We start from the raw sequence: 72,089 nt of genomic DNA, 5'->3' as shown, positions 1-72,089 counted from the left end.
TATTCGCTACACACCTGGTAAGCAGCGATTCACAGGTAGAATAGAAAATCTATTCGCTAACCGCCGTTTATAACCATCATTTAATCTCCTTCAAATTTTATTAACGACTTCAAGAATTTGCCTCGGGATACTCAAGGAGCCACTTTTACTACAGGCCAAATATAGTTTGATGTACTTTTCTATGTATTACAAACTAAAACGGAACTTCCCCGGCAATAAAGATGGCCCTCTGGTATCCTCAACGCAAAAGGAACTAGAGGGGAAAAAAAAAGAAGCTTTAGGAAAACGTCATAAGAACGGCGAACTTCCTTCAACCTCGAAGGCGGACTCACTAAGATCTGAGCTAAGGCGCCCCCTACGACTTCCACATGAGGCGCGCGCGAGCGCTTAGATTTCGTCAGGCCGGAGGCCATCCCTCCGGTCGCTGCTTCGAAACACTCGAGCTGCCAAACTCGCTCAACCGCTTCCCTGGTCGAAACACTTCCGTCGTTTGTCAGCCGGCGGTCAGGGCGCATCGATCCACCGGCTCCAGTGACGCGCCTCAACGGCTTTCGGGGAAGTTCTTGACCGTCGGGGAATAGCGTGAACTGTATCCTCCCGGGGGACGATGCACCGTACAATCGAAGAAGCGCTCTTTTCTTTCCTCTGGTTTTCTTTCTTTCTTTCTTTTTTTTATGATGGAATCTTGTTATCGTCTGCCTGGCTGTTTCTACTTCGTTGAACTCTGACTCAAGACTGCCAGTAATGGGGAGACAGGGCCAATCTATGAGAGGCCTTTCGCCGAGCGACTGAACTTTGAACATCCTTGCCTAAGGGGTATTTTGACCAAGCATTTTAGTGTGCTCCATGTACTTTGTTTCGCATTAAGTCCGACCTCGCAGCCAACGCTAGGATCCAAATGAGCCAATCATGTGGCGCTAAAAATGCACCCTCACGGCGCTCTTCGTCTTTGTCCGTTCGCAATCCCCGCCTAAAAAAAGTCACACGCAGTGAATGCGCCGTGATACTGCGCTTTTAAAGTGAAAAGCCCCAAAGTGAAGCCTAGATAAAAGCGTGGCCGCGAAGCTCCACACTGATTTTTTTTGTGTGTGTGTGTGGGGGGGGGGGGGGGGGGGAGGGGGAGGGGGAGGGGGGGGCCATTGCACTAAAAATCTTTTGGGCCATCCCGGAATTGACCCCCATTTAGATTATCGAGCGAGTGCCATCGCAGCATGCCACAACACACGACTGTTTTTCTTATTTATTGCGAGACAACACGAGATCTCGCTCAACATTAAAAATGAACTGCAAAACCTTTGCACCGCATATTAAGATGCTCGCATCCCGAGCATAGCTTTACAGATGCCCAGCCATTCGGGCTTGGGCTCATGGAGTGCACGCACACTTTCAACCGGTTTAATGGGCGAAGAAAAATAGACGCGCAATTCTTTGGTATTTGGATAAGTCAGTCTGACGGCCATACGCGACCTGCAAATACTAAAAAGACTGGGAAGAAAAAAAAAAACATATCGTGGGGAACATCTTTATCGTTCTTCACGTTCAAGAGACCGATGCCCGAGTTTGTAATACAAAGCTCTTTCTTCAGTGTGCGTTTGAGCAAATCTCAGAAAAAACGTGGCATCTGGACAAAAGATAAAAAAAGTGAAAGCTGCTTACAACTCCCTGTAACGCCGAATTAGAGCGCAGCTCTTGAGGAGGAGGAGGGAAGGGCACTGGGGGGTTAAACTAACCAGGGGGTGGTCACGTGACCTTGGGGGTCACGTGACCCCCAATGCCGATGATGTCATCACTGAGGTCACTGATGACGTCATCATTGACGATCACGATGCGGGTACCGATGACGTCATTAGTGACGTCACTGATGACTTCACCAGTGATGATGACGATGACGATGCGAATGTCGGTGACGTCATCAGTGACGTCGCTGATGACGTCATCAGTGATGATGACGATGACGATGCGGATGTCGGTAACGTCATCAGTGATGATGACGATGACGATGCGGATGCCGGTGACATCATCAGTGATGATGACGATGACGATGCGGATGCCGGTGACGTCATCAGTGACGATGACGATGACGATGTGGATGCCGGTGACGACATCAGTGACGTCACTGATGACGTCATCAGTGATGATGACGATGACGATGCGGATGTCGGTAACGTCATCAGTGATGATGACGATGACGATGCGGATGCCGGTGACGTCATCAGTGATGATGACGATGACGATGTGGATGCCGGTGACGTCATCAGTGATGATGACGATGACGATGCAGATGCCGGTGACGTCATCAGTGATGATGACGATGACGATGTGGATGCCGGTGACGTCATCAGTGATGATGACGATGACGATGTGGATGCCGGTGACGTCATCAGTGACGATGACGTCATTGGGGGTCACGCGACATCGGCGGGGGTCACGTGACCTCAAGGGAGTCACGTGAGTTCGGGGGGTCACGTGACCTCGGGGGGGTCACGTGCCCCCCACGAGGTCACGTGACCCCGGTGGGGGGCTCGCGCGGTGCATTATGGGACATTTCCCATGATGCACCAGGGTCACGTGACCTCGGGGGGGGGTCACGTGCCCCCCACGAGGTCACGTGACCCCGGTGTGGGGCTCGCTCGGTGCATTATGAAACATTTCCCATGATGCACCGCGCGGTTACGCCGACGGCGACGGCGACGCCGACGCCGCTCAAGCCGGAAACGGGCCCCTAAGAGCTGCGCTCTAAAACACTCTCCACTGTCTCAGGTGCTTACATCCAAGGCACATCGCGGCCCTTTTTTTGCAGACACTTTAAGTTGCATGCCAAAGTATTGGCATGCAACTTAAGAAATAATGCATTCACCAAGGGTGATACACACGTGCGCTTCACTCTCTGAAGTACATCTTGGCCGCCATCGCAAAATAAGATTCGATAGATTGGCGTCGGGAATAAACTGACCACCAAATTCCTTTTGTGCGCTTTCTTGTTCGCTAAAGGCAGATACTCGAAAGAAAAACGGGCAGACAAAAATCTCACCTCGTTTACGACTTCTTTCTGAAAGCGAGATAGTCCATTCAGCTCGCTTCCACAAGAGGAAGCGAGGAGAAACGGTAAATAGGGGGACAGCTAGGCTTAAATAGACACACACATAAAAGGGTGGTCCTGTTGGTCCTGTTCTAGCAGAAAAGAAAAACGAGAAACGAGTCGCTCAATAAGTAAATGTAACAGCACTATTCGCCATGACGCACCCGATGAACAGGTTTTCATGCCTGATACGTTCGCAGCTTTACCACTAAATAAGCAGAGCAAATATACGAATAAACTTCTGACCATTCAATATGAAACAGTGCGTTTCTCGCAAAACGTACCAAATCTAACGTTGACGACGTTATGCGAAACGGCGTCCTGACAGGCAGGTTTTGCTGCCGGGTGCCTGCGCGTCTTCTCTGCTGAGTTCGGTTCTGTTTTCTGATTCCAAGGGCCAACCGGGTATCAACGTGGTTTTGCGATTCGGCGTGTCAGCAACGTAGAAGCAACATCGCGATGGAAGTTTTGTGCGTTCCGAACGTATAGATGAAGACTGGCATAGTCGCCGATGTGACCGTATACGGTCACATCGGCGACTATGCCAGTCTTCATCTATACGTTCGGAACGCACAAAACTGCCATCGCGATGTTTACATCTCAGCTTGCTCTTAAACGACTGATACGCAAACATATATGTTTGCGTATCAGTCGTTTAAGAGCAAGCTGAGATGTAAACTGTCGGGCATTTATGCCGCTGGTCGGGCCGTGATCAGAGAAGGCGGGGGTGTCGCTGGTTGACATTCTGCTTTGCATTAAAGAGTAATACAACTTGAGGCATTACGATCGACCTGCGGATAGTCGTGTTATAACGCTGTTCTGAACCGTAGCTCCTAACGTACAGTGGCCAATGTGACTGTCGTCTGAGATGTCCTGTTGTTTCCTCCCCGAGAGTGATTGCGCTCTGGGGGAAGCAATTAACAGTCTTGAAATTTGACGGAAAGTACGTACATTTGAAATTTTAATTAAGATATGGCAACCAACCAATTCCTAAATATCTAGGAGCCCTACGTTTCGAACCGAAATTTTACCATTAAAGAAGGATGGTAAGTAAAGTCAACAAAAAAAAAAAACTATATTTTATAGAGTTGTTTAAATATACTACGGTTCCTGGAGAAGCTGCTCTCCAAGTGGCGCGCTGGGATGAGTGCTAGAAGTTTTCTAGCTCACCACGGCGTAGCTCCAAGCAATTTCTCTGCCCGTGAAGCATCGCTTCCAGCTGAGTGAATACTACGTTTAAGGAGATTAATTCAAGACTGCAATTGCAGACGCAAACGAACAGCGCAAATAAAAAAAAATTACAATAGAGCAACTGGCTACAACGTGCCGTGCCGGGATGCAAACACATGGCTTGGAATCGCAGTGAGGCGGCTTGTTTTATTGGCAAATTACGGCATGAACTTTTACTTTTTACTAAGATATTCATCCGCTGAGTTGTTCAAAATACTTTCAGCGGAATGACATTACTGGGAACAATCAAAATGTGAATAATATTATTTATAGCTTAGGTACAGACCGAAAACATCCGTACCTTCAAAAGGACCACTATAAAAGGCTGAAGCGCCGAGCTCGGAAGTAGTAATCGGGTTAGTGTGCTGTCATATTGGTGTTAGTATGCTCCGTGTATGTGTATGGGGCTGTTGTATATGTTCAAGTAACTCGTCTGGGGCGCGTAATGTCACTACCATTACAACAAAAAATAGTTTTCAGTCTTCACAGAAATTTTATAGAAAGTAGTGTATGAGCAGAGGCCATTGCGACTCCAAACAAAATGAACCCACTTTTCTATCTACTGTCATAGCTTTTGGGCAGCTTTTATTTGTGGTTTTTCTCTGAAACCTAGTGCATGCAGTTTGGATTAAAATTGTATGAAGATTGCATAAAAAAAAATGAATGTTGTTTACAATTCCCTGTAACGCCGGTTAGAGCGCAGCTCTTGAGGAGGAAGATGGAAGCGTACTGAGGAATAGGTGACTCCTTGAGGTCACGTGACCTCAAGGGGGTCACGTGACTTCAGGGGGTTCACGTGACCTCAGGGGCTCACGTGACCTCGGGGGTCACGTGACCTAAAGGGGTCACATGACCTTAGGGGGGTCACGTGACTTCAGGGGGTCACGTGACTTCTGGGGGTCACGTGACCTCAGGGGGTCACGTGACCTCGGGGGGTCACGTGACCTGGGTGGGTCACGTGACGCCCTTGGGTCACGTGACCCCCAGGAGTCACGTGACCAGGGGTCACGTGACTTCAAATGCTTCGCCGCCTCCAGCAACTACTCGGAGACTCTCCGACCACTTTTGATCCCTCGCTTCTGAAGGAATTGTTCCTCCAACGTTTGCCGGCGAACGTCAGAATGGTGCTCGCACCAACAGCGAATATTTCCATCGACGCCTTAGCTCAGCTGGCGGACAGAGTCGCCGAAGTGGCCTCCCCTAACATCTCTATGGTTGCTTCAAGTTCCCACAAATCAGCAACCGACGCTTCAACACATGACGTTCCACAATCTACTGCTATGGAGGACATGCGGCAGCAGATCAACCGCCTGGCGTTGCAAGTGAACGCACTCGTAACAGGGGCTGAGTCCAGATCACGACATGAGTCAAGATCCCCCTCAAGACGACGATCTTCAAATTCACCATCACGAGCTGGTTCCCCTCCTCCAGGAATCTGCTGGTACCACTGGAAATTTGGCAGCAAGGCCCAAAAATGTCGCGCGCCATGCAGGGCGTCGGAAAACTGCCCAGCGCCCCGCTAGAGGCGGCCAGTCGGAGCGCTCGCCATCCCACCCGCCTCTTTTTCGTAACCGACCAAAACTCCAAGCTACGCTTTCTCGTTGATACGGGCGCCGAGGTGAGCATCCTTCCCGTACCGCCAAGCATCCATCCGAGTAAGAGACAGCCGTGTACATTGCAGGCTGCCAACAAGACACCAATTGCAACTTATGGAGAACGTTCCCTCACCCTCGACATAGGGCTCCGCAGAACGTTTCGCTGGGTATTCCTCATCGCTGCGGTTCCCTACCCCATACTTGGAGCTGATTTCCTCCGTCATTACCACCTCCTTGTAGACATGCTTCGTCTTCGCCTGGTAGACGACACCACTCGTTTGACTGTACAGGGAGTAAGAATGACGTCGCTTCTTCCTCCCCCGTCCATTCCTCATCACTCTCCGACACCTTACGATAGACTTCTTAATGAATACAAGAGTCTGACGTGTCCTAATAATTTTTCAAAACCGGCACCACACGATGTGACGCATCATATTGTTACCACGGGTGCTCCCACCTATTCTCGACCACGAAGGCTGGCTCCAGAACGTCTCAAGATCACCAGGGCCTAATTCGAGCATATGCTTGAATTGGGCATCATCCGTCCATCCTCGAGTCCATGGGCCTCGCCCCTCCATATGGTGCCTAAGAAAGAACCTGGAGACTGGCGCCCTTCCGGAGACTATCGCGCCCTTAACAACGCCACTCTTCCGGACAGATATCCAATACCACATATTCACGACTTTTCGCTCTCTCTTCGCGGCTCCACTATTTTTTCGAAAATAGATCTCGTCAAGGCCTACCATCAGATACCTGTGGAGCCGGCAGACGTTCCCAAGACGGCCGTTACAACACCTTTCGGCCTTTTCGAGTTTCTCCGGATGCCGTTCCGACTCAGAAATGCAGCCCAAACCTTTCAGCGGTTCATTGACACCGTCCTTCGAGGCTTGCCTTTCTGCTTCGCATACGTCGACGATCTACTAGTTTTCAGCCAGGATGAGACCCAACACGTCCAACACCTGCGGCAGCTGTTCCAGCGCCTCGCCGAATATGGAGTCAATATTAACCGAGGAAAATGCAAGCTGGCAGCAACAACACTCGAATTTCTGGGCCACGAAGTTAACCAACATGGCATACGACCTCTCACACAAAAGGTGGAAGCTATCAACAATTTTCCAATACCTAAAACCATTCGCCAACTCCGGGAATTCCTTGGGCTTGTCAACTTTTATAGAAGATTTGTTCCCCAGTGCGCCGCAGTCCTGTCACCGCTGACCACACTCCTAAAAGGGAGCAAGCCCCCGTCAACCCCCTTAGAATGGACTTCGACTGCAGAGCAGACTTTTAGCCGAATTAAGGGTGAACTGGCAAACGCTACACTTCTTTCACATCCTCAACACGACACAAAAACGAACATTATGGTCGACGCCTCTGAAGTTGCAGTAGGTGCCGTTCTACAGCACTTGATAGAGGGAATCTGGAAGCCTATTGCTTTCTTTTCGAGAACGCTCACATCAGCGGAACAACGCTACAGCACCTTCGGGCGCGAGCTGCTGGCGATCTACACTGCTATAAGGCATTTTCGAAATTTTCTACAAGGCACGCAGTTCCATGTACTTACGGACCACAAACCTCTCACATACGCCTTGCAAGGTGGCAGGGACACATATTCACCTCGCGAAACAAGGCACTTGGCTTACATCGCCGAGTTTACAACCAACATCCGTCACGTGAAAGGCGTCGATAATCCTGTAGCCGACGCGTTGTCCCGGTGTGCTTCGTTTTCTGGCGGACTGAGCTTTCCGCCCGCTGTCGATTTTGATGTCATTAGCTCAGCGCAACAACGGGACAAGGAGCTTCAACAGATGCGTCAATTCCCTGGTCGACTCATATTCGATGAGATTATCTTACCTACGTCTACCAAGAAAATAGTCTGCGACCTGTCAACAGGCACACCACGACCCTTCATACCTACCGACTTCCGCAGACAAGTCTTTGACTCCATGCACGGCCTTTCCCACCCTAGCATTCGGGCTGCACAAAAAATTATAACTGAGCGATTTCTCTGGCCCGGAATTAACACAGACGTACGCGGCTGGACCAGAACCTGCATCGAATGCCAGAAGTCGAAGGTCCAGCGTCATACTTACGCGCCACTTCAGGCATTCCCAACTACCACAGAACGTTTCGACCACGTCCACATCGACATTGTGGGACCCCTCCCACCATGTGAGGGGTTCCGCTACCTCCTTACCTGCGTCGACAGGTTTACCCGTTGGCCGGAGGCACTTCCAATCCAAGACATCCGAGCGGACACCGTGGCTCGCACCTTCATCCAGGGCTGGATTTCCCGATTCGGCGTCCCATCCACTATCACAACCGACCGGTTGTGATAGTGGATGGGACGCCGAATTGGTGGAAAAGTAGTAGTTGTGGAAAAGTCTGCACTTTTCCACCAACTACTCTCACTTTTAGGAACAAGCCGCATTCGAACAACAGCTTACCACCCCATGGCAAACGGCCTCGTCGAACGCTTCCATCGTTCACTTAAAGCGGCCCTAATGGCGCAACCTGAACCAAACAGATGGCATACAAGCTTGCCCATCGTACTTCTCGGATTACGAGCAGCTTTGAAGAAGGACCTTGGCTACAGCCCAGCCGAGCTGGTATATGGTTCAACCCTTCGCCTACCAGGCGAATTTTTTGCATCCGCCTTACAAGAACCAGCTCCCGATCCCATGACATACACAAACCAGCTTCGAACGATAATGAAAAACCTCCGGCCCACGCTCCCACGCACACAAGATCGAACTGCAGTTTACGTCTCGAACGACCTCGACAACTGCAGTCACATATTTCTGCGAAGAGACGGAACCAAGAGGTCCCTGCAACCACCGTACTCTGGGCCTCACAAAGTACTTTCCAGGGCAGTTAAAACTTTTACCATCGACTACAATGGACGGCAAGAAACCGTTTCTGTTGACCGTCTGAAGCCAGCTCACCTAGAATTTCTTCCTAATGCAAACGACGCTGCCCATCCTCATATCCTCACCGCTCGCCCAACCACTGACCCCTGCTGCCTCCCTTCAAGTCAATTCCCCCGAAGTCATTCGATGCGAACTAATATACTGCCCTACAACTGCAACCGCCACGAGCCCTGCGCGCCATTTCAAGTCAACCGATATGGCTCCAGACACTTAGGAGCCAAAACGTCTGCGCCTGCCCTCGCTCGCGCCACGAGCGTGATACAGCGCAAACGAAAAGGACCTCGACAAGTTTCGTGGTGTTTAGCACCTACTCACATATGGGACTAGCACAAATAAATGTCTATCTTCTTCTGTTGCGGCGCAGCGAAGGGAGGGGAAGGTGAGTATTTGTGGGCATTGGCATACATTGACCGCCCACAGATGAAAAAGAAGAAAGGGAGAAAGAAGGAGCTCGGGACACGAGAGATCAACGGGCTCTCAAGCCGCGCGCTCGACCGTTCCGGCAAGCAGTGAACATCACCGACCCGTTTATCCTTGTAAATAATGTACATAAATATGTAGTGCCAAGACTTTGGTTCCTACAGTCGTGTGACCCCTTCAGGTCACGTGACCCCCGAGGTCACGTGACCCCCAAAGGTGACGTGAGCACCTGAGGTGACGTGACCCCCTGAGGTCACGTGACCCCATGAGGACCCCCAGGAGTCACGTGACCAGGGCTCACGTGACTTCAGGGGGTCACGTGACCTCAGGGGGTCACGTGACTTCTGGGGGTCACATGACCTCAGGGGGTCACGCGACCTCAGTGGGTCACGTGACCTAGGGGTGTCACGTGACCTTGGTGGGTCACGTGACCTCGGGGGGCTCACGCGACCTCGCGGTTACGCCGACGGCGACGGCGACGCCGACGCCGCTCAAGCCGGAAACGGGTACCTAAGAGCTGCGCTCTAACATATCGTCATTTTAACGACATTTCTATCCCCTTTCTAACAGAGTAAATCAATGTTTCGCAAAAAACAAATTGAATATTAATGTTAGGTGTGTCACGATACCTTCACAGAAACAGGAACCCGCCAACTGCCATGTGCACATACGCAGCCATCACACATGCACGAGCCACGGAGCACTCATAACACTAGTGATTCAGTAGTGTTGACTGCTCCACCTTTATATACATACACGACACTTGAAAGGCAATCCCTTGAACTGGGACCATCCCAGAAGATAGACAAATTACAAGTATGTTACTTTCTTTTCGCACATAATTTAAACGAAATGTGATTTGTAAGGGTAACTGCATCTCCAAACTATAAAGCATTGCAAAATGCGATAATTATTTGTCATAGTCGAAAAAAGCAGCCTCCGCGAGAAGGCTCCAACTTGGTGTAATTTCGCTTCTCCGCACTGCATCTTGTTAGAAAGTCTATTGACATGTGGTGATATAAATTTTTTAGCATTCCGGTCGTCTGCACTTTATAAACTGCGGTTTAAAGGAAGTCTAGAGAAAGTCTATTGAAAATTGTCAATATGACGTGTGTGCATAGGAAGTTGAAATTCGCGCTAAAATGCGGATAGTATTTTTTTTTTTTTTTTGACTGGCTGCAATATTTTAAGCAGGGTGCATGTGTGTAAAATAAAGGTGCCCGAAGCGCAATGGTGATGCGAGCAAATCATTTGTTTTTGTAGCTCATGAATTGAGTGGTAACTTAGCGTCACCTAGCTTAGCTACTTGCAGTTACTCTGCTTAACCCTGCCATCTGGTGGCGAGCGATTTATCCTTCTTTCTCGCAACAACGTGCCAAGTCGGCTGCTTTGAATTTGCTCGTTTGAGAGCGGCGTTTGGTTTCGCGAATGGTTTACCATGCCTCCGTGATGTATGGTGCTGACGGAGGAATCGTGGCTCGAGAAGTAGCATAGGTAAAACTTAAAGTGCGCGAAATAACTGGGTGTCGGTTGCCTCCGTTTAACATCGCAGTGCTGACGACGAGAACACTGAGTGACTGCTTTCGAAACGCAACTTTCTTTACCTGCGGGGGAAGTTGACTTCGGAAATCAATACAGTTCGCGGAAAGCTCGTGTTACGCTTACATTTGCTGCATCTCTCGCCCCGTACAATGGACGTATCGTCCTCATTAAGCCTTATTGAGCTCGATTCGCTCGATTTTGGGCCGCCCTAATGAGATGGAGACGGCGGAGGAACTTTTCTCTCCAGCTTTAAGGGACGAAAGTTTCTGCCTTTCTTAACGAACATATGTATGAAAAGCGTTCCTCCCTTTTTCTGCGCTGGGTATGAACGAGAGGGTGGATATGTGGCAAAAAATATACCATGGCTTCCGAAATCCCGGAGCAAGCCAACAGCGGCTTCTTCGCGCGCGCGCTTCGGGATCTCGGAAGCCATGGATATGTGTGTGACTGTTCCAACGAGCACGTAGCTTCCACCGCACTGTCAGCTATAATAAAACTGCAAGATAAGCACGAGCAACTACAAATTTTTTAGTTTCACCATCTTAAATTACCTTCATATAAAGGTTCGCACTGCACATCTTAATAAATACCTTTCAGAGATATAAGACTAGCTTTCACTTTCTAAAATCATCGAAAGCATGTGTCTTAGATAGATCATACCTACACTTTCTTACTTAATAGAATCCCAAGCGAAAATCGGATCATGATACATACAACAAACAGTTCAATACCTTAAATAACCTATATTCGTTACACCTCCATCTTTTGCAAATATTTCTTTTTTGGTTTCTCTAATTGATCGGTTCCTTCCTTTTCTTCTCTTTCATATTGAGAACAATCAAGTTTACTACAAGCAAACTTCAGCAATCAAAAAATTTTCTTTGAAACAATTTTTTTTTTTATCCTGATGAACTAAATAAATGCCCTTGATGTTTTTAAGCTCGGTTCCTCGATAGTGGTTTCGCTTCTTCCCCTTTTAAACCAATTGGCATTTTTAAAGAAAATGAAAAAGCAGATTTACTATTGTTTTATTTACCTCGAGTGGCACAAGTATGGAGAGATTTTATGGTAAGTTTTGTTTCTTCCTCTCTACTTAGACTTCTGACAGCTCAGGGATGAAAGGCTTATAAACGACAAGACCTATAAGACGGATCACCAGTGAGGTTAACACATTTTGAAACCTGAGAGGGCAGGACAAACAGATCCCCATCTTTCTTTCTCTTTCGTCAAGCAAAATCAAACTGTAAAAAATCAAACTGTTGTTCAAGACAAACTGTCGTTTGTCGTGAACAACAAACTTTCGGAATAAATAGATAATGGGCCGTTCCATCTCAAACGCAACAAGGTGGGCGCTCGACCATCTCGGATTAATTTGAAAAATATTCTTAGCTCTTATTCGTAACCTGAATAGTCACTTGCCCGAGCATTTATGGGGAAAAAATTATTTGCCGCCATGAGCGCAACTTTATTTTGGCAGTTGTGTGTAGAAATGAGTACCGCAAGAAAAATCACAAGAAATCAAGATCTTCTTCGATTTTCACCGTTTTTCGTTTGTTTGATTTTAGAATGGTTGGGCAATATTAGGTAGTTATTCGGTTACGTACCGATATGTTTTGTTTCGCGGTATTATAAAAGGCAGAAAAATAGGGTGATTTACGAATTTTTGTAAAAATACAGTAGCACCGTTTGGGCCATTCTAGAATTATTTATGCACGGTCACCGAGCTGTACTACTGACGAAAAACAAATGTTTGAATGGCATACAATTTCGCACTGTGCCGATAAAAAATATCAAATCTCTGCAAAACGTGCTTTTAGCTTATGTTCGGCCATCAATGGCGCCTTGAAACGGATCAAGGAAAATACACGTTTAAGCTGATTTAGTAGCACGTTTTATCGGCATTCAGTTCTGCAAATTTATTGGAAATGAAATCATTTAAGAGATATTTTTTTTTTAATTTGGCAAGTTGCAGGGCGTCTCAGACGTTCCGCGCAGCCTCTTCCCTGCATAGCTCGCCGTCGCTCGCGCCGTCGTCCGCCGGGGTAACTGAGCGCTTTGCTTGGGCGCTTCGGGTATCTGCTTCAGGATGCGTGACACAGTTATTAATCAAGCTCATCTACGTCCCTGTGCGCATTTCGTCGGTGTTTTCTGCAGAAAGGGGTACCGGCGGCCCAGCGCGTGCGATAACAGCAGACCCGCGCGAACGTGTGACGGGCCAATCGTGCGATGCTGCGTTAACGAGGTGCCGTAAACAGGGAGATGGCGCGGTCTATGCTGCACCTTTCTTCCGGTGCTGCCAAACTGAGTAAACTGACGGTAGTTTGGAGAGGAAATTCTGCCTTTTTCCACGAGCTAAAGCGGCTTCCTTTGCATACGCTGTTATTATCATTCAAGTCGTTTAAGGCGAACCGCAAGTTTCGGTCAACAGGAAATTTGTATTCCTCTAAATCTACAACCTATGTTTCATTAAACAGAGAGAAAAGTTATTGACTTTCTACAGGAAGAAACAAACTCGGGACGAAGGACGACGAACATTTTTTTTCTACTAGCAACAACATGAATGAACATAAAAGCACTCCCTGCGATTCAGGACCGTCATAGAAAAAGGAGAGAGGGTGTGCAGTGGGTATTATGTGCGTGTTCGCCACGTATAGGGAACGCAACCTATCGAGCCAAACAACGGCGGATGTAACCGGAGACACCGGGAGGGAAGAGCGAGGCAGCCGGCAACGGAGATGCACGGGGCGCGGTGTGTTTTATCGAGTCCTCTTTCTGTCTGGCAATCCCGTCATGTCTTCGCCGTAGCGGTCCTTCCATCGGGATATCGAATTTCCCTGGTTCCTGCCCAGCTTGTGATCTCCGCTCAGTCAGTCAGTCAGTCAGTTAGAGCATTGAGAAAATCTCCGCTCGCGCCGTGTACGGTGTTTATACTGTATTCGTGAGCGTGGAGTTCCTCGTTCGCTTTCTCAGGCTGCGTCAGATATCTAGCCGTGTCTATGTTTGTTCTTTTCTCTTGATTCTGAACTCCCAGCTACAACATACGCCACAACTTGCGATTCTTCTAGCATGGATAAAGCGCCACGTTCCACGGAAGGAAGTCGTTCTGCATTTTGAGATTTAGGAGATGAAGGTGAGCAGTAGAATTGCTTTTGTACAGCATCAAAAGCGATGCGATTTAATTCAGTCTCTGTAAAATATAGTTTCTTTGGGTCTCAATCTTGCAAGCTTAAAGCGCCATCCGCTGAACTCGCCTCCAAATATTTCCGGGCTCATTTCTGGTAGAAAGGCGGAGCTGCCCAGTGCATCATCAGAAAGATGAGTATGTGACGGAAAGTGACAGGCTATAACGCATAAAATTTGTGTACATATTAAAGCACTAGCCTTTTTCCTGCACGCAATAAAACACTTAACGCGTATGCAGCAGTAAAGTAACGGCGCCTATCTTTTTCTCCGCTCATATAGAAATATATATCTATATATATACATTTTAGGTTCAGTATATCTTGGGCCTACTCTTCTTGGGCCTACTCACTGCCACAAAACTTCCTACACCAAGGCAGCCGCCTTGGCTCGTGGTAAACGGCAGTATTTCCTCTCCAAACTGCCGTCAGTTTGCACAGTTTGGCAGCACTGGAAGAAAGGTGCAGCATAGACCGCGCCATCTCCCTGTTTACCGCACCCCTTTAAAGCAGCATCGCATGATTGGCCTGTCAAAAGTTCCGGTCTGCTGTTATCGCACGCGTTAAGGCACGACCACATTGGCGTCCCGGAAACCTGCGGTGTGACGGTCGGCGCTGCCGGTTCCCGACCCAAACCAGTTTTCGGCTTCCACGGCGCGACGTACGGCGACGCAGAGCCAACCGCCCCAAGCAGCCCATAAACGTGAAGAAAACGTCGAAAGAACGTCGAAGACGTCTGTAACGTGACGTCGTAAAACGTCGAAGGTCCGGACGTTACCTTTCTTCGACGTCGGTGAAACCTTTAAATGTCCGCGAGAAAAGGTGCACAGAAGGTCGAGGGGACGTTCCAAATGACGTTTGCTGCACGTCAGATGCACGTCTCAGTGGGCCGTTGCGTCCTCCCTCGACGTTTATGATACGTGTTTTTACGACATCCTGACTGCCAACGACGTTCACAGAACGTCGAGAAACCTTTTTAAATTACGTTCCCTAGCCGTCGTGGGAAAACGTTGTGCCCCCCCCCCCCCCATAAAAAAAAAGTAATTTTTTAGTATTATTGCGAAGGCAAGTTGCTATCATGCAAGTACGAAGGAAGTAACTAAAACACAGGTTTGGTACGAACTGTTTATTTGAGCATATTCAGACACGAGATGCAATACGGAGCGCCTCCAAAACATAAAATAACAAACAAATTCACCTAAATAAATGAACAAGAGACGATGTCACGCAGCACGGAATGTTCCACCACTTACCTCGTTCTGCTTCTGATTAATGTGCTGACGCGCGTGCTTTAGCCGCCCCATCGCACATAGCTGGTACTCTCGCTGCGTGCACGGGAATGGTTTCAGAAGGGGGATCCCGTCCGCTGGGCGTTCTTGATTGGGATCGTCGGAGGCGTCTGAAGGGTCTTGATCGGAGACTGGACTTGACGCGCCTTTATGTGCACTGCCACTTGTTTTCTTGGGGGCTTCATTCACATCCTCTCAGGCACCTTGATCCGAGTACGATTCAACGTGTGAAGCGTTATGGCCTTGAAAAACGTCCTCGAGCCGTGACTGAATACGACGGCGTTTTTGGCGGTCACCGACTTCTTCATAGGGGCGACTTGAACGACTCATCCAATCGCAGCACTTACACTGTATGCAGACTCGAAAAAAAATCACGCCGACACAGCAGCCTGCCTCGTAGACCCGTAGACGTGACGGCCGGTGCTAGTGACTGGCTTTCGGAAAAAGCTGGACCGGGTCCCAGAGCTTTTCTCTTTGGGCAAATTCGAAGAACAGAACATTCAGTGAAATATTTTGGGAACGACTGAGAAAATACGTGCACCCGGAACTTACGCTTGTCAATTGTTCGTCGTCGCTATCTTCCCCCACTTTTCTCTCGCCCTCTTCTTGCCGAGTTTCCCGACGCATCGCATGGGGCTCTATGGAGCTACCACTGGCATCTCCTCTGCCTACCTTTTCCCCTCTCTCTCTCGCCGTGCCGGCTGTATTTTTTTTCTTTTTTCTTCCTTTTTTGCGTTTTTGTTTTTCCGGCACGTAGGTGCGGACTGGACTTGAACGCTTTTTGGACCGTCATCTGGGCCATTCAGGTTTCTACAAACCGTTGACAGTATCCACCGGATTTCGTCATTGCCGGGCATTTTTTTTTTTTAGTCAGCTTTAAAAATGCGCAACTGTGAAGTGAAGTTGCGCTCTGATATAGTGTGTGCTGGCATGTGATTTTCGTTTCGGTACGTCACCAGTGGCAACGAAAGCCAGATCTGTACTGACAGCCACGTGACAAGACTTTGCGCCCCGATCTACCGAAAACGCTAAGGCGCTGGAAGTTGGTGTTGTGGATGAACTGTGATGTTGATGCGAATTTTTTGGTTGTGCGCAGGTGAGCATGGGTTAGGTTAACCGAACCTTAAAACAACCTCGGGTGGTCGCGGAGCAGTATGGATGCTCCTAGGAAAGGATGCAGGCCTGAAATCACCTGGAGAGGGGATAGTGTAGCGGCGCCCCTGAGGCGCGTGCCAGGGCCCAGGACCCATGGAAGACGACAACGCGCGTGCAAAAAGCAAATTGGGTTATTGGGGATATTTATACAGCGTGTAGTTGGTCAGCCATTGAAAGTTGCGACGTGTCACTCGCTGTAGATGAGCAATTTAGTCAGTGCAGTACAACCGCTAGCCCGGGGTTTTTTAACGTGCACCACGCAGTAGTGATACAAAATGCAAGAATTGCACAATTCGATCCGTTCTAGACGCTCCGTTCTAGTCGTAAATTAAACCCGTAACAATATTTTAAACAAACCAAAACTATAACAAGCACATCTAAAAGGAATGATATTCCCAACATGCTTTCATATTATTTTTTTTTTCTTCCGTGTACATTGAGTTTAAATTCCTCAACCTCTCCAAAATCAAGTTTTGTTTGCGGCTCTTGAGCACTGTCACCTTGACCACAGTGATCCTGCGGCTGGAGATGGAGCTGGAAAATCTAAAAACGTTGAACAAAACGTGAGTGGTCGACGTTGCCAGCACGTCTTGTATGACGTTTACGACATTTAGGTGTGATCGCGACGTCGCTGAAACGTCACTGACGGGGTAATAATGTAATGTCATCCTGGACTTTATTTTAACTTCGAAGAAACGTGAGTGTTCGACGTTGCTAAAACGTCTTGTCTTGACGTCGTGGTGACGATGACGACGTTAAAGTTGAAACGTGACGTCGCCAGCACGTCACGGACAGGACGATAAAGGAACGTCATTTATGAACTTCAGTTCAACGTCAAAGAAACGTGAGCGTCGGACGTTGTGAGAACGTCGTGCGTCGATGTCGTGGGAACGTTGACGACGTTTGAGTTGAAATACAACGTCGTCACAACGTCACTGATTGGACTCTAATGGAACGTAATATAAGGACGTTACCTCAACATCGAAAAAACGTGATCGAAGTCATGCGGGACGTCACGGACGTCCGAGACTTTTTCTCGACGTTTCCACGACGTTTTGTGCTGCTTGGGGCTCCTTGCGCGGTTCAGAGCTCGGCGCCGCTCGCCGCAGAAGAGAGGAGCCAACGGGAGGTAGAGTAGATAGTGACGTCGCGATGCCATGGCAACGCTCAAGCCGGTCTCCCGCGCGTCTTTCACGTTCCGAAGGACGCCTCTCGTGTCGTCTGCTATCCCTATTTCCACCCAATGCCTTCCCCAACGGAGCGGTTCCTCGAAACTGTGCGACTGTTTCTCTTTTTATATGACAAGACGCAGCCAGACTACCTAGATAATGATGCTAAGAACAACCGCTGGGAAATTATAGGAGAGGAATTTGGAATTGCAAGTGAGTTTCTCCGTGGCACGTGTTGCATGTCGTCTGTGTTGTGACGGATGTCGTCTTGATTTGGTGACACTTTCTAATGTAGCCTTCATCTCTGGCGCGCCGCCGGGGCAGCAAAGCACTGACCTGTACCTTCGGTGTTTTGGTAGAACCAACTCGGCCGGACCCAAAACCTGCGGTACTTCCCTTCAGAGCGCGGCGACGTCGCAAGATCAACGAGCAGGCTAGGATAATAACATTCACGCTGATCACCAGGTCATCATGGACTCCTAACATGTAGGCAGCGAGTGCGGTTTCGATGCTGATATATGCGAAAGATGAGAGCCGAAACGGAAGAATCTAACGAAGAGACGACGAAAGAGCGGGAAATCCGACGGGAGGCGCGATCGCGAGATCCAGTGCTGTCACGTGACGCCCGCAAAACGGAGGCCAATTGACTCCGCAAGTGTGACGTCATGGGTCCAAACAAACCGTTGCTAGGGTCGTTGTTATGGACAAATACATGTGGCTAGGTTTCGCTACGAAAACCCGACCGCTCAAATATCAGGAGTCGTATTTAAACTTCTGAAAATCACAGATATAGATAGCTTGAATGTCACATATCTTTCGACAGAAGTGTGCCAGTAATCGGTTGTCTCTGAACTATTTGCGACTACAACTTCCGGTCCTCAAGATGCCTGCAGCAGACGACAAATGCAAGAAGTATGCGTCTGCCGGCGCCGTCGTTTGAATCATGGGAATAAAGACGATATTCTGAAATTGCATTTGTTTGAAATATAATGAGTTCCAGACACTTTTAAGAATTCATAGTGGGGCATCTGCCAATACCCGCGAATCAGATCCAATGTGGAAATTTACCGGGTTGCACTTACTCGCTCCACCCTCTCCTCTATGTTAGGGATAGGGTACGTTTGGTCTCTGGTTATCGCGTTTAGTCTCCGATAATCGATGCACGGGCGAGGATCTTTGCCCGGCACTTCCACGAGTACGAAAGGAGAGGTGTAGTCACTTTCGGCGGCCTCTATAACTCCGAGCTCAAGCATGCGTCTGATCTCTTCGGCTAGGATGTCACGTTGTCTTGGAGAGACCCTGTACGCTTTCGATCGAACTGGGGTGCCGTCTGTGAGCTCGATGTCATGGCACACCAAGAATTCATAGCAAAATATGGTTTATCGGAAGTCGGGGCGTCGATCGAGATGATCGCCTGCTGAAAGATTGCATTGGACCCGTGAGAAAAGCCCTTCAGGCGATCGGTCGAGATACCAAATTTTGTTTGTGGACTCGCGCTAGGTGAGGGTGCGTCGTACCTGGTTGTAACCATCGCTGCAATGGTTACTGAAAAATCGCGATAGACATCGAATTCTTTAATAACCTGACAACCTCAATAATAATAATAATAAACGAATTACCTTGACGGCGCACGGTTTGTTTCTCATACTGGCCTGCACTATGTTTGGGAACGTTACTCCTTGAGAAAAATGCCAGGGAATATGTCGTCTTCAGAGAATACGATTAGATTGCGTCCGAGGCGGAAGGGAAACGTTTCACGTGACGACTCGTTGTAAAACCGAGCTCCCATAGCTCGACTTAACTACTGACACTGATTATAGCGTCTCCTAAATCAGGAAAACAGAAACATATCACATTTTGACTAAGGAGCTTCACCGTTGAGTGAACAGCGAGACCGGTGAGTCGACTGTCTTTGAGTCACATCTAAAGAAGAAGCTATTCATCATGCTTAACACTTACGTAGTGTGCGCCAGCAAAACGACTGTTCAATATGGTCTACTTTGAGGTGCATGAGGCTTTTGATGTGTAAACAAAAATATCCTAGTTTTGGTACATATACTTTAAATAAAGTAAGCAGGAATTACTGCCTTGATCGAGATATTGAAAAGTAATTACAACGAAATTTCAGTACTTTTGGAAAGTAATTGTAATATATTGTCATTACTATTAATCGGGCGTAATTCATAGGGGTATTTAATTACATTATGGCAGTTTTCAAAAAAGTTATTAGCAATGTAATTTAATTACTTTTTAAAGTAATTTTGCCAGACGCCCTACCCCTATGACTACTCAGACGCCTTATGACATCAACTGCGTTTGCTCGCTTTAAAACGTCGAAACGAACATCGCTCCTGACGGGGGGGGGGGGGGGGGGATGTGGTGTATAAAACGGGAAAGGGGGTTTAATGGCTATGCGAAATGTTATTCTCCAGGCAGGGAAAAGACTCGCACAGCCAAAGGGGAGAGGGAGGGAAAGATGTGGATTGAGATGGGTTGAATAAAATATTTTAGCAGTTACTAGGGGAAAGCGCCAATCAAATCATTTGTAGGGTAGAGGGAGGGGGGGGGGGGAGGGGGCAAAGCGTTGCTAACACACGGCTAAAACATTGTTCAAAGTAAAGGTTCGATAAAACGCTCAAGTGCCAACAGTCGCTCAATCGCTCTCAACATTCGGTCAATTGCACAAGTACAGCTCGTCGCCGCTTCGCGGCGACGAGCTGAACCTGTGTAACATGTCGCGCCGCCGCGAAGCGGCGGCGAGACTTGTGTTTCACAGCCGCAGTTCCGCAGTTCTGCCACAACACAGTTACGTTCACTGGAGTTTTGCATCATTGTCATGTCGCAAACGTGTGACGAGATCTTTACCGGTTTCCGAATTGCGCGCGGCAGTTAGAGGCGGTCTGAAATCTCAGTCACATGCGCAAACTCGAGCACTGCACGGAATATGACCCGCGCCCGTTGCTTGCCGCCAGTAGGAAATAGCAGTTCCTTTGTCGTGGACGCCTGTGCCCCTGTCGCCCTTACCGAAGCTAGTAATGTTTTCCGTGCTTTCTCGTATTCCGGGCAGTGCCATAGTATGTGATCGATGTCTTCAACGTCCCCGCACGCAGTGCAGTCAGCACTGCTCCTCTGAGACGTCCTTCCAAAGCGATGCAATGTCTTCCTCGTGAACGCGCTATTAGTTCGGAGACGATGCAAAAGCGTTACGTCTTTCCGCGTCAGTTTAGAGGTTGGGACTGGTACAGGACCTTCTCCATTGGCTGTTCCGGGATCGGGGTGTCTTTTCCTGAGATCGCGTGCAATGAGAAGGCGCGCCTCGTGGAATCGTCGCAGGTTGTGCGTGGTAGTCGATATGCTGTGTGCCCTTGTTGCCAGGGTATCTGCACGTTCATTTCCAAGAATTCCGCTGTGGGATGGCACCCACTGAAATACCAGTCTCCATCCGTTGTCCTCTAGCTTTGTTGCTATGTGTGCAGCCTCCTGGGCGATCAAGGGAGCGTGCTCGGGGTTGGCGATGTGAACTAGCGCACTTCGAGAATCGGTTAGTATCACAGCCTTACCGATTTCAGGACGTTCCTGCAGTGTCGTAAGTGCCAGAAGAATCGCAACCGTCTCCGCTGTTGTAGAGGACGTCTCGATGTTTAAGAGAACCGCACTTTCAGTTGATATTGCGGGGATCGTGTATGCCGCGGTTGCAGTTCCTCTCTTCTTGTCAACTGAGCCGTCTGTGTAGACCTCAAGATGTTCAACGTATTCATTTTCGAGAGCCACTGCGACAGCTGTGCGGGCGACAGTTGGGTGAATATCTTTTTTCCGAGGCAGGTCTGGAAGTGTTTCACGCACGTCTAGCGGTGGGCGTATGGAGTGTGGGGGACGTGAAGAATATAAAACTCCAGGGCTTCCGATGTTACGCTGAAATTGTGCAGCTAGTTGACCAAGATGCGACGATGGTCGTTTCGGCAGGTTGGCAAGAAGGTACTGTGCCGACGGGGTCGTGTGCATTCGCACTAGGGAATGCATTGCCACTCTTTCCTCTCGTAGGATGATTGGCTCTTCTTGTGCCTCCGTGAGCGTTGCCACGTTTTTCGCGTATGGGGGAAGTCCCAAACAGAGTCGTAAAGCGACACGGTGAAAACGTTCGAGCTCGTCTAGCTGGGGTCGCCTGATATTGACGAATGGTAGTGCGTATAGGAGCTTCGATTGGAGAAGACCTTTGTAGAGTGTCAGCAAACCATCCGGTAGGATACCTCTCTGGCCGTATGCACGGAAACTCCGGAGGACGCCCAAGAGCTGTCGACACTGTCCTAAGAGTCTTTTCACTGCCGGCCGCCATGTCGCGAGGTCATCGATTAAAAGGCCCAGGTAGAGGTGGGACCTACTCCTTGCGATTTCTACGCCGTCGAGTGTAATTTTGACGGTCTGTCGCCGGCTCCTGTTGGTGTAGAGGAGAGCGGTCTTTGAAGCAGATAATGTCAGTCCCAGACGAGGAATTTCTTTCGCTGTTTTATCCAGAGCAAACTGAAGAATTTGCCCAGTCATCTGTGCCTGGTTGCTTAACCCAACCGTCCAAATTGCGACATCATCCGCATAAATGGCGATGCTTGTCCGTGGCGTAAGTGGATATGTCATTGGCGGAAGCACAGCAGGTAGTGACGCCATTGCCAAATTGAAAAGGAAAGGACTTATCACGCTGCCCTGCGGTACTCCTTGGGTCACATATCTTGGGGCACTTGTTGTTCCCCGGACGTTTACAATAAGGGTCCTGTTTTGAAGAAATGCACGGATGTAAGCGTAAGCTCTACCTGCGATGCCGAAGAGAGTGAGTTGGTGGAGGATGGTGGCATGAGGTAGAGCGTCGAAAGCCTTGTGGATGTCCAAGAAGGCACAGTACATCGTTTTCCCAGCAGCCCGCGCTTCTTCGAAAGATGTTGCTACTTCTCCTATGGCGTCGACCGTAGAGCGATGTGCCCTGAAACCAGACAGTTGGTCAGGAAGTGTCTTGTTGGTGCCAAGTTGCCACGTGAGACGGCGAAGAACGAGGCGCTCAAGGAGTTTACCGACGCAACTTGTCAAGGAGATAGGCCTGTACGATGACAGCAACGCGTGAGGTTTACCAGGCTTCGGGATCGGAATCACATGGGAGACTTTCCAGACATCCGGGAGTTCTGCGGTGCGCCACACCTTGTTTAGTGCCTCCAGGAGGGCGGGATGGTAACTCTTATCTAAGTTTCTCAGTGCCTGATATGTCACTCCATCAGGTCCAGGAGCGCTGCGCTTCGTGCACTTCCGTAGCGCGTATTCTAGTTCGCCTCTGGTGAAGTCGTTATCTAGCTGCATGGGGGCGCAGGCATCAGACGGGCGAGTTTCTGGCTCTTGGTACCCTGGGGGTAGCGGAATAGCTTTTGAAAATTCATCCGCCAATAGTTCCACCGTTTCCTGCAGAGGCTTTTGAAGTGCAACGGCGAGTCCGGATATGGGGTGTTGAATCTGCTTTGCGGAAGACAACGCCTTTGCTATTTTCCATGCTTTAGAAAGGCCGCCAGCCGATCCGAAGGAGGCGCAGAGTTGTCCCCATTGCTTTCGCTGAAGACGAATTGTATGTCGACGAAATTTGGCATCAATCTTGTGGTGAGTATTCCAATCTTTTGGATCTTTTGTTCTTCGTGCCTTTCGTTGAGCTCTCCGGCGCGCGGCGCGGAGGTTCAAGTATACCAGGTCTGGCGCTGGCCTCCAGAGTGTCACCTTTATCGTCCTCGTCGAGAGACTAAGAGCATTGGCGATTGCTATGATTGGGTCCTTCAGAGGACCTGCTGCTAGGGCTCTGTCAAGGTGCCGTCGGTACATGTCCCAGTTTGTGACCCTGCATCGTCTGTACTTCGGTTTACTAGCGTTGGGAGATACAATGTTGATAGGAATATGGTCACTGCCCCATGAGTCGGGTTGTGGAGTCCAATTTGCAGCTACATCCGGTGGGGCAAAGGATAGATCAAGAATACTGTCGTTTACACCTCGGCGAACATATGTTTCTGTGCCGTCGTTTAATGCTTCTAGGTGAAGCGAAGACGTGACACACTCGAGCGATCTGCCTCTTGCAGTAGTTCGCCTGTCACCCCAGGCAGAGTTATGTGCGTTAAAATCACCGCAGAGCATCAAATGGCCAGGGCATTTAAGCGCTATCTTATTTAAATCTCCCGCGTCCCAGCTGTTAGCACGCCCAGGAGCGACATATGCAGAAATTATAGTGAAGAGCTCGCCTCGGACTTCAATCGTTGCAGCTGCAAATTCTGCTTTCTCTGTGGTGAACGATGAAAGATCAACCGGGTTGTGTGCTAGTCCTGCGGTCACAAGGAGCGCTGCTCGAGAACGACCTCCCTTTCGCGCTGGCGTACTGTGGTGAATGACGTAAGGGGAAAACCTGAAATCGCCCGGTCGCGTCATCGGTTCTTGAATGGCCAGGACGTCAGCAGGAGAATGAATCAGGTGCTGTCGTAGGTCGGGAAGACGCCTTCGAAGGCCACGCGCGTTCCATTGGAGGATGGATGGACAGGTTAGGCGGGTATTGCTTCGTCCATGACGTGCAGCACGCACAGACACTGCCGGGGTCGCTCTGATCGAGTCTTGTGCATGAGAGGACGGTGGCACTAACATCCTTCAAAAAGGGGAAGCAGAGCTTGTATCATGGTAGTTAGTGTCGTTGCCCAGGATGTTTTGAGGCTTCTAAGTAGGGTGAGAGCGATATTGACTGCTGCCTTGACTAAAGGAATCCATCCTGCAGTGTCCCCGGAACTTGACGGCTTCGCATCCGCCTCCCTTACTTGACGGCGCTGGCGCACAGTTGATAGCTGCAAATCAGACTGAGGTGTCTCGGGGGGTGGTGCTTCTGACACAGCAGGCATTTGTATACCCTGTGATGTTGATTCTTGTCGAACTCCTTGAGATTTTGGTGCCTTGGGCTTAGTTGCCTTGAGAACCGACGCATATGGTGTTGCCAAAGCGGTCGGCTTTTTGGAGTGTTCGTTCTTGTTCCCTGCAATGTCCTTGAAGCCAGAAGCACCAGCCAGCTCTTTCGTGACACTGCTGTCAGCAGGAGTGAACTCAAGCGCCGGAAAAAGTTCCTCGTGTTCTAAGGCTGTTTTGGCAGAGTGAAAGTCCACCGAGTTTGCCTTCGAGTAGGTTTGAATCGTTTCAACCTCTCTTCCTTTCGGACAGGACCGTGCTGTGGCCTCGTGGTTTTGCCCACAGTTCACACATTTCGCCGACAATGACAGGCATGTACTGTCCGTTTGGTCGTGATGTTGTGCACAGTGTCTACATGTTTTCGGGCGTTTGCAAGCCACCTGTTTGTGACCAAAACCAAAGCAATTAAAGCATTGGATTGGTCGGGCCTTGAACGGAGACACCGGGTGGCGCACATGCCCTAGCAGAACGTAGGATGGGAGTCGGTTTCCACGGAACGTTACTTTTACAGAGCTGGTGTTTCCGAGCCGTCGTACGCTGCCAATCTCTGCATCCGCCCTCAAATTTGAAGTGATATCTTCAATAGAAAGTTCCTTGTCGACGCTATGAATCAGTCCGACAACAGTTGGTCCAGCCAAGGGAGAATAGGAAAGTACAGGAATGCTGCAGAGTGTTGTCATGCTTTGTAACTTCTTGACAGCTTCTCCATTCAGCGCATCAACTGCAATGAGGTTTAGTCGATGGTTAAACCGAACCTCGCGAACGCATTTGGGGAATTCTTTATCTAGTGCTTTTGATACCCTCAGGCTACTGAGATCTGTAAGCACCGTTTCGGCATTCCCAGGAGCGAATATTACCGTGAGCCCCTCTTTGTCAGGTTTTGGCCGTATAATCGTGTCCGAGCTCGAAGCAGACAGGCTGTTTGTGAGTCGCGTTCTTTTTCTGGTTCGAACTTCGTGCCATATGCCTCCAGCGTCGTTTTCGTGGTCCATGTCGTCAATTTCAGTTGAGGACGATGTCCTCGATAGATCAGAAGAACCAGGTTGTCCTTCCATCGGTGTCATTGAGGGCGCTCCATCTGTTGCATGCTGTGCAGGTGTTATGCTAAGCGCCATATTTTCGACGTCGGTGACGTTTCCTTGGGCCGATGTCATGCCGGGTCACATCTATGGGGAGCAGCGATGGAAGGCTGCAATTCCTTCGAGGTGCGTCTGCTTCTATACGGCGTTTGGGACACTGATATATATATATATACCTTGTTCGCAAATATTTATAGGTATCTGGAGACTACAAGGCAAAAGAATTATCGAAATTACCGGGAGCGGAAGATTTGGCGTTCCTCATACAAAACACTTCGTCGTCGTCCATCGCTCCTGACACGATCAAACGCTTTGTCTAGAGCCACTCTATATGGCAGCGTAGCGTCACGCTTTTCCGTGTGCCGCCTCTCACCGCGATTGGTCACACGCGGTACCATAGCAACGAGCCGAGCTGGCACCCTGCCCATAGCAACCGAGTGTCTACTCGTCACGTGACCTCGCAAGAGCCGTGATGTCACCGGTAAGATGGCTGCGCCCAGAGCTGGTGAATGCGAGTTTGTGCGGTGCGCGGTAGTCGTAATGTGCTGACTGCTTGCCAACAATCTCGGACTTCTTCGTGCTCTAAGACGCACGTATAACGTGATGATCTGAACGAATGAGACTTTATAACTTTTCTGTGGAAGATCGCTCTTTAAGGGGTATTCACACGAGGGAGAAATCCCCGGGATTTCTCCCCGGCACGCGCGCATCACGAGATGAAAACGCGAGGCTTTTGCACATCGCAAAGCCTGACGTTTTCGTCGTGGGATGCGCGAGCCGGGGAGAAATCCCCGGGATTTCTCCCTCGTGTGAATACCCCTTTAGCACCTGTGCGACAGCATCAATCATATCGCCGTAGCGGTGCTCGGATTCCAGGATGTGTTCGAGGATCGATAAGACTTTTAGCGTGCGATTTTCGCATAGTCTTGACTTTGTTTCAACGTTGAAGTTTCTGGGAATCAATGCGAAATGTATACGTCGTATGTTGGGCCTCGGGAAAGTTGTTTCAGCCCCAGGTAACCGCATAATCACAAAATCTTTTAGCGAAGAAGGTCCTGCGATCTTTAACCATCGGTACTAATCGACGACTTTACGAATTGGCAGTTCTGAAGATTTTGATATAACGTGCTTTTTTTTCAATAGCTTGCATTTGATCGCAGCGTTTTTTGGTTTGTTTTCTCAACTGACAAGTTGGTGTTTGCTCAAATGACGTATATGAAATGACCTGCTATATAACTATTCATCAACACATATCATTAAACTTAGATGCTCAGAGGTGTGTTCGATCGTCTTTGTAATTAACAAGTTACAGACATATTTATTCCTCACGAGTGTAATATTTATTTTCTGTAGCTGGGCCCGTTTTCTGCTCATTAATGTCAGTGTGCTATGATGTTATCATCATGTATCTATGGTTCTAGATATCCTCTCTGCAATGCCCACAAAGGCCAAAATGACGAAAACTGCGTCACTCGGACGTATGCGCTCGTCAATAATCAATTCGTCGACGAATATTTGAATTCGCGTTCGTGGCCCATGAGTCTGAAGGAACATATCATCATTTACGAATGCCAAGTTCTATGGTGTGCTTAAAAAGCACAGTGGAAGCTTGGGGTCATTGCACCGGTGCCCTAGCATGTCACAACCGCGTGATTTCACAGTTCGCTTTGGAGTTGAGGATTACAGCTAAGCAAGAAGAAGTTAAAAAAATCATTTCATGGCCCCTTTAACACGGATATCTGTGCTACAACAGACAAGAATATTGACTTTTCGCATGCCGGTAAACTTCCGGACGACCACTTGACCTGTCGGCAAGAATACCTCATATCCGGCGTTCGTCTCTTTTGATGGCGTTAACAATCCTCTGGAGCCCACCATGCTGTCCTTCTTGATTTAACCACGTCGATTGTTCATCACCCAAACGAGGGTGAGACCGTCGTGGACGTCGCTCCTCGCCAGTAGGTGAGATAATCTCGTCTTGAATGGATGATTGGGTCTTGAAGAAATATGATGCAAGCATACATTCGCTTAACTATGGGGCAGTCGACCAGCTGTCATGTCCCGACGCAGGCACGCAACCAGGGGGGAAGGGGCCCGTGCCCCCCCCCCCCCCCCCCCCCGAAACAAAAACCTGGCTACGTGCCTATCCCGAGGCAATCGCCTTGTCGTGGCCGGCGTAATCGGATTTTGTTCCATAGGAGTGAAGTCTGAAAGTACAAGGACGGTACGTAGAGTACGTCCCACGAAGCGGCCGCCATGTCGGCGGCGCGGAAAACCACTCGCCTTCTCCGTGCACCTACGATAGTTAGCAGCTCTTGTCGCCCGACAGTCCCCGGGCTGCAAACCGTCTCACTTCACAGAACAAACAGGCACCGTTCCTCCAGAGGCCCGTGCCGTATCGCTATGCCAAGCGTCTTTTACCAACACCGGCGAAGACTCTCATTTCAGACTTCCGCTCTTTCTAGCGCATCAACAAGGGGAAAAGCGCATGCAGCCCTTTCTCCTCTTCTCTCTCGCTCTTAAAGTAGCACTATACACGATAAAATGGTCTACGGACCATTCCAGAAAAGCGCTACTGGACGGTGCCATTTTCAGCGTTCGTGAGTGTGGCGCGTACTTCGCTTGCCTTCCAAAGCGGCGAACATGCGCAGGCTGGGCTGTGACCTTACACATATAGACTAATTCTCGTAAGCGATGAAATATATACAATGAAATGAACCGCAGTCATGTAAGCCAGAGGCTGTTACCAAGATCGCGCTAAAATTACAATTAAAAGAGCATCCACAACCACCAGGCCAAACCTCACGGTGCAATGAATGACGTATAAAATACACAAATACACTATTTATCTTCAAAATAGGAATATCCGCTTGAATATACAATAGTGCGTGAAGTACAGATATGCATAATAAAAAGTTTAACTCAAAAGAAGTTAACAAAAGTAGCTCAGAAAAAAAATTTTTACCCATATTTATTTTTTTGACTGTTCGAATAGAATGCAATGCGTTCAAGCAATCATTTAGGAGTGTGCATGAGAAAAAGGTAATTCTTCAGGGCGTCAAGAAAAATTACTGTTTTTCTTTTTTTTTTTGTTTATTGCAAATATAAACTAGGCATTGCCAAACCCTCATTCTCCGCCCGAAGGTAGCGCTAGAGGCCAGAACCAGATGATAAAGTTTTAGCCCGATCCGATACCCTATTCAAAAGTTAGAAGTAATTTTCTGAAAATCACTTATAATCACTCAAAATGACGTCCAGCGCGTTTCTACTCCCTCAGACGAGTCCATTTCGAGAAGATTGCAACGCTGTATAACGAGGCCCGCCGAACCATCCTCGGACTCCCTCGACACACACGAACGTCGGAGCTTCGCAAGTGCCTGCACCTCGTCGACCTTCGAGAGACACTAGAGCAGTAACTCGACATCCGCATGGCCCGATTTGAGCATACGCTCCAGGGGAGGGCAGTTGCTCGTTTCATTGGAGTAGCTGTAACGAACATAAACGACCTACCGCCTACCAAGTTTCCATGGGATCTCATTGATCTCACGCAACATGCCCGGCCTGTCCCGCAAAATATGGATGCCAAGCGCCACGCCAAGCGTCGGGAGCGTTATGTCCGTCAACACCAAGCCGAGGTGACTGCATTATCTCGGGACCCTGCCCAGGTCATCGCGTATACGGACGCTGCCCTGCACACATCCGGTTGGTCTGGGGCAGCTGCGGTGTTGCCGTCCCATGGTCCTGCAGAGTGTGATCCTATCGTTGTTGCAAGCACCAACATGACCCTTTCATCGCCCGAACAAGCCGAAGCCCGCGCCGTCCTCCTCGCCCTCCAGACGTATGAGGTCAGGAATCTAGAGACCGGCATGCTTACGGTGTTCACGGACTTTCAAAACACGATTCACGCGCAAAACGCATCTACTCACATCAAGTCCGACAATCGCCGCTATTTACGACACCGCACTTTGTTTGTACCGCCATCGAAGCATCTGAGTCAGTATACGCTGGGTTCCAGGACATGCGGGCATTGACGGCAACGAGAAGGCCCACAAAGCTGCATCGGAGGAGCTGTATAGAGATTTCCCCTCCTCCCCGCGGACCTTACCGGTGCCTCCCACGTCGCCCAACGATGACCACTTTCCCGAAAACGAAGTCTTCGTGTACGACCCGGTCGATGATGTTCGCCTCGTCCGCCGGGACTGGAAATACCGACTCGGCGCCTCTTGGACCCCAGAACCGTTCCCAATACCCGAAAACACATTCCGTAGGCACCAGATGGTCCTGCTTCGACGCATTAGGACAGGTGGAGTGGTCACGCCTCATCATGTCTATCGCTTCGAGCTGACCCGGCGACTTAAACTTGACTTTTACTATGTCCCACCAGACCCTCGCTGCCAGCGATGCAAAGACCCAGATGCACTCCCGAAACTTCACCATCCCATTAGGGAGTGCGCCGCTCTGGTTGCCAAGCGTCAAGCAGCCTGGGCTACTCTTCTTCTAGAAGACCTTCCGACGACCATGCAAGAATAGGCGCATCCTGCCAGCGACTGCGAGCGCCGGACGAGGGTCCTGACTTCCATCCTCGACTTTGTGTGGCGGAACGGACTTGGGCCCTCGTCATAATGAAACGCATCATCGTTTCACGCCGCCAAGGACGTCGACGCCACGCTTGAGGAGACCACGCCGCGTCGGTCCCTTGGGCCGGGGTCGCGCTGCTCCTGCATCGTGCGGGGGACGGCCTGCGGACGCGAGTCGCCGCGGTGTTCGTGGTCGGGTGTCGCGTGCCGAGTTTCTCTTTGAACTTGTTGCCCCGCGCCATTCGGGGCACGGATTTCGCGGTGGCTCGCGCCCAAATATGTCTGGGGACTGTCTTTTGTGTGGTGCCTGACCGGCGTGGCCCCCGCTTTGGGCACTGGCATCTGTTCTTGGTTTAAATAAGCGTTGTCCTCGCCTCACCTCACCTCAGGGGGGTCACGTGACCTCAGGACGTCACGTGGTCTCAGGGGGCCACGTGACCTCAGGGGGGCCACGCCCCCTTAGGGGTCACGTGACCTCAGGAGGGTTACGTGATCTCAGGGGGGCCAGTGACCTCAGGGGGTCACGTCACCTCAGGGGGGTTATGTGATGTTAGGGGGCCACGTAACCTCAGGGTGGTCACGTGACCTCAGGGGGTCACGTGATCTCAAGGGGCCACGTGACCTTAGAGAGTTACGTGACCTCAGGAGGGGGCCACGTGACCTCAGGGGGTCACGTGATCTCAGGGGGTCACGTGATCTCAGGGGGTCACGTGACATCAGGGAGGGTCACGTAACCTCAGGGTTAATGTGACCTCAGGGGGTCACATGACCTCAGGGGGTCACGTGAGCTTAGTGGGGGGTCACGTGACCTCAGGGGGCCCCGTGATCTCAGGGGGGCTACACGCAAACTTGGAAAGAGCGAAAAAAAACAAGGCACGAGTAGTGAATGAACGCAATGCTCACCCACCTCAGGAGGGCCCGTGACCTCAGGGGCGTCACGTGACATGAGGAAGTCACTTGACCTCAGGGGGCACGGGACCTCGGAAGTTACGTGACCTTAGGGGGTCACGTGACCTTAGGGGGTCACGTGACCTCAGGGGGACACCTGACCTCAGGGGGGTCACTTGACCTCAGGAGGGGGTCACTCGACCTCAGGGGGTCACGTGATCTAAGGGGTTCAGGTGACATCAGGGAGGGTGACGTGACCTCAGGAGTCGCGTGACCTCAGTGGGAGTCACGTGACCTCAGGTTACGCCGACGGCGACGGCGACGCCCCTCAAGCGGGAAACTGGCGCCTAAGAGCTGCGCTATAAAAATTCACTACAATTCTTTTTTTCTGTGACACCCTGTATATACGATTTTTTTTTTTAAATTAAGTTTTAGTTTTGTACAGTTTCCATCAGCTGTAAGCTTACATGCCTCCCCTCAATTACATGAATATTTTCATGGTTTTAAGCCTTTTCAGCCCCCATATAACATTTCTCCGTAATATAATAAAATACACACTTTCCACGCCCTCTTCTGTGAGAAAATATTGCACGTCAACCATTTGACAAACCAGGCAACGGCTCTTTGCTATATTAATGGAGCTCAACACCTGCTTCATTAACCTCTGTAATACTAGACACGAATAGCAATCAATGTTTCGATCGAAAAGGAAGAAGAAGTCGAACTTATCGTTGCTGATCCTGAGCTCGTCTCTATATTTTTCCTTTTTAATCAAAGTTCTCACCTCCCTGGCCAGCCAAACGCAACAGTTTCTTCGAATTGAGTCGATCGCTCATCTGCCATGGCCGAGGCCGGCCCTTCCTCCGGCCAGGACATACCTTCAGTCGAAATGGAAGATCTGCCTATGGGTACGTCAAGTGCTTCGAGCACAATCTCCTACTACGAGAGCATCTCTGACGATCCCGGTGACGATTCCGACCCATATAACCTGGTCCAGAGTCGCAAAAAACGCAAAGCTTCCAGCAGCTCCGAGACAAGTAATAAGACCGTCAGAAACACGAAACAAGAACATCCCCACCTTGTAGTGGTACTGAAGCCAAAAGATCCATCCAAAATAATCGCCACAATCAATCCGCTGAAAATCACCGAGAAGCTAGAGATGACTGCCCCAGATGGAATCATCCTTGTCAGGCCAAACCGAAGGCTGAATCTACTTGCTATAGACACGAGAAACAGAGATGCGACAAAAGCTTTGCTTGCACTGACCACCATCGGAGGCATCCCTGTCCAGGCCTACGAGCCTTTTCCCCGTGAATCGGCCATCGGAGTTCTATACGGAGTACCGTCAGACATAAATGACACGGAACTTCAGGTGGCTATACGAGCTACGGCGCCTGTTATCTCCGTTCGTCGGCTAGGCACGTCCCAAGTTGTTAAGGTTGTCCTCAACACAGACATTTTGCCGGAATACATCACGATTGGATATACAAGATACAGGATGGAACCGTTTGTAGAGAAACCTCGCCAATGCTCGAAATGCAATGGGTTTGGACACATTCGAACCGCGTGCACGAAAGAGTCACGTTGCACACGCTGTGGAGGACCACATGAACGCACCGGCTGCAATGCAGACAACCCCCTCTGCACGAACTGCGGCAAAGCTCATGACTCGACATCTCATATTTGTCCGGCATACCAAAGAGAACAAAAGATATACAAGTACAAGAGCCAAGCTAAAGTTGGCTATGCGTCCGCGAAAGCGGCGCTGCTCGCATCGAAAGAACAACTGGCAGAAGAGACCCCTAAAACGACTGCGTCAAAGGAAAACAAACCATCTGCAGCTCAAGAGCTCCCAACGAGCGAAGACTCCTCATCATCCAAGCAGTCCAACCTGAGACACCTGCAGAAATACGCGAAGAAAAACACGAGTAATCCCCCAATCAAGTGGAACAGTGAAGATGAATTTCCAACTCTTCCCACACAAGTTGCAAAATCCACTGATAAATCAGAAGGAGAAACCAAACGACCCGAAAAGAAGTCTACACGACAGCAACCACCAATGTCTGAGGTCAAGATTCAGACAGTTGTCAATGTCATCCGCAATCTTCTTTGCTCTTGGGATTCGCCTATAGCCAAAGCGCTTATTACGTTGATTGATGCTGTCCTTCAATTCGTGATGCTCTGGTGTCACTAGATAAACTACGAAGTGAGGCCACTGTCCTTCAATGGAACGCAAGAGGTTTTCGAAATAGGCTGTCAAATTTTCGGCAATTCCTCTTCAAACACAAATTTCCTGTAGTAGCAATTTCGGAATCAAGAGTAGGACCTAACATCAGATTATCTGGTTATGAGCTTCTTCACTCCCACAGAGAAACCGGTCTTAGCAGAGTATTACTTGGCATTCGAAAAGATCTCACATTTATTGAGCACAATATTTCGTCCCATAGGACAAATGAATATATTGCTGTGACTATAAAAAAGGCGATATCTCATTCAGTGTTATAACTGGTTATATACCTCCTCGAGCAGAATTTTACACTAAGAGACTTGAAGCTATTCTCCAACAAACCCCGCCACCGCATCTTCTGACAGGAGATTTTAATGCTCACCACACACTGTGGGGAAGTGCGAAGAATAATGCTCGAGGAAGGGCATTACTTGGAATTACGCTAAGCCATGATCTTGTAATACTAAATGATGGAAGTCCTACATTCTTTAAAGGTGCATCAGTGAACAGCCCTTTAGATATTTCGTTTGCATCTTCAGGTCTTGCTGAAAAAACTACATGGTTCGCTGACATTGAAACTCACGGAAGTGACCATGCACCGACATACACCACAGTGAGAGGTCTGCGTTGTTCCAAACAACGCTTCTCGGTACCTTCTACCGACTGGAAAATATTTCAAGAAAAAATGGAAGCCGTCAGTTTTATGCTCACTGGAACAGAATCCTTTGTGAATGCCATAACATCTTCCACTTCAGAAGCAACAAAATATTTCAACGTGACAAACCCGCAGACAACGGTTGATGGAGAATATGAGCGTCTTCGTGCCATCCGTCGAAGGGCTGAACGAAAAGCAAGAAAAACACAAGACGTTGAAGATATTCAGGCCTCCAGACGAGCACAAAAACGTGTACAGCGGCACTTAGATAAACCTTTAAGAAGACGCTGGAGGTCACTGAGTTCCGGCCTTGATCCCAGGAAGCCAACTACCCGAATATGGCACATCACGCGAAGCCTCAGTGTAAGGCCAAAGCAAATTCACCCCTTCAGAGCCATTTCTTTGAGACGGCAAATACCCGAAACAGTCGTGGCAGAAGAGTTCTGCAGAAAGATTACAAGCTGCCCCTCCGGTAACAATCACAGCAAGGGTGCCCCAGATGGTCACGTCCCTGTAAGTGCATGTAATTCCATGGACGACCCTTTCAACTTAAAGGAACTAGACGTAGCACTTGCTACATCCAACACTAAGTCCTGTCCAGGTCCAGATGGCATACGCTACTCAGCTTTACGTCACTTGGGGGAAACTGCTAAAATGGCCCTACTCACTTTATTCAATACCTCATGGGAGACTGGCATTATACCCCAAGATTGGAAAATCGCTGGCGTAATACCAATTCTCAAACCAGGGAAACTACCACTCGATATCAATTCATATCGCCCGATCGCATTAACTAGCTGCATAAGCAAAATAATGGAACGCATGCTGCTTGCACGCATGGAGTGGGATCTTGAAAATAGATGCATTTATCCTTCATCCATGAGTGGTTTCCGACGTGGCAGATGCAGTATTGACAACGTTATAGATCTAGTGTCTAGCATAGAGCAAATGAAATCAGTCAAGCAGGTCACCACCGCAGTATTCGTTGACATGAAAGCAGCCTTCGATTCGGTAGAACACGAGGCCATACTTTCCGACATGAAGGCGATTGGTTTCGGAGGGCGCTTATTTACATGGATTTCCAGCTACCTTAAAGAACGAAAAGTCTATATATCAACACAAGATGGCAACACTGACTTCCATGAGGTCAAACAGGGGGTTCCCCAAGGTGGGGTACTCAGTCCAATGCTGTTCAGCATATGCCTTATAGGCCTTCTGAAGGTACTCCCTGTTTCTGTGCATGTATCTTTATACGCTGACACTGCCGCACGGTACCTTAGCAGCCGAGGCTTGTACATATCACCAGAGAAGTCTGCGGCGTTGGCGTTTACAATGAAACAAACATACAAATACCCCATTAACTTAGAAGGAACCCCAATCCCATATGTCTCCGAACATGCATTTTTGGGCGTGACTCTCGATAGGCAAATGACGTGGGGACCCCATATTAAACGGTTAAAGAAAAAGCTCCCCTCGTTTACACATATAATCAAGATGATCAGTGGAACCAGATGGGGATGCTCTGTATCGGCGCTGATGGCTCTGTATAACGCTTTATTTGTCGGTCTTATGCGCTACACTTTGCCAGTCATGCAACTTGTCTCGCGGTCTTGTTTTAAAGAACTTGAAAGCGCGCAAGCTCAAGCACTTCGTGTCTGCTTTGGATTGCCAAAATATACCTCCACCTCTGGAACTCTGGCGGAATCTCGTGCGAAATCTCCCGCAATATTAAGGACGCAAGAAACACTGCGAGCTCATCTACGACACAAAACCAGAGTGTACAAACACCACCTGGTAGACATTGTCAAATATAGACCATCATCTGGCTTTGCGCAAGTTATTATGGTACTAGAAGACTATATGCCAAGTTCAATTGAGGCAGCTGCGATTCCACAATATCCACCTTGGAAGTACCCTCACTTGGAAATAAGAACAAGCATACCAGGAATCACTAAAAAAAATTCAACTCCTTCCCCGGTAATTACACAAATATCTCTCGAATATATTCAAAGAACTTACGAGTCATTTACTCATATCTACACCGATGGTTCTACGATTCCCACATCTTCAGCCCTGGGGGTATACATTCCATCCACAGCCACATACATAAAGGCTAAACTAAGCCACGCCACCTCATCAACAGCGACAGAACTAGCAGCTATTCGTGCAGCTGTTGTACACGCGGGCACTGAAAGCCCACGATGTTGGGCAATACTTGTCGACTCCAGGTCTGCGTTGTACGCTCTATCTTCGATAAGAAAAGACAACATTAACTCACAACTAGTCCATGATATTTTACAGGCTATTCAGTATGCATCGCATCAAGGACATCACTTCATCTTCCAGTGGATTCCGGGCCACTCCGGGATAATTGGAAACGTGTGCGCCGATAGAGCCGCTAAAGACGCCCACGAGAGCACAATTTCCGTATCTATTCCGTTTTCAAGATCTGATGCCAATCATTTAATCGAATCTATCGGAAATGAAATCTCCCTATCTTTATGGGAAAATCCGCAATATTACTATTACAGCCTTCACCGTATTGATCCTAAACTCGAATTCCGGATACCACGAGGACTACCAAGGAAACTTGAGACGGTGTTACATCGTTTGCGGCTCAATGTTGCATATACTAAATACTATCTTCATAAAATTGGCAAAGCTGAATCTTCCGATTGTTCATCGTGTAGAACAACTCATAACATCGAACACGTCCTGTGTGCCTGCGGGGATTACAGTATTGAAAGGACCGCACTGAAGACTCGCCTGAAATTAAAGGAAGAGGACCAGGTAGACTTGAAGCTTCTGTTTGGACCCTGGCCTTCCACCACAGACAGTTACAAGGCCACTGAAGCTCTTTTACATTTCATTAAGAAGACACATCTTCAACAAACACTTTAAGGAACTGCAGTCCAGTGTGCTGCAAAGTGAGCCAACACTTGCCAACGTAACAGTTTTGTGAGTTTGTATGTGTGTGTGTATTGTGTGCGTGCGCATTTTTTTCATCTTTTTATCTTTTTTCTTTGTATCTTTGCTATCTTTGTCTATACTATTTCTTTTTATTTCCTTTTTTTTAATTTCATCTTCTTTCACAGCGTAGCAAGCCGGCACAAAGCGCTGGCTGACCTCGCTGTCTTCCTTTCAATAAATGCTAATTCTCTCTCAATCAATGTGTCGAAAGTCAGGTCTAAACTCAGACCTGAACTTTGTTTAGACGTTTCGCTTCTCGTCTTCAACAGATCGGCCGGTCGAGTGGAACTCCGAGGGTAGCCCGAGCCCACACCTCCTAGACAGCTTTCAAAGCCTGCGCGTCACGTGACATGACGTCACGCTCTGAAGGTCTTAGCGGGGAAACGTTTCCGCTAGATATAGCGGGAAAGGTTTTCCCCTAGATTTAGCGGGGAAATTTCTCTGCTAAATTTAGCGGGGAAATGTTTCTGCTAGATTTGGCTGGGAAATTGTCTGCTAGATTTAGCGGGTAAATTTTTCTGCTAGATTTAGCGGAGAATTTGTTCCGCTAGATTTAGCGCTGAACTTTTCCACTAGATTTAGCGCTGAACTTTTCCACTAGATTTAGCGGGGAAATTTTTCCGCTAGAAATAGCGGGGAAATTTTTCCGCTAGATTTAGCGCGGAAATGTTTCTGCTAACTTTAGCTAGGAAAGTTTCAGCTAGATTTCGCGGGGAAATGTTTCCGCTAGATTTAGCGTGGAAACTGTTCCGCTAAATTTAGCGGGGAAATTTACCCATAATTCACCGCGCGGTTACGCCCACGGGAGCGGCGCTCTAAAATGAAAGCCGTTTGCAACTCCCTGTAATGCCGGATTAGAGCGCAGCTCTTGAGGAGTGGATGGAAGGGTACTGAGGGATAGGTGACTCCCTGAAGTCACGTGCCTCATGGGGTTACGTGACATCAGGGGGTTTACGTGACCTCAGGGGGGTCACGTGACCTCAGGAGGTGACGTGACCGGGGGGTCACATGACATCAGGGGTCACGTGGCATCAGGAAGTCACGTGACCTCAGGAGGGTCACGTGACCTCAGGGGTAACCCTCATGACCCTCGTGAGGATAACCTTCGTGACCCTTGTGGGGGTAAACAGCGTGACCCTCGTGGGGTAACCATAGTAACCCTTGTGAGGGTAACTCGCGACCCTCGTGAGGGTAACTCTCGTGACCCCCATGAGGGCAACTCTCATAACCCTCGTGAGGGTAACTCTCATAACCCTCGTGACCCTCGTGAGGGTAACCCTCGTGAACATCGCCAGGGTAACCCTTTTGAGGGTAACTAACCCTGCTAAGCCTCGTGAGGGTTACGACGGTTACCAGGGCTACTCTCCCGAGGGTTACGAGGGTAACCCTCATGATCCTCGTGACGGTACCCCTTGTGAGAGTAACCCTCGTAACCCTCACGATGGTTACTAGGGTTACGCGCGGTTACGCCGACGGCGACGGCGACGCCGACGCCGACGCCGACGCCACTCAAGCCGGAAACGGGCGCCTAGGAGCTGCGCTCTAAAAAGAAAAAAAAGAACACTGAAACAATTGTGGGCAACAAGTGACCGCGCCAAATGACGAGGATAGTTCTAGAATATGCACTATTTTTCTCGATATTATTACCGCTCCTCCTTGGACGAATGTCGTAGTGGTCACTGTAGAATTCAGCAACAAGCGTACCGCTATGAAAGAACGACCATCTCGTCCGGTGCCTCGTGATAAACTGCTTTTATGTCATAGAAAAGAAGAGAAGAAAGAGGATAGGATTCTCAAAGTGAGATAGGTAGGGCAATACATAGAAGAAGAAGTGAAAGAGAAATAGCAGAACACAACATTTTCCCCCCTCCCCTTTTTGGAGAAAAAACGACTATACAAAATGCACATAACAAAGCCAGTCATAGATATTATACATACAAAGCAAAGATGCACAAATCATAATTCAAAAGAAATTCAAGTTAAGCATTCATTATCAGACTCTTAGCCTAGGCTATTTTTAAAGCATTCGCACTCAACACTCATACTCTTGTACACAATATCTCAAATAACACTGTCAGAAAGTTTCTTTTTACAGAATTCCAGCAAGTTATTTACGAAACTACGGCAAGTTATTTACAGAATTCCAGCAACTTATTTACAAAACTACGGCAAGTTATTTACAGAATTCCAGCAATAAATGGCACTTCGGATAATAAGCGTTAAAGAAATATGTAAACTTCTCTTCGCCCCAAGACAAATATAGTCAACTGTCACGTCTGTCACCGCGGGTCAGAGACTCAGATCTCTAAACCGAACCGGTGGTCGGCGAGTTCGGGTCGATCGCCGAAGCTCCTCCACTGGGGGAACGGAAACTGGCACTGGGGGAATTGTAGCATCCACTGAGGGAACGGGAATTTCCGGTGGCAACCTCACTCTTTGGTGTGTACTTGGTGGCACCGTCACGGCACCCTGTCGAGAGTCAAAAAGACCGGTTGTACTGCCTGGGCACGCTTCGTCTCCATCCTCATCTTGTCCCCGTGGAGGTGGAAAAGGCGGAGGCGTATGTGGCCTTAGCTGCTGCTGCTGCCACTGAGTAGCCTGCTTTAATCTGTTTGGCCGCCACTCATGATGAGGACGCTGGCTTCTAGAGGTCTTTCTGAGAATTCCCTGTGTACGAAGGCGCTCAAAAGACTGTGTCGTTGCTTGCGACGACTTCTCAACGTTATCTGGGCCAGGTGGAGCCGTTGCCGCTGTAAGCTTGGAGGCGTTCCAGATCCGACCGTCCTGAAGCTTGAAGGTCCATCGACCGACACGCTCCACAATTTTCATTGCCGGACCAAAAGCTTGGTCTCCCTTCTTTACCTTTCCTGGCTTCCTGACGCGCACCCATCCGCCGACCTGGAATGTCGGAACTTTGGCAGCTCGCCGTCTGTCTGTGTAGCGCTTGCTGTGCTCTTGTCCCCGCTGCACTCGGCACAGCAGACGCTGCAGCTCCTCAAATGGGTTCTTCAAGAACTGCGATGGAGAAAGGCCAATGATGTGAAGCCGGTTGCGTGGCTTGCGTCCATGTAGCAGAACCGCAGGAGACAGTTCTGTCGTTGCGTGCGGCGTACAACGACACACGCACAAGTAATCCAGAACGGCAGAGTGGATTGGACGCTTCTCTAGTGCAGCACACTGTAAGAACGACTTGAAGGTACGATTAAATCGTTCTACTTGCCCGTTCGCTTGTGGATAATACACAGAGACCAGGTGATGGTTAATACCTCGCTTAGCCAGGAAGCTCTCGAATTCTGCAGAAGAAAATTGAGGTCTATTGTCAGACACAATGGTGTCGGGGTATCCTTCCCGAGAAAAGACGAGCTTCAGGAAACCGGTCACCGTGCTTGTCGTGACGTTGGAGCAAAAATGGACTTCAGGCCACTTTGAAAAATAATCCACGAGCGTGATGCAGTACCGATACGCTGGTGGCGAAGCTTCAAATGGGCCAACGATGTCGATGCCGAGCTTTGACCATGGTCGCTCTGGCAAGGGCACGGGTTGCAAAGGTGTTGGCGATGTCTTTGCACTCTTGTCAGCCGAGCTACAAACACCGCAGGCTTGGACTGCCATTTTCACCTCCGCATTTATGCGGGGCCACCAAAATAGTTCGCGAAGGCGAGTCTGCGTCCTGACGATGCCAGGGTGGCCCTCGTGTGCTCGGCCGATGAGAGCATTTCTCATACTGGTAGGAACGACGAACTGTTCCCCGCGCAGCAGGAGACCGTCGTATACAGAGAGTGTCTCTTTAGTGGCGTGGAAGATGGCTTCGTCGGAAGACAACGCCCTAGATGGTGGCCATTCCGACATGACATAAGACATCACTACAGTCAGCTGGGGGTCATCCGCCGTTTCCTGTTGGAGTTGAGCTTTTGATATGCATTCGTCGTTCAGAGCGGTGAAAGACACAATCTGCTCGTCAAATGCTGTCCCTCCCTCATCTTCCGGTACCGGAAGTCTGGAGAGAGCGTCAACTACTTGATTCTCTGCGCCACGCTGGTACTGTACTTGAAAGTTATAGTTCAGCAACCGGGTCGACCACCGAGTGATCCGGAGTGGGCGATGTCCGGTCCCTCTTGTGGCCAAAAGAGCGACGAGAGCTTGATGGTCTGTGCGCAGAGTGAATTGGCGACCCCAGACATATGTGTGCCATTTTTCACAGGCCCACAGACACGCAAGGGCCTCTCGTTCACCCGAAGAGTACTTCCTTTCTGCGGCAGTCAGCGTTCGTGATGCGAAAGCAATTGGGTGAATGTCTTGTCCGTGAAGCTGCTGCAACACTGCTCCAATTCCATAAGCTGAAGCATCCGTAGCTACGATGATAGGCAGCTCTGGGTCAAACATCTTTAACGTTCTTGCAGAGGACAGCAGCGTTTTCACCCGATTGAAACTTCGATCTGCTGCCTGGTCCCAGATGAACGGGGTGTCCTTCCTCAAGTACGTTCGAAGCGGTTCCACTTCAGAAGCCAGGCGCGGTATAAAGCGTGAATAATATTCAACCATTCCTAGGAATGACCGCAACTGCTTTAGGTCCGTGGGAATGGGTGCCGCACGAATAGCGTCGACTTTGTTTTGAAGGGGTGAAATCCCCGCAGCACTAACTTTGTGCCCCAAGAACGAAATTTCTCCTACGTCAAACACGCATTTGTTGTTGAGTTTCATACCAGCCTCAGATATGCGCACGAGCACTTCTTTCAGGCGTTCCAGGTGCTCCTGCTGGTTCTTACCGTAGACAACCACATCATCGAGGTAGAAAAGCACTCCTTTGCAGCCCTGTAATATCTTCGCCATCATCTGCTGAAATGTGGCTGGCGCTGAGGCTAATCCAAAACACACTCGCTTAAAGCGAAACAGTCCTTCATGCGTAATAAACGCTGTCAAATCCCGACTATCCGGGTGTAATGGGACTTGATGGTATGCGGCAGCGAGATCTAATTTGGAAAAACGCTGCGCTCCATGTAGGGCGTTGAGCAACTCTTCAATGTGTGGAAGCGGGTAGCAGTCGATTACGACCGCTTTGTTCGCTTCACGAAGGTCAACACACATGCGGATACTGCCGTCCTTCTTCTGGACGACTACTATCGGTGACACCCATTCTGAGGCATTAATGCGTTCGATTACTCCAGCTTCCTCAAGACGTTTAATCTCGTCAGAAACTTGTTGTCGAGCAGCTTGAGGAATACGTCTCATACGATGTTTAACAGGAGTGACAGAGGAACGGACCTTTATCTTACAGGTGACTCCCTTGACTCGGCCTAGTCCTGGAGTGAAAAGATGATCGAAGTGTGTCAGAGATGATGGAAGTCTAGGAATGGAAGACACAGGCTTCGCTAAGGCAGTTGGTAGAGTCCGACTTGCCTTTGCTGGTGGCAGAAGACGTTCAGTCCACTGTTCCTCCAGTGCAGCTGACGAGTCGTGCAGCTGAGAGGTCGCGGCTGAATTTGCTACCGTCGACTTGGCTGACAATGTAGGTAATTGTGACGACGTTGACGGTTGTTCTGCCGCACTTGTAGAAGCCTCACCGGTGTCACTGGTCGCAGTATAGAAACAAGTCCGCGTTGCTCCGCTCATTTTGATGTCGAGTGCCACGACGGCGTCCATGCCTAACAATGATGTGCCTTGGTCTGCAATGTAGAATAGTACTTGCGAGCGACGCTGCTTGAATACCACCATTGCCTTGAAGGCTCCCATGATATTAATGGGCTGGCGCGAATAATTCAGTAGCGTCACCGGTGGTGGTATGACGAGTGCATCTCGCGCAAACCATTGCATGAACGTGGCTTTGTCCATTATTGAGACGGATGACCCGGTGTCGAGCAGGAACTGTATCGGCGTTCCAAAGACTTTGGCGGTAATCAAGACTTTTTTAGTTGATGATTCTGTTATGTGGCATACGATCTCAGAATCATCGTCGTCGTCGTAGTCATCATAATCTGAGAGCACCTGCTCCACTTGCTTGTATCGCGATCGCTGGTAGTCCCGACGTATGCTTCTGCATACGCGGCCAAGGTGACCCCTGCGACCACAGTTGTAGCAATAAAGGTTTCTTGCGGGGCAGGTGTCGTAGCTCTGGCATCGATGAGGACCATGTCCGCAGTTGGCACAAGTACGTGTGTGGCGAAAATTGTCATGTCGCCTTGAATACTGCCGCCCTTGCCAGCCTGGCCTTGAGCGAATTGACTGTGCCGCGGGGTCCTGACGGCGGTCCGACGACTGTCCAGGTCGTGGTTGCTGATGGCTGGAGAACGGATCTCGGCCGCTTCCCCCGCAGGTCGCACACGCGTCTCTCGAGGCAGGACGTTGTCTCGCAACCCTCTGGGATGATGACCTCTGTGGAGGTGGCGGCGATGTCTCATAGCATATCCGTTGTGAAGAACTATGCTGACAGGCAGGCTGCTTGAATGGCGTTCTGGAAGCATGCCCTTCACGTCGCCCGGACTGTCTCTCCCTGGGTTGTCTCGAGGCTGACGAGTCTGATGAGTGCGTCACTTGAGAGGTCTGCTCGCTCGGTGCAGCGACGCTAGCCCACTCTCGAACCTCTCGACGTGATCTTTCCAGGTTCATGACGGTATGCATAACAACGTCGAACGGGAGAGCTGCATCGAGGACCATCCGTTCCTGAATTTTAGTTGAAGCCACTCCAATCATGAACTGTTTCCGGATACAGTCTTGAGTACGGCTTCCAAAATTAGCGTTGGCGGCTAACGTCCGTAGAGCCGACAGAAAATCGCGAAGGGACTCGCCTTCTTTCTGTCTTCGTAGATGAAACTGGAGCTCCTGGAGCGTCACATTGACTGGCTGTGTAAATTCAGCCTCCAGTAACTTAACTGTTTCCTCGTAGGCATCAAGGGGAGCTCCCACAACTTGTTCGCCACCTGCTGCTGCCAGCGGTGCTAGCGCTTCCTCAACAGCAGGCTCAGGCGTTGGTAGAGCGTCGTAAATCTGCTGGCCGGCCTCTCCGAGACAGTTGAGCAGCATTGCCCGACGGCGTTCTGCACCAAACTCTTGAGCGCCAGTTGCCAGCAAATAACGCTCAAACATCTTGATCCATCGCTCCCATGGAATGGGCGGAGGTCCCAGCTTGACTAAGAACTCTGGGGGTAGCTTGCCGCCCGAGGCCATGACTGCTCCAAGATGGCTTCTCAGCACTCGGTGATGCCGTTCGATGTAGTCGCCATCTTGTTGCTGGATCAGTTCTGGGGAAGGTTTTGCCGGGACACGCAAGAAATTGCCCATTCGGCGATCAGCATTCCCCGCATGTCCTCGCTGAAGCCCAGTCCAGCGCAGAACTCACGTAGATCCTCGTCGCCATAATGTATAATTCAGCAGCAAGCGTACCGCTATGAAAGAACGACCATCTCGTCCGGTGCCTCGTGATAAACTGCTTTTATGTCATAGAAAAGAAGAGAAGAAAGAGGATAGGATTCTTAAAGTGAGATAGGTAGGGCAATACATAGAAGAAGAAGTGAAAGAGAAATAGCAGAACACAACAGTCACAGCCGGCTTGAGTCTGCGCTGGCCGCTCTTGAAGCAATTCTAGCTGCAGAAGCATACTCAACTCGCAGCACGCAGCGATAAAGTATTCCGAATAAGTGAGAATGTTTCACCTGGCACTAGTTCTGTCGGCACACAGCTCGCAGGAAAAGCACCTTGACGTGGCTGGCCTGCATTGCTGCCGGGAAGCGCATTTTTTTCTCCCATAAAAACAAGTATAAAAAAAGCTTTTTCCCGGCATTGTTTTTACAATCTAACGCGGAGCACAGTTTGCTATCCATTGCAAAGACTTCCACCTTTGAAGCTGTGAAAAAAATAATCTCGATCGCTGGCGCCCGGAAATCTGCTTCGCGACTACGCGGGTGGCCAGGCGATACACCCCCAACAACTGCGCTCACGCCGGATTGGCTGGCTCGCGGAGATAGACGCTGCCGCCTTCAGCATAGGCAGCGGTAACAACGGGCTTCCGAAGCGGTAGCGTAGCTTAGTGGTAAGATGTCTTCCTCCTACGCAGCGGACCCGGGTTCTATCCAGAGTGTGGGCTTTACCTTTTTTTTTTCTCGAACATTTTGTTTTGTCGAGGCATTTGGCGATATCTACAACATTCCTTTTTAACAATTAGTACTAAAAAAAGAGACAAAAAAAAACAATGTTGTTTACGAAACTTTGTTGAACTAAACGGTATGGGACTCTATTTCCGAAGGTGCATTGGTTGGAGGACAGCGGGGCTTAGGTTGACGGCTGGAGGCCGCGAAGCGGCCTGTACTGGAAGGGGGGAGGGAAGGAGGGGTTAATAGTTTTGTAATTAGCGGCGGCATACTATCGCCACGAAGCGGCGTGAACACAGGCGGGTGGGGGGGGGGGGGGGGGGGAGGGTGTTAACGCGCTCCCGAATGAGACACGCGCCGTCCGAATCCGTCATTTAAAGGGGCCCTGCAATCATATTTAGGCATCTACCTTTTTTGTGGTTTCCAGGTCTCTTGGGGTTCGGGCAAGCCAGCGGGCACGGAGAGAGTAACTAAATATCAGTGCGTCATATTTTAACCGGACGACGCGGAAACCTCCTCCACCTACGAGGGCGACCCGCGTAGGCAAAAGCGCGCGATATCTGACGTCTTTGGTCCTGGGCTTGCTACTGGTCAGAACCGCTAAAAACTTTTTTTTAGTCGAGATACAGAATATAAGTGTCGCGAACCGTTTCAATTATGTATGAAAGTAGTTTTTGTTCAGTATATGAGATCAGAAAAGAAACAAATGCAGTTTATAAAGTACGGAAACAAGAAATGACTCGTCGACATACCCACCACCAAGCGGCGGAAAAAAAAGGCGCATATTAGAAAGGGCTAGTGCGATGAGGCGCTGACGAACGGCGTGCGTAGAAAGAACTAGGATGTACGCGGCGGCGCTGCGGTCGAGGATCCGACCGGTTCCGACCGTTCCGAAGGCTTTCGGCGCCGGCTTTGCTGGCGATTTTGCCATTTGGCGGTATGGCAGCGCGAAGTGGCTCCCGTTCCGAACTGATATTTACCCCGTGTTTGCTGTCGCTTGTGTCCAATGAAGTGTTATGCCGAATTAGTCTTTAATCATGTAGCAAATGCAATGCGAGCCGCCCTGACCACCCGCTTCATACAGCCTATCACCCACGTGCTTTAGTGGCGCCCTCTCGAGCCGTCGACACGGAGTGCGGCAGCCGTGAGCGCTCGATGAGCTCACTATCCCTCCTCTAGTTCACGGCCGCTCAAGCCAGGACCTACGACGTCATGAAGGAGGTTATTTTCTTGCTTGTTTTTGTAATTATAATTTGCCTATAACTTTTAAACTAAAGCGAAATTTGAGAAAAGAAAAGTTTCATTAAGTTTCTACGTTCAGTGCGCTCAGGATCAGCGCAAATTAAAAATCAGCCAAAAAGTTGTTGCAGGGCCCCTTTAAGTTCCCGCGCGTTGCCAAGCAGCCAATCTGGCATGAGCGCCGTTGCTGTTGATCTATCGCCTGCGCGTTGGAAATACGATGCCCGCATCGTTAGTCCGCCTGCCCGCCGGTGACGTGCGGGGGTGGGGAAAATAGTAATTTTTCATTGTTGCCAGTAGAAAGTTGCCTCCTGGAACCCTCGAGGCCTACGTAACTTAAAAATTCGGAACCTTAAAGGAACATTTTTAGCAAAAATATTTTGGTTATCAGCTGGGAAAGGGTTACTAATGCGGTCAGCCAATTTCCAGCCAAATCGATGAACTCTGAAAAAAATCGCGGAGTGCGGCAAAGAGGGATGTCACGAACCGGTTGAAGTTCGAGTTTGACCAGGTTCGACTTTTTCGAACTTTAATTGCAAGTCGAGAAAGTTCGACTTGGGTTCGACTGTTATTCGCATGCGCAAAGGGCTGGCTTAGTTAACTTTGCATTGGATGGTGATGACAAATGATCAAGTCAAATATTCGACTTTCAGTAAGTGCAAAACAGTTTGGTTGTTTAGGTAATATAGCAATATTAACTTATGCTATTAACATTTAAGTTATTAGAAATATGTTTCGTTGGTGGTAACTGTTTATAAAATAAAACAACCTATTCCATAAAAACATTGTCTCTAGACCTAGACATGCTTGTATCAAGGTCTAACCATACTGTCCACAAAGTTGAACCTTGTAGAATCTGGTTTAAAGTTCCAAGGTTTGTCGATCAGTCAAACATTGAAGTTCAACAAAAAAATCAGGTTCGACGAACGTTCGGGACATCCCTTCTAGCAATATATCTGTAGGAGAAGCTCCGCCTACAAAACCCAGAGACAAATGGCACTAGTATATAAATGCACACTTTTTCTAGCATCAAAGAATCGGACAGAGTGAAAAGTACACTTCTCTAACCACATGCATATGATCAAAATAGCGAACATGACGTAGGTGTGACAGCGCACAAGGGAAACTAGGGAAAGGAACGAACAGCACAGGACATGTTTTTACAGCTTTCTACGCTGTTCGTTCCTCTCCTTAGCCTCCCGCGTTTTGCGCTATGGCATTTACATTATGTTTAACTTTCACCAACTAGCCCAGCTCACAATTTTATTATTTATGCCGCTTAGTAGTATTTTACCACGGGAGGGCTATAGTTGTGCTCCTTCCTTCTATGGGGGCGAATCTTCTTCTGCATATCTGGGGCATCACAAATTATGGCTCTTACATGAAGAGGAATGTTTGCGCTGTCAATGCAAATTTCTTCTTGAAGAAGGTCATTCAACCGTTGCAGAGAATAAGTTACATATAGAAGCTTGCTCTGCCCATAAAACACACCAACAAGAAATGGTGCGATGTCCTTCATGCTCTGGACTCCAAAAAGAATAGGCCAGAACTGGTTTATTGAACTTTTTGCAAAGAAGAAGGCAAAACCAAAAAGGCAGCATTTGCCGCAGCCATGTTCCTGATATGCATGGTTTTCCGATGCGTTTCTAACGGCGTTCCTGCAGAGCTCGGATGTGCCGTAAACCCTCGTCACTCCGGAGAACGCTTAAAAGAGCGGTGAGAATTGTATGGAAGACACAATAATGAATTCTTCATTCCAGGAGTGTTCCTTCGAAGCTCTACAAGCAGTCCTCCGAGTCTGTGCCTGCAACTCCGTCCGCGCTTTCTACGAGCTAGCGCAGGCTCTCAAAATGGCGCTTTCTTTGGCGATGTCACCACCATTTCGACAGGAGCGCTGATCCAACTCACACAAACCAGCACCGCGTTCATCATCAGCCGAACCCTCTCCTCCGCCGCCTTCAACAAAATTTAGATCGCACGAATCTTTATCCACGTCATCAACAATCTTTCCAACACCAGCGAGCAAACGAAGAGTTGCATCAACACTTTGATTTAGCTGAGGTGAAAACGCCGAGCTGCAGCTGCGTTTTCCGCCTTACTGTTTCTTTCGCTCTTTTGCTTCAAGTTCAAACCTTTCCTTGCGTTATGGAGCCGAAATATGAAAGCGGAAATTTTAAGTTCTTACCTTCTTCACAGTATTCTGTCATTTCGAAGTCCAGTGGTCGGAAAAAGCCTTTTTTTTTTTGTAGCCTGCGCTTTTGTTCGCACAATAGACACTTTGCCAAAATCCGAAAAGCCCGCGCGCGCCACGCGACGAATAATGGGAGTCCTCGGTACGCCACGGCAACAACGTTTGAGCAGCCGAGTCGAACGAGCGACGAGCAAACGGCTGCCCCCTTCTCAGCCCCCTCTCTTCTTTACTGGCTCTCTCGTCTGCTGCACCAGCGCTTTGTCAAACCTGGTCGAAACCTGCCGCGGTCGCGGTGCAAAATAAGTAGATTCGGTGACACTTCAATACGTGAAGGTAAGTTGCGACGATTAATGCATTCAAAGAATTCCACCCTTCGCGATGCCATACGGTACGCAGCCAATGACGTACGGCTCGCCGGATGGGCGGGATGGCGGATTGCTGCAACGGCTGCTGGCGGTAGCTGCCTGGACGCGCGCGGAGTCGCGGAGGCGCAACGAGAAAGCGCGTGATCTGTACCGAGGGCTCCCAAACTTCCCTGCCGTCGTGGCGCTGTACGTTTTGCAACAGGTCTATTGGTAATGGCACGCGCCCACGCTGGACACTGATTCATATTTCATTTCATTTCATTTCATTTATTTACCTCAAGGGCGTCTTTTGAGGACGCATTACATGAGGGGGGGGGGGGTGGCAATAAATGGGAATACAATATAAAACATAACGTAAGAACACTAACACAACCACATCTCGTCTAACCACAAAATAAAACAAGATGTATATATATATACACAAACATACGTTCCCTACTCATTGAACAAAAGCACGCACATTTCTTCAAACGCTGTAATATCTAAGTTGGTTACAAGATGATCTGGCAAGTTATTCCATTCTGTAATACATAATATTAAGGGAGAAAACATGAATGAGTTATTATGGGAGCGGTATTGAAAGAGTTTACATGTGTTGTCGTTTCGAGGAGAAATATAATGGGCTTTTTGACAATAAATATTTCTGAACTGTGAATTACTATGGTAAACTTGATGGAAGAAACACATGCGTTTAATTTTGCGCCGTGTGGCTAATGAAGCGAGACCAAGTCTCGATTTTAAGGCGGAGACACTACTTTGTGGAGAGTAATCGTTTAGGATGAACCGGGTAGCTTTGTTTTGAATGGATTCTAGGTTTGATATTAGATAATTTTGATGTGGATTCCACACAACGCTTGCGTAATAAAGTTTGGGTCGAATTATTGTTTTATAGGCGAGTAATTTTGTTGCAGCAGGGGCCAGATAGAGGTTCCGCCTCAAGAAAGCCAATGATCTCGTTGAGCTGGCGATTATGTTGTCGATATGTTCATGCCACGATAATGTTTCAGAAATATGGACACCCAAGTATTTGTATAATGAGACACTTTCTAATTGTTGTGACAGTAATGAATATTCGCGAGATGATTTGGTCGAGTTGGTGGTAACGGTCATTTGTTTGCATTTTCCGGGGTTAATATTCATCTGCCAATGGGTGCACCAGGAGCTTATGGTGTCGAGATCGTTTTGAAGAATGTAATGATCTGTTGGATCAGTAATTTTTCTGTATACAACACAGTCATCGGCAAATAGCCGAATAGTCGAGTTAATTGAGGAAGGAAGATCATTAATATAGATAAGGAAAAGAAGGGGGCCGAGGACGCTGCCTTGGGGAACACCGGAAGTTACTGCGACTGATGCTGATGAAGAACTGTTGACTGAAACTGACTGCTCTTTCTCTGTTAGAAACGAAGCTATCCAACTAATGACTGAAAAATGGATGTGGAGAAGAGAAAGTTTAAGAAGTAGTCGTTGGTGCGGTACGGTATCGAAAGCTTTCGAAAAATCAATAAAAATAATGTCGGTTTCTGCTGAGGAATGATTATTAAAGTGAAGATCCGTGGTAAATTCAAATAGTTGGCTGATACATGAATGATGTTTTCTAAAACCATGCTGGTTGGGAAAAAAAAGTCGCAATGGTCCAGGTATGAAATGATGTGAGAGTAAAGTACATGTTCCATGAGCTTGCAGGGTACACTAGTCAACGAGATGGGACGGTAGTTAGATGGATTTGATTTGCTGCCCGATTTGAAGATGGGTCTAACTTGGGAGAAACGCCAATCGTATGGTACCTCACCAGAATTCAGACTTTGTTGAAAGAGTATGCTCAATATGTTGGATGCTGAATGATCAATTAGTTTAAGAAATTTGGCCGATATCCCATCGTTCCCAGGAGCGCTATTGGAGGACAAGTTTGAGATAGTTTTAAGAATTCCTTCAGGAGTGAAAATAATTGGAGGCGTCAACGCTTCATGAAAAGGTGGGCAGTATGGGGGAAGTGGAAAGATTTCGTGCGTAAAAATGCTGGCGAAGAATGAATTCAGCGAATCGGCAGCCTGGTCATCACGGAGTGTTTCACCTTGGTCATTTATGAACACTGGGCAATCTCTAGATTCTTTTGGATTTATTATCTTCCAGAATCGCTTGGGGTCTGTAGATAAGACTTGTGGCAAAGTCACCGAAAAGAAAACTTTTTTTGCTTTCTTTACTTTGCTTTTACACAATTTTGTGAAGGAGTGGTATGATGACCAAACATCAAAATTATTTATTTTTTTTGCATTTGCGAATAATCTTTTCTTTTTATTTAACATACGTTTTAAATTGTTATTAAACCAGGGAGATGTGCGATCACAACGAACTGAAGTTTTGGGAACAAATTTTTCGAGTAGTTTCATGAAAGTATTTTTAACGAGTATCCAGTTTTCACTTGCGGATCGGTCACAATTTGACGAAACGTAATACCTTTCAAAGTTCGTTATGGCTATTGTGAGTCCTTCAATATTGGCTCGTGAAAATGCGAATATCGTTTCGGCGTATTTTCGGAGCGCGTTACTCCTAATGATGTTTCGATTTGAATCAAAGCATGATCACTTATATGCTCCATGATAGTGACGGACGTCACACATTCGGGTTTATTAGTGAAAAACAGATCTAATATCGCGTCACGACGGGTGGCCGAGGTGATAATTTGTTGGAGACCATACACACCAGTTATTGAAAGGAACTCTGTACACTGTCGAGAGTTTGCGCAGTCAGGGAGCGGCATTAGCGTTGACCAGTTTATTTCGGGATAATTAAAATCGCCACCAAAAAAGAAGTGGTCAGTAGGAAATTCCTTTGTGACAGTTCCAAGGGCATGGTGCAATGAGATGTTGAAATCTGAGCGATTAAAATGGGGTGGACGATAACAAACACCTACTATGACACAGCGAAAATCCAGTTTAATACGAATCCACAAAATTTCAAGATCAGAGGAACATTCTACTTGCGAGCATGACATAGGTTTCTTGACAGCGATGATTACGCCACCGCCTCTAGCCAGCAGTCTATCTTTACGAAAAATATTGTACGATCTGTTTAAAATGAGCTCATCATTTCTTATATCGGTAGTTAACCACGTTTCCGTTCCAAGAATGACGTCTGGCTGGCTAGAGCAAGTGACGTTCTCAAGTTCATCCTGTTTTGACAAAATGCTTCGAAAATTTGCGACAAGAAAAGAAAGGTTAAGAGAGACAGCGCGATTTGGACGTTGTTGGTTTACAGCGAGTCAGTTGTTTGATGTTCCGTCTTGATGAGACGCACGAAGCAGAACAACTGAGTCACTAGCTGCATCGTAAACATATGTCGCTGTTCCGGAATGTAGTTTATTGTAACTAATCTTATATTTTGCACCACTATTTCTAAATTGTTCAGCGAATTCCCACAAATTCTGCCTTGCAATGCGCACCCTGTCAGAAAAGTCCTCCGATATCCTGATTTGTGGAGACACGTTCTTCAGTTTAAAACCATTTTTAAGAACCTCTTCTTTACTTTGATAGCGCAGGAATTTTACGATTATCGGTCGGCTGGATCCTGGTCGTTTTCTACCCAATCGGTGAGCCCTTTCAATTTCGCCCATTTCTATGCCAAGTATTTCTCTGGCGAAGCCAGTGACGATGGTTTTAGCATCGTTCCATGACTCATTTTCTATTTCGGGTAAGCCTTTGAATATTAGATTGTTTCGTCTCATTCTGTTCTCCATGTCGTCGACAACGCTACTTATTCCAGACAGGTGGTCCCGAAAAGAAACCGAATCGCATTTAATACTATGTACCGTTGCTTCAACAGTGCTCAAATTCACCTGCATATTTGTGATTTCGTGCGCTTTGAGTTCAAGATTTGTCACCCGGACTCCAAGAGCAGCGATTCCGCTGTTGATTTGGTCCAACTTAACAGAATTTTCAAGCTGATTCTGGGTGGACGCCGTAACCAAACTCTCAACAGTTCTTTGCAGCTTATCAATTTTTTCGGCATTCGTGGTGGGTCCGGGGTTAACTTCGACGTCACCGGCGGAGGTCAAAAGCATGAACACCGCAATAGCCACAGTTAGCAACTTACTGACCCGAACATGCCTCTGACATGAAGGCGTAGAACCTTTGTGTGTAGAAGCGAGGTCGTTCTCTTTTTAGGTACAAAGCGGGCGATACGGGCTCGGTAGGTAACTATGTCAACGGCCATCACAACAACCAGGCGTTAAAACAGTAACACAATTTGGGGGATTCACAGCCACTACAAAGTAGAACAGAATCTCGCACAGGAAGCTTAGCGCTCACCTGGAACGATATCGACGGTGTAAGCGTGACAGTGTCAGGGCCGTGAATCCCACGCTGGTCTTCGCTGCGCTGGCTTATGTAGTCCCGATGCTTGCTGCAACGACGCCCGTAGCACGTGTCTGGTCACGGGGTTGGCCGACTCGCTGAGTCAGGCTGGTCCAGGCGGTGTTTTCTTCGGAAGCGGTGAGTGGGCCGATCGTAGACACCAACTTCTGAGCAGCCCGTTCACGGAAAGTCTGGAACGATATCGACGGTGTAAGCGTGACAGTGTCAGGGCCGTGAATCCTTTGCTTTTAGAAGGCCGAGGTATGATATGTATTAAACGCTAACAGAATGCATGTTATTTTATACCACAAACTAATTTGAACGTGACTTAGTTTGCACTGAAGTTTTTTTATTATTACAATGTTAAGTGAAAATAATTTTAATTAATTCTTAGTTTAGGATTCATTCTGGTTTCGTTTTCACCTCCCGGAAATAGAAAGATTTTGGACTATTTAAAATCGTTCGGGAGAAGTCTTCTTTGGTCTTCCTAAATAACGGGAACTGAAAACGTCCTCAAGACATCTTTGAAAGGAATGTCTCGATCAGCTGAGGACGTCCTTCGGACCATCTGCTTTGTCTACGAGGTTCCTATGCGGAGGGCAAGTTCGTCTGCTTCTTGCGCAGAGGGTAGCGGTGACATCAGAACGCCGAGCCCTGATTGGTTGATCGCGACCCCCTATCTGAGCGTCGTCTGCTCCTTTGCAACGTCGTCTGCTCCTTTGCAACGTCGTCTGCTCGCAACATCGGCTGCGTCTGTCTTACCTTTCCTGCGACTTTCGGAAGAGCAGAGGCCAGATTTACGAAACGATCTTCCGCCAAAAATATGCGTAAGAAAAAACTTAAGAACAAATTCGTATCCACGAAACGAAATTTTCGTAAGTTTTGCGCAGGTTACGACGATATCCTACGAGAGATCCGACGCTGTCTTACGCACTTCTTACGATCAAATCAGCATGGCCGACAGCGTCGCGGTCGCGACTACCCACGGACGTTTATTTTTCTACGTGCGCTTCTCAAGCATCCAGACTTCAAGCAGCAAGAAAAAAAGTAAAAAGTACTTGAAACAGACCACGACGAACAAGAACGCTGGATCCAGAAACACCAGGGAAAAGCTCCAACGGCCATGATTCCACCGAAAACGACCAAGCGAGCGCCACAGATAGGCCTAGCAGGCACTCCGACCTGGCGACCGTCTGCCCACGACCGGCTGGCGTGCTGAATGGAATATGCCCGCGCGACCCTTGTGAACCCTTCCCGTATTATACTTTGATCGCTGACCTCAATTTTAGATTAAGAAGTCAATTTATTCCTCTTGTTATCTCCTTGTTTCCCGAGGCAACGGTGACTCTCGCCGGTGAAAAAGCGGTGAATCTCCGATAGACGCAGGAAAGGAAAAGCAGCCATCGCTTTGACTAGCAGACGTAAAGCAGACGACGTCCCGCCGACGCCGTTAAAGAGTGACGAGTCTCGGCGCACACGAAAGAAGGGAAAAAGTATTTGGGATGGAACTTGCGGACGCTCACTCTCGGTTCTTAACAAACAAACCTCGGCGCCCCGGGACACCTCGCCAGTGAGTCCTTTGAGTTCTCTCCTTGATGCGCGTCTGCTAGTTGTTAGACAAAAACAACGTACCGCTCGAGTTATTTCGTCCGCCCTCTCTGAAAGGCGAAGTCGAGCTCGACTTCCGAAAGTCGCAGGAAAGGTGAGACAGACGCAGACGACGTTGCGAGCAGACGACGTTGCAAAGGAGCAGACGACGCTCAGATAGGGGGTCGCGATCAGCCAATCAGGGCTCGGCGTTCTGGCGTCACCGTTACTTCCTTTCTCATGCGCAGAAGACGACAATGAGCCCACTTGCGAGGCGTATTGGTCTCAGATATCGAGTTTCTGCACGCCGGCCAATCAAAGACCCACGTTCAGCGCTACGCTTCGTTCGCTGCGCTCAAAGTCGGAGTATAACAGAGCCTTCACCGATGAAGAACGCCGAGAATTTGCACGCTCCTGTTTCACGTGCAACACAACTGCCCAGCAATTTGATACGCATTCTTCCCTCTGCGCGAATGAGATAGTCGGTGGTTGCAAACGCCCAAAGACTGCGAGCGCCGTGACGACGGATTTATGGATCTGCTTGTCTGCATCGGATTGTAGTGTTGGCTGCGGTTGGAGTTCGTTTAAAACGGAATGCACTCACCGAGGGCTGAAGAAAAGCAGAGAGTGGAGAGGCCTGACCCTAGTACCACAGTTAGTTATGTGACGTCTTTAGTGGATATCCTCAGGATGTCCTAACGTTCCGCTGATGTCTTAGTAACGTCAGCTGTACATCCCCAGAACGCTAGGTCACCCTAAGGACATCCGAAGGACATTCCCAGAACTAAGTGTGCTACTAGGGAAGCGTCTTATTATCGAACCGCAGTCAATGAGACGGTGTTAGACGATAAGAACGCCAACGAATCACGAAGAAAGCATCGTGAGCATAAGAAGTCACACCCTGCGTTTCTCAGATTCTCAGTGACCTTAATTACTGTTGGACTAACAAACTGTTCAACGGAATCAACCGTAAGTTCATTCACTATCCTTAAATTAGAAATTTATAAATGGATTACACCAAAATCAACTTGTTTACATTAGCCGCGCTAGAAATAACGAATAAATGGAATTCCGGCAACTTCCGGCAGCCAGAAACGAGGCTCGAGGTCGTTTATGGTTACGTTAGGTTTTCTATGTTCGTGCGTCCTGTTATTTTACTCGTTTTTCTCGATGATATTTGCTTTCACTGACCGGGAAGATATCGCAGTGTTGCGCAAATGGCTACAAAACGTTTCATTTTTTTTCGCAGTGTGCGATACGTCGGTTCCCACGTCCCGACGATAATGCTCAAGGGGTCCCTATGTGCCGGTTTCGCAATCATCATCACTAAACTAAAAAAAACGCAGCGCTTGAATTTCGCAGGAAACGAGGTGTACAATCTTTGAGGTTCGGAAATGTAACGACGGAACAGCCTTTTTTTAGGAACAGTTGCAATGCTGCGTTCCCTTTTGGAAAGCTCTAACATTCACGGCGTCCACATACAAATGACAAAGGCATGAGCGTTTGCAGTGTGTGTGCTTGACGCACTCGCTTATCAGTTCAAAAATAATTATAAAAACTTAAATTTATTTCTGGAGATTTATTTGATAGACATTTCGTTGTGGAAGCAGCCAGCTCTGCCAATTAAATAAGGCCATGCAACTTTTCAAAGACGGCCATCTGAAACAAGAAAAAAATGCTTATTGTTTGAACTCCACTCGGCAGGCAGACATATCGATCCATGGTACGTCAAGATCTAGACATACCTTCATACCTTCTTTTTAATTTTCCTCAAGAGGGATATGAAACAGGAGCCGCTTCTTTTTTGCTTACAAAAACATACACAGGGAGCAGTCCTAGCGGATGCTATTTTTCTTCCACCGGAAGATGGGACATGTTTGTTTTGATATGGGGATGAATTTCATGTATTGCGATAAGGCACTTTTTGTGTACATTTCTGCCCTTTGAAAATGACTCAAGCTTCTGTTTCAAATATGTTCCTTTCCAGATATTCAAAAAAGAAATGTAAAGTATACGACTCGCCCACTTCTGTTTTGTTTTTCTTTGTTGACAAGTTGCTGCGCGCTAGGAAATGCCAGACGCTACGTTATGTTATGTTTGGACAGCACTCCGCCAACGCTATCCAAATATGTTACTGTGTTCAAAATCTGCAAAGTATGAGTAACAATGTTACTATAATAAGTGCATATCCACTTTATATTTCGCTGGTACTTTGCATTTGTTCTCCGGGTATAGCGCCAACGGCAACATTGACGGATTGTTTTGAATGCCCGCTTCAAGCATTCTTCTATTTCTCTTTCAACTTCTACTTCCAAGAAGCTTTCTGTCGAAAGAAGCAAACTGCCGCTACAGGTAGCATCATCTATTTATGCTGTAACGTGACCAGAAGACAACGGCGAAGCATTCTGCATCGACTGTACACTCAGCGAAACTGCTAGTGCGAACACAACGTTGGTGTTTTTAGAGTGCAGCTCTCAAGGCACATTCACACTGAGCAAAAAACGCGCTCTGCGGTCCATGTCGACGCAGGCGTCGAAAAAGAAGAAGCATTCACACAGGGCCACCCGACGTCGGTGTCTTCTCGGGAAACCTCGCGTTTATCGAGAGAACGCGAAGTTTTATTCGTCTGCTTCATACGAGTATTGTTGCCTTGCGTTCGCGATTGCGTATGCGCTGGGAGACGACCGTCTTCACTGAAAGAACATTGGCCATGATTATTCATACGTTTACACTCCGGTAGTATAGAGCATATGCGAAAGGCACGGTCGCGAGCGAGCAGCTCCAGAAGGTACTCTTTGCCGCGTTTCTGTGCAAACAAAGCTCGGTGCTACGCCCGCGCTTCCGTACCTTTCACACAGCACGCAGCTTGTGCGACAGTGTTTTCGAATGAGAACTGATGCATTTCGCAGTTGATGTATTTCGACTGATGTATTTCGAATACACAAAGCACATTGGGAGTGATCGCTCCTGCACAGTCGGAGGTCGGAACACGGCGCGAACTTCGCTGGCGGCTTTCGCGCAAACGATGAAGAGTAGTTTCACGGCGTCGTACAGGCACATAAAACACTGCTCACAGTCCGATGTTCCAATCGGCTTGCTTCTTTCCACTCTGAAATGCTTCCAGTCACGTTTGGCAAGTGCACGAATCACCCAACCCCTCTGCCATTTCGCCTTCATTGTGCGTCCAAAATAAAAACAGCGAAAGGATTTCCTAACCAGAAAAGGGCGACACGTCACGTCCGAACGCTCGCTGATTGGCTCAAGCGCGCGCGTCGAGGGAAAAATTGGGTTCCGAGGCGTCGTCTCCCTGCGTCGTCCTCGTCGGCGCGAGACCTTTTTCAATAGAAAAATACGCAAAACATTTACCCCACGACGCGCGTCTTTCCGCTGTTGAATGCGCCTTTAGGCGCCCGTTTCCGGCTTGAGCGGCGTCGCCGTCGGCATAATAGCGCGGTGCATTATGGGAAACGTCCCATAATGCAACGCGCGGGACCGTCGTGACGTCACTCGTTAGCCTCGTGACGTCACTTGTGACGTTACCAGGGTCACCGGTGACGTCACAAGGGCGACGTTTTGGCATCCTGCTGAAACGTGACAGTGCCGAAACGTTAGCGCGGTGCATTATGGGACGTTTCTCATAATGCACCGCGCTGACGTTTTGGCACGGTGACGTTTCAGCACCGCGCGGTGCATTATGGGAAACGTCCCATAATGCATCGCGCTAACGCGTGCGTTGCATTATGGGACGTCTTCCACAATGCACCGAACGGGAGGAAGGAGGATGAGGGAGGAGGGGGAGGTGAGGAGGAAGGAGGAGGAAGAATGATGGAGGAGGAGGGAGGAGGAGGAGGGAGGAGGATGGTAGTAGGAGGGGACGAGGAGGAGGGAGAAGGGGAGGAGGCGAGGCGCACGGGAGGAGTAGATTAGGAGGGAGGGGGACAGGGTACAGATGAAAAGGAGGGGCATATACCGTCCCCTCCGTGCCCTGCCTCCTCTTACTCATGAGCTCCGCTCTGATTCGGCATTACAGGGAGTTGTATATATATTTCATTTTTTTAAAAAGAATATGGAGAAACCAATCATGGCAATCTGCTATGAATATCTTCGAAGGACTTGTCGGCGAAAGCCAATTTCTTCGCACCGTCATTCAATGAGCTCAATTTTCTACAGATTGAAATGATTAGCACTCTTACGTCTTGGCAAAAAAGAAGGAAGCACCTCTATATTTGCTAATAAGCCCCCACCCCTCCAGGAAATAGTCTTTATCTTCATCCAAATACCCATGATGACCTACACTCTAAAAGAATTGTATGTGAGCCCTTCCTTGTGCAACACGGAGACAGTCAATGACGGAGGAAAATAAAAGGATCTCATCAAATAAAGTGTCTCAAAATATGATAAGATCTCATAAACTGTATCTATATGACGACAAAATGAGCAAGTTAAACGTCATGCTGGTTTTCCCTGCATTCGTCGCACATTTTTGTTTAATCATAATATGAGCTGCACTATTTGCTGGTATCCTTCTAATTTTCATCGTGACTGCCTGTCTCGACGGTCTGCAGAAAAGTATTCTTACAGACCACGTTTTAGAATGTAGACTCGTGAAACGCGCCACGAGCTCCTGAATGTTTTTGAAGGTACGATGCGTGTGTCAATATTTACCCACGAGATAATTTCGTCAACGACCGCCCAAGTCCACGTTTGGGGCCTGTACATTTTCCGAAGAAATTCGGAAACAGAACATTGGGTGCCCGAGTGTAGGTCGGTTCATGTTTACAGAAGCTCCTTTGCCGCGTCGGCTCTGCGGCGCTTTATGTGGTGACATTCCATTGTAAAATCCACAAAAGAACCTTCCGTGTATTACGTGCGTGTCTGAGTGTATGGCGAACATTGCCGGGTATTACGTAACTTCTTCTCTTTCTTTCTTTTATTTCTCAATTTTTTTTAACATAACACCCTCGTCTTCCTTTTTATGTAGTTTGGAAGATCTTTCACCGTCACTTCTTCTTCCTATCATGGCAATTTCATTTTGAAAAGCTGAAGCTTTTCGTTTCTTTATTTGCCAAAAAGTAAGAAGAGAGGGAAACGCAATCTTTTCCTCGTCTTCTGTGTGAATGTTAAAACAACAGTTTTGAGTTAGCGCTTGTTCTGTCAGTGTGTACTCGACCTTCGGGCTATTAATTTTTAATATGCTAAAAACTACGACGGGGTGTTCGTTGGCCTCAGGCTGTAGTCAGTCATTGGTCTTAGACGGTGCTAATACAAAAAAGGTTTTTACTTGGTGACCCAGCTTGCCTCTAGACTGCACTGAATTGCTGAGAATTACCACGGGATGGTCGTAGTCCTCAGATTGTAGTGAATCGTTGGTCTCAGACGGTGCTTTTACAGGAAAGTTTTCTATCTGGTGATCCAACTTTCCTCCAGAAGGCTCCAAACTGCATGCTGAGAACTGCCACGCAATGCAGTGGTAATCTACCCCGTATTGTTGATTGATATTTAAAATAAAAAAGTGTTATCGTTAAAATTATTATAAATTAATTAGGCATGAAAATGTAGTCCTGACGTGTTGCAAACACACAGGCGCTTAAGGAACTAGATTCTTTAAAACATACTGAAAGGAGAAAAATAAGGGACCATTTGTATTCCAGACGCAACGCTGACAATAAGCACATTCAAGTTTCACCACGGGATACCTCAGTGTGCTTAGGTATTCCTGATATTTGGTGCAGTTGCCAACCGAAGTATGCAATTATTGTTATGAATGTGGGCTTTGCTTGGTTTCAAAGGCTTATCCTGGATTGCTCTTTTCCATAATATGACTATACTGAATTTGTCCAAGCTGCATTTAGTGCAAGGCTGGCTGTTCACGCTAGAAATCAAGCGGATAAAGCTGAATCAGCTAACCAGGACCATGAAAAAATAAATCATTGAAGCTATTCAACGATAGCTGTAAAATAAAGACTGCTTTGAAGAAAGTGTTTTGGGGTTGTTAGCTTATATTTTAATGTCTCAGGTTAGTATGACTTTGACCAACGAATATGTTATAAACAAGACCTTCAGCGTTATCAAGAAAATAGCCTAATAGTAGAATTCCAATTGTGTAGCTCATAAACCTCACCTCAGGGGTGTGCAATAGGGCGAACAATCAAGGGAAGCTTATAGACACAATTGTTAATATAATCGTTTTTAACTTTTATCAACAAACGATTATTCTTAATAGTTTACAGATGCACTAGACAGGTACTTAATTGTATAGTTCAAGAAATGCGTTTCTATGAAATGGTAACTTGAGGGAGTTGGTAATTCACATATAAAAACAAACAGTGAGAAAAACAAATCTAAGGATGAAAAAACACAACTTGAGGCTTTGAATAAAGGGAGATAATTTTTGTATAAAGGCACAAGGGAGAAAAGCAACACGTACTTTATTCCGACTAGTTCAAGCCACCTTTTCACATGCTTTATTGTGGAGATTTTCAAGTTCATATTCCAAGAGCTTCACTAACCGAGAAAGCAAGGTCCAGTGAGTTCAAATGCGCCTTAAAACTATTAAAGCTCAGAAGCTTACCCAATGTGAATGTTTTAGCTTACTGCCAGAACCACAACAGCCTTTTTCTTCCTCTCACCATGTAGGTGTTATAGCTATTAGAATAAAACGTACAGGTAGAGGTATATACTTTTTAGTTCATAAAAATAATTTGCAATAAATGCAGTCAAGGTCATAAAAAGGTTATGAGAAACACTTTTGTGTAATTTTTGTGTATTGTTTCGACAACCAAACTACAGGGTGATTAAGGAGAGGCCAGGCTCTTTAAATCGACCGCAAAATTCGGTTTCTTAACCTATCGCGCTACGACTTTGTGCAGCGTTGCCCACAGATGGTTCATTTTTTTTTTTTTTTTTAGTTTTGCAAAGAGCGAACTTACCTGAGGAAAAAGTAAAGAAAGAAAAAGGCTTAGCTCCTATGAAAACGCAGCGAAGCCACAGGTCTTCGAACAACACGGCGCCGTTTCGCACGGGAGACAAGAGGTGGCGCAAGCGGTCGCGACGCCAACTGCCACCAACGAACGAGCATACGACGCCAAGAGCCGGCGTCTTTAGCAGACAAGGAACTGCAGTTCCTTGTTGCCACCGCGCCTGTTTCTGTTTCTGCGACTGTCGCCGCCTGCGGAACGCGCGCCACTTTTCAGTCGAACAGATCGTCTGCTAAAGACGCCGGCTCTCGGCGCCGTATACTCGTTCGTTGGCGGCGTTCGTTGCGCCATCTCTTGTCTCCCGTGCGACACGGCGCCGTGTTGTTTGAAGACCGGTGGTGTCGCTGCGTTTCCATAGGAGCTACGCTTTTTTCTTTCTTTACTTTTTCCTCAGGTAAGTTCACTCTCTGCAAATTCTACACGCACAAAAAAAAAAAAAAAGCACCATCTGTGGGCAACGCTGCGCAAAGTCGTAACACGATAGGTTAAGAAACCGAATTTTGCGGTCGATTTAAAGAGCCTGGCCTCTCCTTAAATCACCTTGTACACTCGGGTTTGAGTTCTTCGTTTGGGAATCCAAAAGTGCCTTGGAATTCCCCTCCGCAGGCACTGTTTACTTGTCTACTTTATATATGCCACAGAACGCTAATATCCTGAAAACAGCACATACAGTGAGCGGTTATAGCAGCGCTGCTATAACCGCTCACTGTGGGTGCCGTTTTCAGGATATTGGCGTTCTGTGGCATATATAAAGTAGACAAGTAATCAGTGCCTGCGGAGAGGGACATAGAATAAAAATGGCTGAGGTTGCAAAGCCACCTTTTTTTCTCTAACTGGGCAGTGTGAGACTGAAGTCTGTTTGGGGCTGCAGCAGATATTCAACAATGGTACACAGCAGTTCTGTCACCTTGCTGAGGAAAGCAACGAGTACGGTCGAAGCAAGGACCCCGACCTCGCGACCGACCTTTCGACGCCTACTATTCGACGATTTCCGAGCATTTTCGCAGCTAGCCTGGCGAGCTCGACACTGTTTTGAACTCCATCGGTCTCAGAAACGATCGATTTCCGCAGTCACCTTACCTGCCCACTTATTCTCGATGACGTTTTGTCTTCAGCGACGTAGCCAGCAGGGTGTCCTTCTTGCATTCGGTGAAATGTAGGGCCCCTCGATGGCGCCTTTGTCTCAAAATGAGAACACGAAAACTGCTGTCACTATCAAAATATTCTATTATCATCCGATATTAATCACACAATCACAGAGGTATAGAACTTTCATGTTTATTGAAAGCTTTGCCTCCTCTTTTTGAAAAGTCAGTAAAAAATGATTGGGTTTGGAGACGTTTAATTTGCGACTCACCGAAGAAGCACAACAAAAAGCAGCCGCCGGCGTCGACAACCACGGCAGAGTGCTTGTTCACATCACTTGATTCATCTCCGCCAATCGTATTTGTCCCTCTGCGCGTTCCCTGGTTCGCTCTGTTTGTCCCTACGTTCCCTACGCAAATCCAGCGTTTAGTTAGAGGCGCGTCCGTAAAGCCGAGTTCATGTTAGTGCAACTGGAATGGAAACCCGTGCCTAGTCGAGCTCGATTTAGGGCGCTAAGCCGACTCTGGAAAGTGTCGCTTTGGCTGAGGTAAGCGACATTCGTGCAACCGGCCCTTAGTCCCGCATACTTAGTTCGCAGAAGACCGTTCGGGCGTGCAGCTCTTTATGTGGTGAATCATAACGTACCTAGGGCGCATGACGTCAGAACTTTAGTGTAGAGGAAATTGATAGAGTAAAGGGCGCGATAAACCTCGTCCCCTAGCGAATACTTTCGTTACAAGAGGCTCCTCGCAATCCACGAGCTCCAAAAATTCAAGGCCCTACGTGCACCCACGAAAAATGCAGAACCCATGGGAATTTCCTCATTAAAACATGCTTCGTGGCACACTTCATTCCTGAAAAAGATGCAAAGCTCTTTTGGTTATGTTGATAAAACCGAAGATCACGAGAGTTTGTCTCGTTTGCAGTGCATCCAAAACCACCCAAAGCTCCCCGCACTCAAGCATAGCGAGTCATAACGCACACATAATACACGCACGACATATTCTATGCTCCTGAATATTTATTAGAATGATCAAGGCAAGTTTTACAGCGAAGATATATATGACTCGTCGGTCGGTTTTTTTTTTTTTGTGTCCGTAGACTGAACAGTATTCGACACAATAGTCAACAGAAAACCATCGTGTGCGCCTTATCATCTCTCACGTGGTTTTTGCACCTGTTTTCAGTAATAAAACCACTAAACAAGCGTCAAAACCCCATTATAGATGATAAGGCGCGCGCGAACAATGCGAAGGAACATCGGAGGCGCTAGGAAAGCGTGCGGTGCGAGGAGAAGGTGCAGAGTCGTGGCACGACGGCAGAGCTGGGATATTTCGCTGGTATTGTAATTAAATATGCTTCCATGCCAACCGGCGGTGGTGTGCAATTTTTCAGTTAGCGGGGGGAGCGCGGCTGGATCGGGCCCGGACTTCCCACAAGTGGGAACAATATAAAACACATCTGTAACTTCTCGATGTTACCATTTTCCTACCGGGCACAATACATTCGGCCGGAGAAGAGAATGATAAAGTAGACATGGACTGACGGCTTCAGGCTACTCACAAGGAGCAAGAAAATAGGCCAAGTTCATTATTAGGCAGATGCATCGTGCTATTTCAGATCATGCGCTCTCTTCATCATTCCAAAAATGCCTCTGCCTCTGCTTTCACGCAGAACACGTAAAATAGCCAATCCCTGCAATCACTGCAAACAATGGTGTCAAAATTATCTGTAGACTGCACAATAAAATGTTCTTTGTCACACTGAGCAAAAAACAGGCATGTCAAACGCTATGCTCAGTGCAATATCAAAGATATCCTTTTCCTCGTTCTGGGAATAATCTCAACATTGTCACTGCATAACTACCCCCCCCCCCCCCCTTCCACCCCTCCCCGTATATGGCAGTAATCTGCTGCTTAGGTGTTCTGAGGAAAAGTATAGTCACAGATGACTGAAGAAACACCGGACGTGGCTTAGTATGTTGACGCTTTTTTGTGATTCGTTCTCCAGTATTTTTCTTTTCGGCCAGAATCGCGCTGGCGATAAGAAAAACGTGTTCGGTATCCTCCACTCTCAGTGTTTCTGGGGTTTTCAGTGTTTATTAGAGGCGGAGGGCTTTGTTTTATACATATTTCTCTGCTCTCTCTCTTTCTCACCCTTTGATGGTGGGCTGCAGAATGACAGGCTTTCGTCGAAGAAACAAGGTTAGTATTTCTATGCTCTTAACTCTGGAGTCCCTTCTCGAAGTCCGAAGCGCTTGTTTTCTTGTTACGGATTTCTTACATCATACTACGACATAGCAATGGCGTCGAGTACAAACGAAAGCAAAACATTACAAATCCGCTTGACCTCTTTTATCAAGAAGATGGATGAGATACTGTGTCACAACCAAGTGCGGCTGGCTTGGTCCGTACGCACGAGCGGACAAAATAAAGAATGCCCAGATCCCAAGAACCTCGAAACTCTATTTTTGAAGAGGAGCATTGCAAAGTGGAAACAAACGAAAGTGACAGAACCATGAGAACTATCGTGTTGTTTCTGCGTGTTTATGTGTGTGCGTTTCTCGTCCCAATTTCTGCACCCTTCAAGTTAAAAAAAAGTTATATTTTTATGCTCTGTTGCATATTGTACGAAAGTACCTTTTTAACTACGTAACATTCAGCAGTTTTTCGCGAATACGTACCCTGGGATGAACTTGCAAAAAAAAGTAATTGGACTAAGGTTCAGTTTCATGTTGCAGGGCAATAAGCTACAGAGCGAAGTCACAGAGTAGCTCGAAAAAAAGGGTTGGATGGGTTTTTGATCCATTGAGCAGCACGGTCATGGGAACTTGATATTATGTTTCAGTATATTTTCCGATATAACAGAGAAATACCAGTGAAACTTTTCACTATCTGAATTATAGAACTGGAAATCGAATTCCAATTGTTCCTGGAAATATGAAACCTAGATGCAGACAAAAGAATACTTTCTGAAAACCTGAAATCCATATAGAATCCAGATAGATTTCCAGTTCCATGATCCAGATAGCGAAACATGACACTGTTTTTTTGTGTTTTTTTTTTCGCTAGTAATTCCAGATACAAATACAATGAATACGCAAAGAAGCCGGTGTAGTATCAGGTATCGTTACAATCTACAGAATCTATTGCATTAGCAAAGCTGATTAGAAGAAAACCAATAACGGGAATTGCCAAAACAGCGCGGTGCGATATACTTACGGACAGTTTTTTAACACTCAACATGTCGTGGGTCTTTTTTTTTTTTTCCAGAAACGAACGAGAAGCAATTAGTTGTGTTAACACGGCGTGTCCCTCAAATCATGAAGATTGGAAAAAGTTAAATTTTGCAATGTGAGACTCCGCATGACGTTTCCACGTACTATAGTAACAATTCCACCTGTTTGTTTTTTTTTTTGGAAAATTAAAGGCGGGTGTTGAACATTTCTGTCTATAACAGTTCTTTACGTACACTCATAAATACCCCAGGTTACTTTAGGAACATTATATTAACAGTTTTGCTAAATAGTTTGGATAACTTATTGTAATTATTCATGATCAGATAATTCAAATCAAATCAAATCAAAGTTTAGTGAGACAACCGTCGGGGAATAGAGTTGTCTGGGGTCCGCCACAAAAGGCATCGGCATGCCTGACAAGGCGGCAGCCCCCTCCCCCCCCCTCCCCCCCCCTTCTTTCCACGGCCAGACAAAATGAAAGTCTCAGAGGACGAAAACTACTTGATCATAAAACATCCAACATAAAACTCCATAAGCAGTAGAAAACACTCTATACAAAAAAAAACAATAAACAAAAAACAGATTGTCCCCCACGTTGGACAAACAACAACGACGCACACCAATTTTTAGGCCTGCACAAACACGGGAGACAAAGGGGCAACAAAAAACATAGTGCAGCCATCCAGTGATCTCAAAAAAGATATTTCTTTAAGCCCGCAGAGAAATGCTGCACAAAAAACAACATACGCACAAAAAAAAAAATAATAATGAAAAAAACGTGTTATTTTTGAGGGGAAAATAGATAAATATTTATGTTTTTCTTTAAAGCTTGTATAGACATACCTTCCACAATAATGGTCATGAGATCAGGGTGGTCATTCAGAAGTACAGGTATTTGATAATAATCTCGTGTGCCGAAAATGGTATGAATGATCTTTCCAAACATACGTACTGAAAAGGACAGTTGGTTCTAATTTGATTTGATTATAGATTAATAAAGATAACTTCTTATTTATAACATTTTGAATGGCTAATATTTGGTGCTTTCTAAAGAGCGGAGCAGAATGACTCCGGTACGGGGCATTTTTGACCAAACGCAGGGCCTTTTCTGTAATATGTGCAGGGTTTCTATACTCGTTTTTATTGTGGTCCCCCATACAAGGAGACATTAGTGAAGATGTGAATGAACTAAGGTATAATATAGTTTTTTTTTACCCAGTAAGGCAGCATATTTTTAAGTCTATAGATAATCCCGATAGATCGTGAGATTTCCGTTCTTACTCTCTGCACATGGAAAGACCAAATTAGAGTTCCATGAAACAGAACACCTAAGAACCTATGTGATGTAACACGCTCGATGATTTCGCTTTGAAATTGAATTCGAATTTCCTACTGAATACATTTATTTCGTGGTCGAAATATAATATACTTTGTTTTTTTCGTATTTAATTGAATTTGGTGTACTCTAAGCCACAATGATAAATTTTCAAGCAATGCGTTGGTTTCGTGCTCAAGTACTTCTAGGCTTGTTCCGGGAAAAAATACGTTTGTGTCATCAGCACATAAAATTACATCTGGTGTTTGAGGTGTTTTTATAATGTCATTTATATAAATTAAAAATAAGAGAGGGCCAAGAATGGACCCTTGCGGGACACCGCATTCTATCTGACCAAATTTGACCTCGCGTGATTAATGTTTGTATATTGTGAACAATTTGATAAATTGCTTTTTATTAAACTAAGTGAAATTCCCGAAATTCAACATTAGGACAATTTTCTGAAATGAATATTGTGCTTGATTGAATCAAAAGCTTTCTTGAAGTCAAGAAAAACTCCTACTGTATATAACTTCTGCTCGAAATTGTCAATTACATTATTTTTGATGTTTAGCAGATGTTTAGCAGTGCCAATTCAAGCGATTTTTGCTTCTGAAAGCAGTACTGTTGCACAGCTATAACATTTTTTTTAAATTGTATTAGTCGTGCATTAATAGCACCTTCTATGCGTTTGTAAAAAATGGGAAAAACAGAGATTGGCCTGGGTAATTGTTTAGGTCATTTTTATCACCTCCTTTGTGAATCACCGACACTCTTGGTATCTTTAATTTTTCGGGAAATAGGCCGGTGCTCAGAATTAGATTGCATAACTGTGAGATTGGCCCACTAATTAAGTGAGCAACTGATTTTATAGGCTCGGATTTTATACCATCTTCATCACAAACACTGTTATTCTTAATTTTGTGTATTAGGCTGTATACTTTGGTTTCAGTAGGAGGAAACAAAAATTTTGAACTCTGAATACCCGGTGAGATGTAAGATTCGTAATCACAACTAGTAATGCCATTGCCAGCGGAAGCACCGGACATCAAAAAGTGGGCATGAAATTTATCAGCAATCTTAGCCCCTGTACAGGACATGCCTTCAATTATAAGCTCAGAAATACCTTTTCTATCGTTTTTAGGAAGTAGGTCGTTTCCAATGTTCCACACTTTTCTGGGGTTATTATAAATATCTGCAAACTTATTTTCATGATACACATTTCGTGCTTGGTTAATATCAGCGCCTGGTTTATTTCTTCTCTTTTTAAATTCGGCTAGATAACCCGGATGTTTTGTTTTTATAAAAAGGGCGAAGAGCTGATCTTGTTCTTTTAATCTCCTAAGAAGTGCGGCATCAGTCCAAGGCTTTCTAGACTGCCTATTCCTTTTAAATGGCACCATTGGAAATGCTTGATCATAGAGTATCTTAATTCTTATAAAAAAAGCTCGTATGCTGCAATGGGATTATCCAACCGAACAACGAAAATCCAGTTTTCATCCTCGACTAAACTTTGAAACAACATAATATTTTCATCATTACTGACCCTATACATAATGGATGCATGACTTGTGGGTTCTTTACGCTGTGTTGAACAAGTTGGTAAAAAAAATAAAAATAGGTAAATGGTCACTAAGATCCGACAGCGGAACACCCACCTCTAGCTCATTCACTTGATAGTTCGTAAAGCACAGGTCAAGCAAGGTCTGAAACATTTCTGTTACCCTGGTCGGGACATGAATTACGTTTCCATGACAAAAAGAATGAAAAACATCAAGAAGCCTTTGTATGGCTGGATCTGTTCATAATGCATCTATATTAAAGTCACCACAAATAATAGCATATTCACCGATTTGCGCGCACCATTCCAGGATATTTTCCAGGAATTCTAAAAACGTGGCTACTGTACCCGAAGGAGGTCTATACACAACGACAACTGTAATACCTGCATACTTTATCTTGAGAGACTAATAATGTGGGTTAATTATAGAAAATTTTGATATGACATATATATATAAATGTTCCTTTACGTGCAGCGCCACACCCTTTCTCTTCATATTGTCTCGGGATATTGACGTGCACCCATATTTCGCGAAGTGAACGACATCGTAGTCGTTTGAAAACCAAGTTTCAGTAAAAGCTAGAATATTAAAATTATGGTTTAACTGAGCTAATAACATGTCAACACCTTCGTGTTTTCTGTTTGGTATACACGCTACACGATCCCCTCAGTGCAGTGATGAGGGATCCGGTTCCATATTGCCGAGACCACCTTGCTAAACGACCAAAACGCTGATTTCAGCTTAATCGTTCATTTTACAAACCTCATTAATCTTATCATACATTTCATAATGCGAAGGTAGTTTTCAAAAAGCGCTTTACTTTACCGAAGACGTCATGGGCCGATACCATGACGGACATATGACGCCAAAATGGCGTACACTATTTTATTTTGTTCGCCTCAGCCTCGTGCGCGCACGTTATAAATGCAACGCACGACACTACATCCGTTCGTCGTTAGTCTTGTGAGGAATGCTTTGTTGGAGCTGGGAAGCGACGAGAACGAGGGCTAGGTTATGGCACTGATCACTTTCCGCGTACACAAATTATTCGCGCCAACGTTGTACGTACACACAATTCCTTTTGGTTTAAAAAGTAGTCAAACCTTGCAGCGAATCATAAAAGTCGTGTACTTCAATATTAGGTTCTAAACATTTCTATGGCGTTCCTGGAGACTTTTTTTTTATTCCACGTCAAGACGATGACATATGCTCCCTCTCATTCCGAAGGCAACCGACGCTACTGTCTCATGAAGCCAACCAGACAGCGACAAAAGTGCATGGTCACGGAACTCTTCCTCTTTGTACGTTTGCTGTGGTTTAACCGCGGGGATAGCACACCCATAAAGACAACGGGTGTCATGACGATGCACATTTTTAGCGTTGCTTGATCGGCTCCATCGGCTCATATAGCGGAGACTGTGTTCCTACATAAGTGAAACGGAGTCTAGCGAACCGCACAACAGCCACGCGAAGCAATACCACCGTACAAAAGTTGTCAGTCCCCTAAAGTACCGAGCTGCAGCCACTTCAAGTCAGCCAAGAAAGGCACGTAGCCGCCATCTAACGGACCATAAATCACTGGTAAGGACAGTCCACTTCTCGGCTAGCGCATCTCATCTTGACCCACAGCCGGGGCTCCGACGCTTCATTGGAGAGGCTTCCGTTTATACCAAGGGACCGGCTTGGGTGAATTTGCTCCGCGTCCATCGATGTTTCCCGGCATCGCCTCCCCAAGTTCCCGGATTGCAAGACGAAGTAGAGGCTTAACTCCGCTGGATGGAGAAATGTATCACGCTGCTCGCCCCATCCTTCTCGGGGATCGTTGAGAACCGCCAACGGATCATCCAAAATGCCATAAAGAACTCTGCGGTCCCCGAAAAGTAGAGAGAAACGCACTATTTTTTCTTTGATGTATATATGTATATATATTCATATTATATTATAATATTTCCTTCTTATATTATAAACATCACCTTCTCGCGGTCAGTATTTTTTTTAAAAGTTTTATACCGTGCTTTTTCAGCCCTATTGAAAAAAACTGTATGATTCTGAACCCGGCATACCCGAATTTGAACTGGGCAAAATGGAAATCAAACTGATTAAACTGGCGATATAGGAAAACAAGCTGGCCGAATCGGAACCTTACCATGCCAAACTGACACCTAAACCTGCCAAACAGGCAGACAAGCTTGCAAAACCGGCAACCAAACTTGCCAAACAGGCTGCCGAACTTGCCAAACAGGAAGCAAAGCTTGCCATACAGACAAGCCAACTTGCTAAACAGGAAGCAAAACTTGCCAAACAGGCAGCCGAACTTGCAAAACAGACAGCCGAACTTTCCAAACAGGCAGCCGAACTTGAGAAACAGACAGCTGAACTTGCCGAACAGGCTAAACTGGGAGCTAGAAAGGTGAACGTGATAGCAGGACTGGTCCTACTGGTATTCGAACTGTTTAAAATGGTGACTGAACTGGTTACACTGATGATCAAACTGTTCTTCAAACTTCGAGATTCGAATCGTGGTGGAACTGTTCAAACTTGTGGTCGAACTGTTCAAATTGGTAATTGAACTCCTCTAGCAGGCAGTTGAACTGTTCAAAATGCTGTATCTACCGAAGAAAGGTTAGGGGTCATATAATCTGCCTAGCAGCATACTTTGGTGAGTTACTTCGTAAATGTAATTTAATTATCGTTACAACGTTTGCCACCTTTTGCTCCCGCCTCCCAGATCTGTGGTCTCAATAAAGAAACAAACAAAGAAACTACCATTGTCTGAAATAAGGTAATGACAATAAGAACTTTTACAGAAGAAAACGCAATTCATTGCAACTTAAATTACTTTTGGAAAGTAATGCAGTTATTTCACATTTACTTTCCTTTGAGCTACCCGACATCAATATCTTTTGTATAGCAGCATAGCATTTTCTTTGCTTTGAAATGCAATTGTCAAGTGTTTTCTTTTGGACATTTGGTTTGCTGGTTTTAATTCAGTAGATAGTATGTCAAATCGCAAATAGAATACAGGTAATTGATTTTGAAACAAAACTATTTAGGATTGTTAGTGTTTGTATCACAAACAATAACTATATCTTAAGGCTCAATAATGCACGCCCTGTGAATGCAAAATTACTATATCCACGCCGACCGTCGAGCAGTGT

General features: G+C 47.3%; 3 protein-coding genes across 3 annotated transcripts; 2 read left to right on the top strand and 1 right to left on the bottom strand.

The window, feature by feature from the left end:
* Nucleotides 1-31,927: 31,927 nt before the first annotated feature.
* Nucleotides 31,928-33,280, top strand: LOC120850387. The gene has a single exon (XM_040222851.1). The coding sequence runs from the start codon at nt 31,928-31,930 to the stop codon at nt 33,278-33,280; it is 1,353 nt and encodes a 450-aa protein (XP_040078785.1).
* Nucleotides 33,281-35,153: 1,873 nt separating this feature from the next.
* Nucleotides 35,154-36,797, top strand: LOC115311305 (the record flags this gene model as incomplete). The annotated part of the gene is made up of 1 exon (XM_029969927.4): nt 35,154-36,797. A coding segment is annotated over exon 1 (1,644 nt), but the record flags the coding sequence as incomplete, so codon positions are not given.
* A 2,446-nt stretch (nt 36,798-39,243) lies between these two features.
* Nucleotides 39,244-48,465, bottom strand: LOC115325727. The gene is made up of 3 exons (XM_042289818.1): nt 48,444-48,465; nt 42,500-44,005; nt 39,244-39,407 (listed from the first exon to the last, which is right to left on the bottom strand). The coding sequence occupies exons 1-3, from the start codon at nt 48,463-48,465 to the stop codon at nt 39,244-39,246; spliced, it is 1,692 nt and encodes a 563-aa protein (XP_042145752.1).
* Between the last annotated feature and the right edge of the window lie 23,624 nt (nt 48,466-72,089).

Source organism: Ixodes scapularis, unplaced genomic scaffold, assembly GCF_016920785.2.
Source record: "Ixodes scapularis isolate PalLabHiFi unplaced genomic scaffold, ASM1692078v2 PGA_scaffold0__279_contigs__length_252992795, whole genome shotgun sequence".
Classification (NCBI taxonomy): Eukaryota; Metazoa; Arthropoda; class Arachnida; order Ixodida; family Ixodidae; genus Ixodes; species Ixodes scapularis.
Note: the sequence above shows the minus strand (reverse complement) of the source record. Positions and strands in the feature narration are given on the sequence as shown.

Excerpts from the sequence above, each read along its gene's own strand:
- LOC120850387 (XM_040222851.1), top strand. The coding sequence starts at position 31,928 with ATGGCCGAGGCCGGCCCTTCCTCCGGCCAGGACATACCTTCAGTCGAA.
- LOC115325727 (XM_042289818.1), bottom strand. The coding sequence starts at position 48,465 with ATGACAGAATACTGTGAAGAAG. Across the intron at positions 44,006-48,443 it reads GACAGAATACTGTGAAGAAG|ATTTGCTGGCAACTGGCGCT; the intron begins GTAAGAACTTAA and ends TGTTTGAGCGTT. Across the intron at positions 39,408-42,499 it reads TACTGCGACCAGTGACACCG|GGTGCCGTGACGGTGCCACC; the intron begins GTGAGGCTTCTA and ends GACTCTCGACAG.